The sequence below is a fragment of the Delphinapterus leucas genome, chromosome 1, assembly GCF_059928025.1.
Source record: "Delphinapterus leucas isolate spDelLeu-1000000601 "Yukka" chromosome 1, BTC_Dleu_Yukka2, whole genome shotgun sequence".
Classification (NCBI taxonomy): domain Eukaryota; kingdom Metazoa; phylum Chordata; class Mammalia; order Artiodactyla; family Monodontidae; genus Delphinapterus; species Delphinapterus leucas.
Genome location: NC_143129.1, coordinates 166962943 through 167034620, shown reverse-complemented (window position 1 = coordinate 167034620; position 71678 = coordinate 166962943). Strand labels below are relative to the sequence as shown.

The 71678-nt window shown below is 49.9% G+C and overlaps 1 pseudogene; it reads left to right on the top strand.

Annotated features, from left to right (window-relative positions):
- Window positions 1-14942: 14942 nt before the first annotated feature.
- Window positions 14943-67633, top strand: LOC111163242 (eukaryotic translation initiation factor 4E transporter pseudogene; annotated as a pseudogene).
- Window positions 67634-71678: the final 4045 nt, after the last annotated feature.

Below are 71678 nucleotides of genomic sequence, written 5' to 3'. Positions count from 1 at the left end.
GTTATCGTGTGCTTGGCCCCGCGCTGGTGCTGGGATACAGAGGCAACTGAGCCAGGGCCTTGTCCCAGCTGAGCCCAGAGTGGCTGGGCAGGGGGAGAAGGGTCAGGGCAGAAACAGGCTTTTACAGCGCCATGTGATCAACACCCTCCATTCACCCATTTTTTATTCCCCAAATATATCAGTCTCTGTGTGCAGGCACTGTTCTAGCCACTGGAGATACAGCTGTGAACATCACAGACAAAATAAATTACCGCCACACTGGAGCCACAGTCCGTTGGGGAGACAGATGATAAACCATCGAGAGAGTCTGTCACCTCTGCCAGGCTGTGGTATATGCTATGAAGGAAAAGAGAGCAACAGAAGGGACGGAGGGCCTGGGGAACCTCTGAGGAGGTGACATCTGAGTAAGGACCTGAAGGAAGTGAGGACATGAGTCATGAAAATGTCTGAGGCTTCTGGGAGAGTATACAGCACATGCAAAGGCCCTGTGGTGAGACTGTGCCTGGCACACTTGAGGAACGGCAATGACTGGGAGATTCCAAGGCCTGCCTGATAGAGGGAAATTTGAAAACATAGGGAAAGGTGTGGCCCTGTGTGGGTGAGGGTGGAGGAGTTTCAGGGAGCGCTTGTAGAATGTGGAGTGTGAGGGAGTGTATGGAAAAACATCTCTGAAGAAGGAACAGCACAAGTCACAGAGGAGTGAGAGAGTAGCACATTTTGGTGGTGGTGGGAGGTGGCTATAGGGTGAGGATGGTGGTGGGAGGGGAGCCAGAACAAAGGGGTTGCATTAGTCAGGGTTCTCCAGAGAAACAGAACCAATAGGATATAGAGAGAGATAGAGAGAGATTTATTATGAGGAATTGCCTCATGCGATTATGGAAGCTAAGTCCCAAGATCCGCCATCTGCAAGCTGGAGGCCCAGGAAAGCTGGTGGTATAGTTCCAGTCCAAACCCAAGGGCCTGAGAACCAGGGGCTGATGGTGTCCCAGTCTGTGTCTGAAGGTCCAAGAACCAGCAGCATTGATGGATGTCCCAGCTCTAGCAGGGACAGAATTTTCCCTTCCTCTGCCTTGCTATTCTATTTGAGCCCTCAATGGATTATTAGATGATGCCCATCCACATTGCTGAGGGCTCTTTACTCAGTCTGCTCATTCAAATGCTAATCTCCTCCAGAGACACCCTCACAGACACCTGGAAATAATATTTTACCTGCTATCTGGGCATCCCTTAGCCCAGACAAGTTGACATACAAAGTTAACCATCACAGAGGCCCCGCCAGGCTGGTCCTCAAACACACCAGGTTTGTACTTACCCCAGGGCCTTTGCACTTGTTGTTCCTGAATGCTCATCCCCAGATCTCCACAAGGCTCATTCCTTCATATCCTTTTCGGCTGCTATTCAAACGTACCTTCTCACTGAGGCCTCCCTGCCCAGCTCTGCCTCTCTGAGCCCTTCCCCATAACTTCTCCCTCCACCCACTTTATTGTTCTCCTTAGCTCCTACCCATCCCTGTGTTACATACTGTGCACATCCCAACCGTTTCTTGTCTGTCTCTGTCTACTAGAAATGTGAGCACCGTGAGGGCAGCAACCTGTGACTATTTTATCATTGCTGCATCCCCAGAGGTATGCAGCCCATAATAGTGATTCAATAGGTATCTGTTAAATGATTGACTGAATGGGCTTAGAAGTCGTACCAAGGAGCATTGGTATTATCGGTGTAATATTGGTATGGTCCTCAGAGCAGAGAGGAATCACCCAAGGCATTGAAGGAGGGAAGTGATGAGGTCTGATTTAGGATAATCTGTACACATTGAAGGAAACTAGAGGCTAGAAGGAGAGAGGAGGCTATTCCACCCCTGGAGCGTGAGTTGACAGGTCTGGACCAGGGCAGCAGCAGTGGAGGGGGCAGAGGGGCTGGAACATGGAGACCCCAGGGGGTCTTGGTGCCTGCTTAGCTGTGGGGAGCACGGAGCTGGGCGCCGCCAAGGGCAAATGCCCAGTTGCTGATGTTGGGGGCTGATTGAGAAAACAGAGTGGGCTGGAGGGGTCAGAGGGGTTTAGAGACGGACTGTGCTGGCGGGTGGGTGGGCCTCTGGGCATCCAGGCTCACGCAGCAGGTCCTAGTGATAGAGCAGGACATTGACCGAATGATGGCAAGTGGAGGCAGGGGAGGAGGGCACGATGAAGGGCAGAGCTGTGGACATCTCTGCAGAGGCATAGTGACATTAGAAGTGTCCCTGGGTGTGGGTAAAAGGTGGGAACAGGAGAGGCCTGCTTCTCCGAGAGTATGAATCCCACAGCCCGCTGGTGGCCCTGCCCGATCACTGCCACCTTTGAGGCATTTGGGGCCAGGAAGGACCTCCCAGGCAGCTCCCAAATCCCACCTGCCTGGAGAGCCCCTCCCTGTCTATGGAAGGCTGGCCCTGCTCCCTCCCCCCACCGTGCCCCATCTTTCTGCCAAGTGCAAGGCCCAACTGTCCTTGCCATGGACTTTTCAGGTCCCAAAGCTGCAGTCTCTTTTATTTTCCATCAAGTGTTTCCTCAGCTTTCAGAGCAGCTCTTCTCTGAGGCTAAAAGGTGTCTGTGTCAACAGCCCTTAATATAGATGTCCTGCCATCATTCGTCTGACAGCTGGCCTGGGAATCAACCCACGGGGAGATGAGTAGTCCAGAGGAGGGGCCACATCCTGAACCCAAGCCAACATCGGCAAGTGTAGGGGGCATGGGGTAGGATGGGGCTGAGCCCAGGACGGTGATGGGAGCAGCACACACAGGCTCTTCCTCAAGGGCTGAGCTTTGGGGTAGACGTGACGTGGTTCCTGCCTCTGTCCTTCCTATGCATCTTGGAGAGAAGCGCTGGCCCTCTCTGAGCCCTGGCTCCTCACATGCACACAGGGATGCTGACAGTGCCAAGGGTGATGCTGGCAGCTCTTGGCACGGGCCCCAGGGCATTGCGGGAGCCCCATCAGTGGCAGCTGTTCCTGAGATGCACTGACTCTCCTCCTTAGTCACTGCAGGCACCGTGCCTCCCAGGTTTGGTGCCCAAGGGCGGAGTGTCTTTCTGAAAAAGAACTGAGAGCAGGTCAGGACCCCTAGCTCAGGCCCAGGACAGGAGCCTTGTGTCTGTCTGGCTCTCAGACTGGGGGTGGGGTGCGCAGTAGGGAGGCTGCACCCCCTGGGGTATTTTCTGACACCTCCATAATGTGTATTTAACCCTGCGACCTCCCTAAACCACACCCTCCTGTTCCATCACTGTCACATCAGTGCCCAGCACTCGACCTGCCTGTTGTCTTCAAGCTCCCAGGACATGGGTGAGGCCACTGATCCTGTTCACAGATAAGGGAACAGAGAGGGAGAGTGACCTGCTCAAGGTCACACAGCAGGCAGTAACAGCACCAGGTGGCAGAGGTCCCTCAGCTACTTAGAGGTAGAGATAGGGTGGGACCCAGGGTCTGGCCTCAGATCCTGTGCCTTGACTGTGCCTGTCCTGTCCCTCATGATGCTGTCCTTGTGTCCTGCATTATCCTGTACCCACCGAGGCCTAATGACCACCCTGCTAAGTTGGCCTCATCATCCACACTCTACAGATGAGAAAACTGAGGCTGGAAAGAAGGGAAGAGGCGTGTGCAAGGGCTGGGGCTGGAACCTGGATGTCTGCTGCCTCCAAAGCCTGAGCTGCACCTGGGACCCTGTCAGGGACCCACTGCCCCCTTGGAGAGATCAGTAGGAACCAGTGGGCAGCAACCAGGGCAGGGTCAGCTCAGAATGGAAGCGGGCTGAGCCCAGGGAGGACCAGGCCTCTGCCAGCTGCCACCCCAGGTGCCAGGACTCCCACCGGGAGTTTCCCTTCTAGGCCCCATCGACCTCACCAGCTTCCGGGTCCCCAGTGCACAGACTTAAACCTGGGTCCTGCCCGGGACCCCTGCTCTGACATCTCTGAAGAAGACAGTGCATTCAGCTTCACAGGCTGAGAAGAAGCAGAAGCATCAGATTTCCTGTCCTAAAGCCTCCCTGATTTGTATCAAAAACAAGTGGGGGGGCTTCCCTGGTGGCACAGTGGTTGGGAGTCTGCCTGCCGATGCAGGGGACGTGGGTTCGTGCCCCGGTCCGGGAGGATCCCGCGTGCTGCGGAGCGGCTGGGCCCGTGGGCCGTGGCCGCTGAGCCTGCGCGTCCGGGAGGCTGCGGCAGTGAGAGGCCCGCACACCGCAAATAAACAAAACAAAACAAACAAAAAAAACCCAAATGGGGGTGGAGGATGCCTGGATTCTGGTCACCTCATCACCTGGTCATGGATGTCACAGACTGTGGCACCCACGCAGGCCCAGCTGTGATGTCCTCCCACCTGCTCACCTAGGATAAAGGCACATTCCCTCCCTAGGGGCAGGGGTGGCGTGGGCTGGGGAGGGATGGGGGTGGGGCCCAGGTCCAGCCAAAGGGCTCTGGTCACCATGGAAACAGGTAGCTGGGGAAGGCAGGCCCTGAGGCAGAGGCTCTCAGCCAGGCTCCAGCCTCCAAAGCTGGGTCCACTGAGCCCAGGCTGGGTCTCAATCCTCGGTTCCATCACCATTCTCACTGTGCAGGTAGAAGGGATCCCTCCCCACCTCAGAACCCCGGGGCAAGTAACCCAGGCTCCTGGAACAGCTTCATCTGCCTCCAGATCCTGCCAGCAGAGGTGAGAACAGCAAAGGGTGAGCCTGAGCCTTTGGGGTCAGAGACCGCAGCTGCTGAGGCTGTAAACTGAGGCTGCTGGTGGGGGAGGCGGGGGGCGGACACCCAGACTTTGGGCTTGTAAAGGTCGCCGGAGGCCTTGGGCTCAACCTGCTCCTTTTCTGGACAGGAGAGCTGAGGCCCTGAGGGTGCAGAGGGCTCACAGTCCCCCGGCATCAGCACTGACCTCCTGAGGATGCTTCTTCCCAACGGGCAGAGTCCCTGAGCCTAGCCAAGCCTCTAGCACCTCGGCCATACCCTGCCTCCCCCCAGCAGGCAGGCTCCGGGCTGGACATGTCCCTGTAGACACTGAGCACCTGCCCTGTTTGTCTTCATGGCACAACAAGGCTCAGTCCCAGTTCACGGAACCTCTTCACGCGTGGCTGGGCCTGCCATTGGAGGAAGATGCCGTCTCTCGGCCTGCGGGGGCTAAAAGAGCACTGGGCAGGGATCAATGTGACTGTCCTGGGTTTGGGATGATCACTGTCTGGTGGCCGGGGTGTGGGTGCAGGTCGCCCCCAACATGTGCAGCCCAGGGCACAAGAACCAGTGAGGCCCCCAGACCAGTGGGCTAAATATCTAAAAGTTATAAAGCAACTAACGAACTGTCAAATCAAATAAGTTTTTCCTCCTACCTCCTCAAATTCCTGAGCCCAGGAATGTAGGGAGCAGAGACAGCTGGCCCCTGACCCCTGACCCCTGACCCGGCCTGGACCAGCGCCTTCCCTTCCCTCCCTCAGCTCGGCCACTCCACGGTCTCACGCACAGTGTGTGACACCCCAGCCCGCAGGCTCTGTCCGCACCTCCCCACCCACAGCTGCACTTCGGGGTTTAGGGGGCGCGTGCTGGCTCTGCGGGCCACCCTCGCGGGGGCAGACCCCAGAGGAGGCCACACGAGCCCTGGAAGCAGGTTCGGGTCAATCAGGAAGGGAGTTCTGGGGTTGGGGGACCGGAGCTTGTCCCTTGTCCCCCTAGTCCCTGAGGGGAGAGGCACAGCTGGAGAGGCGGGAACAGGACCCCTAAAGCATGGGGCCCCAGGCAGGACGCCCCTGCTCACATCTCAGGGTCACAGGATGGAATGCAGGTGCCGTGGTGGGGCTGAGGGACCAGGCGGGGCTGGTGGGGAGTGATGTCTGGCCGGATGGAGATGCTCAGGGCCTGAGATGGGGCAGGGATGGTGGATGTGGGGAGGGGACTCCAGAAGTTAAAGGAGTTCAACTTGGCAGGACCTGATGGTCCCTGAGGTGTCAGGAGAGTCAGGGATGCCCCTTTGTTTCTGATTTGGGTGAGTGGGAGCTGCGGGGGCAACACCAAGATGGGAACCGTGGGGAGGACCAGGTTTGAGGGGAAGGGGAAGGATGAGACTTTGAACATGTCAAGGGGCAGGAGGCTGTGGGCCATGCAGGGGGCAGAGGCCACAGGAGACCCCATACAGGAAGGTCCTGGAGGTGGGACAGCCTGTCCAGCTCAACACCGTGTGTCCAGCACAAGGCCATGTGGTACATCAGAGACTCTCAATACGAATTATTGTTGCGGGGGTGGTGGCAGCAGATAGAGATCAGGGGCTGTTAGTCCATACACAGCCGTGGCTGAGCTCACTCAGGGAGCGGGAGAAGAGAGGAGGGCCATGAGGGGAGCCAGGCACTGTCTTAGCTCAGGCTGCCACAGCAAAATGCCACCAGCTGGGGGATGTTAAACAGCAGTAATCAATTTGCTCTCAGTTCTGGAGGCTGGGAAGTCTGAGATTGGGATGCCAGCATGGTGGGGTTCTGTTGAGAGCTCTCTTCCTGGCTTGCAGATCTCTGCCTACTTGCTGTGTCATAATGCAGAGAGAGAGAGAGAGAGAGAGAGAGCTCTGGTGTACCTTAAAAGGGCACTGATCCCATCGTAAAGGCCCCACACTCATGATCTCATCTAACCCTAATTACCTCCCAAAGGCCCCATCTCCAAATACCATCACATTGGAGGTTAGGGATTCAGCATATAAATTGGAGGTGCGGCACAATTCAGTCCAAAACGTTCCACCGCTGGCCCCCAAATTCATGTCCTTCTTGAATGTAAACTACATTCATTCCATCCCAACAGCCTCCAAACTCTTAACTCCTTCCAGCATCAATTCTAAAGTCTGAAGTCCAAAGTCTTCTCTAAATATCACCTAAATCACATATGGATGAGACTCGAGGTATGATTCATCTTGAGGCAACATTCCTCTCCAGCTGTGAACCTGTGAGAAGAGATAAGTGCATCTGAAATACAGTGATGAGACAGGCACAGGCTAGACATTCCCATTCCACTGGGCAGAAATAGGAAAGAAGGAAAGGGAGGCAGGTCCCAAGGAGTCCAAAACCTAGCAAGGCAGATTTCATGAGCTCTTAAGGCTCTAGAAGAATCCTCTCTGGTTCAGTGCTCTGCCCTCCAGATCCATTGGGGTGGCAGCATCACCCCCACGGCTCAGCAGGGCAGCCCGATCCCTTTGTTGGACAGGGCACCAGGCAGTAAGCTCTCTGTGAGGGCCCCATCCCACCCTTTCAAGCCCAGGTGGAAGCAACCTTGCCTCCTGAGCCTGTGCACTCTGGCTGTACTAGGAGTGGCAACCCTGATGATCCCTGAACTGCCTTTGGGGTCCTTGAAAGATAGTGCATGTTCACAGCTGCACTATCTATGGCCAGTCCCATAGAACTGAAGAGATCTGACGGCCTTCCTTCATCTCTTCTCACCTTCTCTGTCCCCTTTATTGCAGCTGGCAGTGTCTCCACTAGTGCGGTCCCATCCCATGCCAGGCTTCTGCAGAGAAGGCTGATCAAGTCCATGAGTTCTCTGCAGAATAAGTTTCTCTCTCTCTCTCTCTCTCTTTTTTTTTGCAATATGAAAAGGCTGAGAATTCTCCAAATCTTCAAGTTCTGGCTCCTTTTGGCTGAACAATTCCCTCTTCAATTCATCTCTTTCCTTTCTCATTTCACTCGAAGCAATCAGGAGAAACCAAGCTGCTCCTTCAACACTTTGCTTAGAAATCTCCTCAGCTGAATGCATGATTTCATCACTTGCAACTTCTGTCTTCCACAAAACACCAGAACAACAGTTCAGCCAAGTTCTTTGCCATTTTGCCTTCGCTCCAGTTTCCAATAACATGTTCCTCTTTCCTCCTGAGACCTCACCAGAATCTCCCTTAACATCCATATTTCTAGCGCACACCTCAACCCTCTTCTAACCTCTCCCCACTACCCGGTTCCAAAGCTGCTGCCACAATTTTAGGTATCTGTTACAGCAGTACCTCTTCTCAGTACTAAAACCTGTCTTCCTCAGCTCAGGCTGCCAGAACAAAATGCCACAGACTGCGGACGGGCTTAAACAACAGAAGTGAATTTCCTCACAGTTCTGGAGGCTGGAAGCCTGAGATCTGGGTGCCAGCATGGCAGGGTTCTGGTGAGAGCCCTCTTCTGGGCTGCAGACTTCTCACTGTGTCCTCACTTGGAGGACAGAAAGCAAGCTAGCTCTCTGGTGTCTTCTTATAAAGACATCAATCCCATCATGGGGCCTCCACCTCATGACCTCATCAAAACCTAATCACTTTCCAAAGGGCACAACTCCTAATACCATCCCATTGGGGTGAGGGCTTCGACATATGAATTGGGTGGAGGGCACAATTCATTCCAGAGCAGGTACCAGTGTGTAAGAACGAGGAGAGACAGAGGAAGGTCAGAGAGGTAAAAGGAGCTCTGGGAGATTGTGGAGAACTCTCGGAGGGGCCTCAGAGGTGAGTCTAGCATAGAGTGAGGAAAGAAGTCTCCTCCACACGGTAGTAAGAGGTCAGACAGATAACTGTGGTGATCGTGGTTTAGACCAACTGTTCTGGAAACACTGAGAAGTAGAACATTGATTTCCACTGGGAGTTGAGGGAGCCTCACCAAGTTCAACTTTCAAACTTGGCCTGGAAGGTAGGGTGGGGATGGGGAGATGGGGCGGTGAGGGGGGAACAGGTGTGGAGGTGGGAAACGCAGGACATGGGACTGGAGCAGAGGGACCTGGTGAATTTGGGGTAAAGGTGCTGGATTTGGGCAAAGGGGACGGAAGAGAAGTAGTAGGGCTGGCGGGAATCAAGATGCAAGATTGGAAGAGGGAAGAGGGAGGGAGGGAAGAGGGCCAAGGAGATGTCTCAGACCTCAGACCACCTGCAGGGGCTGAGACAGGCTCCAGTGATGGGGAATGGAGAGTGAATCTGGAATCACAAAGCCTCAGGTTCCTACGAGCATTAGATGGGAAGAATAACACCACCACACTGTCTTGAAGCCTTAGGATCTTATGAAGTCTTATCATCTTAGGGCAGATGAATTACAGAATCTCAGAGATTTAGGTTTTTTGAATCACAGAAATTTTGAATCATAAGTTGCTTGAGTGTCAAAATCCTGGCCAGTTCCCCCTCCTGGTAATGATAATCCGCACTCCGTGTTCAGTGCTTTGCACACATTATGTACTTTTGTCTCCATAACAACCCTGGGAAGTGGAAACTTGTTTTGCCTGATTTTCCAGATGAAGAAACCCAGGCTTGGTGAGTATAAGTCATTGCTGAAGGTCAGACACCTTGCAATCAACGTGACCAGGACTCAGTCCAGATCTCTTGACTTCTAAAGCCCATGCCCCAGCCTCTATGTTAGTTTGCCTCCTGTGAGGCTTTTCTGCTGAGTGCTCACCCATCCTCTGTGTACACCTCCAGTGACAGGGAGCTCATTACCCCTCCCCAGATCCACCCATCATTCCCAACTGTGGACACGTCTCTCCTTCACAGGGCACACACTGTTTGGTCTTAAATCTGTACTGGGAGACGCCACAGAAGAAGACAACCTTCATCTGGGACTCTTGTAGGGAGAGAGAGCAGCTACCCGAGGTGGGTCAGTGCTCATACAGGAGCGGGGAGTCTTGGGTTAGGGAAGCCCCAGCTGCAGCCCCTCCCCCACCTCAATGAAAGAGAAGGGAATTTTTCCTGAGGGAGGGAATCAGTAGGAGACATTGGGAACAGGACCTCTCAAAGACAAATGAAGATGGAGCCCAGAATGTTGGGAAGGCCATGTGGTTGCAGGGGTGGAGGGGATGCAGAGCAGGGGGTGCACAACACAGAAATTCAATTTTACTCCAGAGGTCAGAGCATGGGGCCCAATAAGATTGGAAACGTGCGCTGTGCCTTTATTTTCTCAGCTCTTCTCTCTAAAAACTTATTCTGCAAAATGTGCCTTGTGTCATCCATACTCCCAGATGGCTTTCTAAGTGAAGCTGTTTGTTAAGTGGGAGAAGAAAAAGGGGAGATTGATCAAGAGGGAAGAACAGGCAGAGCCACTGCAGGCCCCAGGGCAGGAGACATTGCAGGAAGAGCGAGTGGGAGGGATGGGCAGGGAGACAGGACTTGAGGCTCAGCTGAGTCACATGACCAGAGATCCACTGTATGCCCAGCTCTGGGTGAGCATTTTGGACTCACTGTCCCAGTACCTCCTCACACAACCTGTGTACCAGGTCCCATGACTCTCTTAGTCCGTTCAGGCTGCTATAACAAAGTACGATAGACTGGGTGGCTTACAAACAACAGACATCTATTTCTCACAGTTCCGGAGGCTGCAAGTCCAAGATCAGAGTGCCATCATGGTCATGTTCTGGTGAGAACCCTCTTCTGGGTTACAGACAGCCTCCTTATTGTATTCTCACATGGAGAAGAGAAAGTGAGCTAGCTCTCTGGTCTTCTTATGAGGGCACTAATCCCATTCATGAGGGCTCCACCCTCATGACCTAATTAGTTCCCAATGGCCCCACCTCCAAATATCATCACATTGGAGATTAGATTTCAACATATAAATTTTGGAAATACACAATCATTCAGTCCATAATGATGACCATCCTCATTGTACAGATGAGAAGCTCAGAGAGGTGCAGATACTTGCCCACAGTCACACAGCAAGTGAGAGGCAGACTTAAGATTCAAGTCCAGTACTGTCTGACTCCATAGTCTTGGCTTATAGCCAGGCTATCACATAGCCTCAGGCTGACAGAGTCTGAGTCTCTGGGCAAGAGGTCCAGGTATCTGTATTTTTTAAAGCTCCATACCACCCCGGGACATTCTAATGCACAACCAAGGTTAGGAACCCCTGAGCTGCCCCAACTTCCTCACTGTCAAGATGGAGAAATCAAGATGCCCCCGCAAGGGGCAGCACTTGCATAGGGTCACACTGCAGGTCAGAGGGTCTAGAACCCACACCCACTCTCCAGTGAATGTTCGAGGTAAGTATTACGGAGCTGATCACTGGAGATGGATGAGGAGATAAGCTTGGCTGTGATCCCACATCACAGGCAGCCCAGTGGGAGTGTCTGTGATGGATTCTGTTTCCACCTCCACTTTTGGAGGCCTCTTTTGTCCCCTCCTCCTTCTTCACTGCAGCCCACTCCCTCTAAGCCAGGCCTTGAGGAGCCATGATGGATCACCGCTGTCCCTAGCCACAGATGGCTCCTCCACTGCCTGACACCAGCTGCCCCAGCCCAGTGTCTACAGCAGGGGCTCAGTGAATGATTATGGATGAGAAGAAGAAGGGAGTGTCTGGGGGTTCTGAGATAGGGATGTCACAAGAGAAAGCAGAGCAGCTTCCTCTCAAGGCAGCCCAACTCCAGGCCCTGCATGGTGTCCTTCCAAGCTTCAAATCAAATATGTTACACCAAATAAGGGGGCTCAAGAACATCTCAACCAATAAATAATGCTAGGAAATGGCAGGCATCTCATACTCGCAAACAGGAGCTTTGTCTCTCCAGAGACAGAGGGCAAGTACCTGCACCTCTCTGAGCTTCTCATCTGTGCAATGAAGATGGTCATTGCTATGGACTGAATGTTTGTATCCTCCCAAAATTTATATGTTGAAATCTAATCCCCAATGTGATGATATTTAGAGATGAGGCTGTTGGGAGGTAATTAAGTCATGAGGGTGGAGCCCTCTAGAATGGGATTAGTGCCCTCATAAGAAGATCTGCCCCATTCCCCAGAGGGGCAGAGCAAGACAAGGTGTGAGGCCACAGCCAGAGGCCATCAAGGTGGAGGGAGAAGAGGAGAATGCAGCAGCCTTGTTGCTGCTGACCAGGCCAGGAGCCTCAGAGCTCTCACGGTCTGAGCCACAGAACCCCCTCCTCCCTGGGGTTTCCTAACCCAGAAAAGCCCTCGGAAACCCTGAGAGACCCCATCTCCTTCATCACTCTCCCAAAATTGAATTAAGTCACTCCTGTCCCCATTCATTCACCACACATACCAAGGTCCACTGTGTGCCCGCCCTGCAGCTGGGACACATCTGTGACCGAGGCAGCCCCGTCCCTGTCTTGTCACCTGGGGGTCACGATCGAACAGGGGAGATGGAAGCAGGTAAGTGCACAGGTGAGGAAGCACAGCTGTGCTGAGGGCTGTGCTTGGTGCTCACAGCTGCAGAGCAGGAAGTGGAGGGGAGACCCTGGGCAGAGGGGACAAGGGTGCAGAGGTCCCTGAGCGGGGGAGAGCTGGGGGTGCTTCTCTGCAGAGGGAGGTCCTGGGTTCCCAGCTCAGAGAAGCCCCACCAGTGAGCCTGAAAGGATGCTCTGATCCCATTTCCTGTTTCTAAAACAGTTAGTTCTCTGCCCCAGGCTGCCCCTCACCCACACAAGTGGTACTGGCCCCTCCCAAGAGCCAGTCTGGCCCCGCCCACAAGCCGGCTGTGCCCTTCAGGCCCCTGTGCTTCCTCCCGCTGACCACCGCCCACTGACCTTCTCCTTTTCCCCTTTCCCAGCCTCCTCTGCAGCCTGAGGTCCCCCACAAGGCCCCCCACTCCTTTGGATGTTGAGGGTCCCCTGGGGGTCCGTGGGGACTGCATTGTATTTGACACCATGTCAAAAGGCTGCTGACATCTCCCAGGCCCCTTTGGGGACAGTGTCCTGGTCTGTAACTGGGCATCATCATCACCCCTCACAGGGCGGCCAGAGCTGGGGAAGGCGTGTGAACCCTGACACTGTGCTCTGCTAGGGAGGCCCAGGGAGCGGAAGGAATGTCACCTCGTGAACCCACAAGGACTTTGATGGGGACCCTGAGGGGAAGACATCCTGTCCCATGAAGTCCTTCCTCAGGCAGATAGGCCTCTACTCACCCGTCCTCTGGTCCCAGACACCAAGCCTCCCTGGACCGGGACTATGTAACTGGACTGTGGTCAGAGCCCAGGAGCATGTTCTGGAAGCCCTGGTAGCGGCAAGTTGAGTGGGGGCAGGGTAGACACAGCAGAGGGGGCGTGTGCTCCAGTCAAATCCATTTTCTCTCTAATGCTGGTCCTGATGCTGCCTCTGGTCCTGGGTGTGGACAGGCCATAACTGTGTGAAAACTCCAGAGAACAGTGGTCGGCCAGGAATCCAACAGCCCTGGGGGCATCTGATCATGCTGCTAAGAACCATAACCAACCACTGCATGTTGGATCCTGGGCCAGGCTCACGTTGGGCATCGTCTCTAGAATCCTCCAAAGCCTCTGGAGGAACACACTGTTATTGATCCCATTTTCGAGATGAGGAGGCTGAGGCTCTGAGAGCTGCCATTACCTGCTTTCCCCTCACCTCTGAGTGTACCCGCCAGCCACCAGATTTGCTGACCAGTACTGCCTCACTCAGGCTGCAGCCCCTCTGCTCATGTTCAAGGATGACCTGTCCCATTTACAGAGTAGTTGCAGAGGTGAGTGTCAGCAGTGAAGGGGCACTGGGTCCTCCTGGACCAGCCTTGCTGAAGGCTCACATCAGCTCAGGGATGCATGGAGGAAATTGCTCCAAGGACAGCGAAGTGAAGGGAGGACCCATGAGCCTGGAGCAGGGTGACACTGCCCATGACCTACAATCAGGTGGAGGCTAGCCCTGCTGGGGTTGGGGGCTTGGGGACAGAAGGCTTTCAGCATGAACTCCGAGGACATCAACTACTGGGTTTGGAATGGATTCGAACTAGTCCGATATTTAGAATTGTGAGGTCAGTCCGGAGGAGCGGGATGCCTGCGAGGGAAGCCAGCCAGAGGGAAGCTGAGCCTAGGAATGGAGACTCAGGGACGGGTCGGGACACAGGGGCTTCAGCACCTGGGTCAGCCACATCTCACCCAAAGTGAGACTCTCCCTTAGACTGTGTATTAATAATAATAACCAAAACAAACACTTCTGCAGCATTTACATGTGCTCAGTGCTATTCTAAGCACTTTATACACATGAATGTGTTAAATTCTCACAACTTTATGAACCAAGAAGCATCATTATTCCAATGTTACAGAGGGGGAGACTGAGACACAGAGAGGTTGAGTCACTTGCTTGGGGTCACACAGCTTCTGAGTGGCACAGCCAAGATTTAAATTCCAGGTTTACTGACTCCTCTACTGCACTGCAGTGAAATGCAGCAAGAAGCAAATAACTACATTGAAGCGAATGCTGGCAAAGGCTGGGATTGGGAGTATGACATGTTCAAATTGTCCCTTATAAAGTGCACTTTGGTAGTTCAGGCTTCAACAGATAGTCACTGGACACCTACTGGGTATCAGGCCCTGTTCTGGGCACCAGAAGGGCTAGAGGGAGGGAGAACAGCTGGGGAGCTATTGCAACAGGTGCATAAGCGGAAACCCAGAGGAGGAGAGGGGCCAGGACATGCACCCAACAGGTGAGAGCAGGTGGGGCAGAACCAGCTCCTCTGACTCCCTGCCCGAGCTGCCCTCCCCAGGCTACCTCTGTCCTTGTTGTCAGGCTTCCAGACACCCGGGAATGTGATATGATGATTGTGTAGCTGGGAAGAAGGCCAGGGCTGTGAGTGGTGCAGTGGGCACCCTTGTGGGCTGCTGGGGGGCATCCATCGGGACAACTTTCAGGAAGATGGTTGGATGACCAAGACCCCGAGTCTGAGAAACACGGCTGCTCTGGATGCCATGATTCTGCAGCAAGAACCTGTCCTGAGGATGCGGTCATGGACTCAGCACATGGGTCTCTGAATGTTCATCAAAGCCTGATGTGCATAAGAGAAAAGCCTGAAATCCTCCAAGTGTCTGGCAGGCGAGGATGGTGAGGTAAATTATGGTGCATCTAAATGAGGTAAATTGCGAAGCTATTAACATCATGCTTTTGAGGAATTTTCAGTGATGTGGGAAAATGCTGATGATAGAATGGTAAGAAAGAGAATTGACTACGGAGCATGTCCCAATTGCATAATATTTCAGGGTGTGCAGAGAGAAGGCAATGACGATGATGATGATGAAGAAGAAGACAGTGTTGACAGTGATGATCATGATGCTGATGGTGGTGGTGACGATGCTGATTGTGATGGTGGTGGTGGTGGTGATGGTGAGGAAGAAGGCTGCTATTTACTGAGCACTGGCTATGTCCCTGGCTTTCCTTCCATTAGCTTGTAACCACCCTGTGTGGTGAGAACCCTTATAGTCCTCATTTTACAGATGAGGAAAATGAGGCACAGAGAGATTAAGTAACTTGCCAAAGGTCACACAGCTCACCAGGGCTTAAGCCCAGGTTTGGCAGCCTCCTAAACTCCCCTCTATACCCTCTACTACTGGCTGTATCTGCCAGGCTGGAAGCAGGGTGTGAGGAGGCCATGAAAGGAGTCCCAGGAGCTTTATGGAGGGAGGCTAGGGTAGTTACAGATCACTCCTCCTTTCAGAAGTTGGTGTCATTTTCTACCCCATTTACACAGTGACTCAGGACCTGCTCAAGAGAAGTGGTGATGGGACTTGGACCAGGTCCACAGATTTTACCTCCCAAGCTCCTCCCTCTATTGTGAGTGGCTGGATGTGTCTGGGGGGGTCAGGCTCAGGCTTGGAGCAGCATGGTCAGAGGCTTCAGTGCTTCTGGGATGCTCTGGGGCTGTGTGGATGATGTACAGAGCTCCCCTGTGATCTCATCTGCCCAGGCTCTCCAGTGGGCAGACCCAGTGACCCCACTCGGCTGAGTGTGTCCCTGCAGAGTCCTTGAGTTTATCCAGGTGTCTCCCCTACAGGCCATAGCAGTTGGAGCCAGGTAGGGACAGATGTTGGTGGTTGCCTGGTAACCCGCACTTTCACATCCACCACCTTCAGAGAAAGACAAACACCAGAGCAGCAGTATCCGGGATCCTGCTCAAGAGCTCCTGGGATGCAGAAGCTGCAATTCCTTCCCTGATTCATGATGATTTATTGAATTATTTCCCTGAGCACTAATTTCTGCTAGACACTCCCACCCTCACCACATCACCTCAATACTCCCTGCATCTCCTGTGCCAAACCCAGGCCTCGCGGGAACTCAGCAGCAGGCAGGCGGGTGGGCTCTCCACCCAGGACACGTGCACATTCACACACCAGAAGAGGAATTGCACGAGGCCACCTGGATTATCCTTCCCCCACTGAATATGCAAATACCTCGTCGGCTGCTTGTGTTGATGGATCAAGATGTTCTCCCAAATGTGATGCAGCGGCCGAGCAGAGCAGGGAAGTGAGGCTGCCCAGAAGGAGGAAGAAGGAATCAGGCATTCCTCCCTCTACCCCCACCCCTCACTGCCACCCCTCTGTGGTCCACACCTCCCTCCTGGGGGTGCTCAGACCTGGAAGCTTTAATTCAGGCTGTGCTGATGTTTCGCCAGCGAGAGACTAGATGTCCAGGCTTCTTTCCCAACAGGATCTGGTGTGGCCAAACCCCCATCTTGTGGCTGTCAGCCCGGACCACGTGGGTTCACCGACTCTGAAAACAGGGGGAATATCCATTGACTCTGTGTGTGCATTTTCCTTTACAGAATATATTTCCTTCCCATTCTCCACAGCCCCTTGTGCCTCAGGAATTAGTCAACCGTCCATATCCGCAGGTTCCACATCCATGGATTCAACCAACCGTGCACTGGTCAAAAATATTTTTTTAAAAATTCTGGAAAGTTACAAAAAGCAAAACTTGAATTTGCTGTGCACCAACAGCTATGTACATAGGATTTACATTGTGTTTATAATGATTTACATAGCATTTACATTGTATTAGGTATTAGACGTAACCTAGAGATGACTTAAAGTGTATGGGAGGATGTGCATAAGTCATATGCAAATAATACGTCATTTTATATAAGGACTTGAGCATTCTTGGATTTTGGTGTCTGCTAGGGCTGAGGGGGTCCTGGAGCTGATCCCCCTTGGATACTGGAGGGCAACTGTATTAGTTCCACTTACAAATGAGAAAACTGAGTCACAAAGAAGTAAGCTGTTCCTGAATTAGTTAAGAAAACAGAGCTGAGCTCATGTTTGACGGACCCCAAATCATTGCCTCGACCTGAGAGAGGAATCCAAACTCTCTGGGAAGAGCAGACAGGAGGGGTGTACATGCGGGGCCAAGCAAAGGTTTTCCAAGCAAATCTACATCCCAGCCAACACCTGCATCTCCTCCCTCTAAGAACCCTGAGATACCCTCCCTCCTGAAGCTGCCCATCCCACCGGTGACAACTCTGATGCTGTGAAAAACCCCTCCTTTCACTGTGTTGAAATTCATTCATTCATTCACTCATTCATGTTGAGCACCTCCTGTGTGCCAGACACACTTCTCAGCCCCAAACACACAGCAGTGAACGTGGTAGACATGCCATGAAGGAGAAGAAAAACAGCCAGTGAAAGGTGCTGGGGTGGAGTATTCATGCTGGGCCACTCTGGCCACCACCATGGACCATCCACGCCTTTGTCTAAGCCCTGCTGCTCGGCTCACAAGCTAGGAGGCCACCACCCTCCGACTCCATAAGCTCGTCTGCTCCGAGAGTCTCAGCCACCTCCCAGGCTCCTCCAGCATCCCATGGGGTCTTGGCCAGCAGGTGGGCACTACGGGGACTTCCGTTGGGCCACCGTGGCCACCACAGAGGGCAGCGTCTCTGTGGCTTCCTGCCAACTTGGGTTCTGCCTTCCCTTCCCGGGGCCACAAGCTGAGCATTTGAAACTTAATTCATTTTGCGATTAAAAGGTGCTGAGGACAGGTGATCCAATTAATTTACATAAACATGTTCAGGAATAAGGTGTTCCAGCCTTCAGTGCATCCTTAAAGGGTTTCTGCTATTTCTCCACATGTCGATCTGGCTGCTCACACAGCTTGACAGAGAATTCTTCATTCCGCCTTCCTTTCTGGGGTCTCTCGTGTGGTTCACTGGGTCCTGCCGATGGTTCTAGTTTAGGAGTAACGTAATTTTCTCTGTTTTATTGACAAAGAGACAGAGGGTCAGGGAGGTGCAGTGACCCACCCAAGGTGCACAGCGAGGCTGGGGCAGAGGAGGGACTCCAATCTCCGGCTCCTCCAGTTCTGACCTCACTGCTCTTCCTGTCCCACTGTGCATTTAGAAGCCAGAAAAGTCTGAGCTCAAAGACAGCATAAGTCCTTTCGCCAAACAAAGCAGCCTGGTGTATCTAGCTCCCATTCTATGCCAGTTCCACACCAGGCCCTCAACTTGTATCACCACATCCAACCTTCATAACAGCCTTCCCAGGGGGCGTCATGTTCCAGTTTTACGGATGAGGAAACTGAGGGTCAGAGAAGCTCAGCAACCTGGCTGAGCCTGCACAGCAGAGGGTTGGAGCCTTGGCCTCCTCTGGCTTCTGGGCAATGTGTTCTTCCCAGCACCTGCAGGTGCGGGTTAAGAAAAAGCCTTCTGAAATCACTGAGAGAGGGAAAATATGCCTTTATCCAAATAAGTGGAACGAACTTTGAACACAATGTGCCTGGAAACATTTTAACACTGTGTCTACAGGTCTATGCTGGGTACTTTGTCTTTTTTTTTCATTTGATCCTCACAACAGCCATTTAAGATACATGTTATCATTCCCATTTTACAGAGGAGAAAACTGAGATGCAGGGAAATCAATGAACACACTCAGAATCAGAGAGCAAGCAAGTGAAGGAAGCAGAATTGGGACCCAGGTCTTCCCGATCCAACAGCTCCTTCAGCCCAGGGAAGTACTTGTTCTGTGGTTCCTGTGGTGACAGTGCACCCCCTCACTCACTGAGACCCCCTCGTCCAGGGACAGGGGGAGGCGGGGAAGACAAGCCACAGCTTGTTGTGTATTCTTGATGCAGGCTTGGATCCTAGCACTGCTGCTTCCCAGGCATGTTGCCCATGCAAGTTACCCACCTCTCTGGGTCTCTCAGCCAGTTTTCCTGGCTGTAAAATGGGTTCAGGAGAGGATCTTCTTGTAAATACAGGATGCTTTGTTAGAATGAGTGAGGAGGCAAAGTTCCGTCTCGGCCCTTGTTGGTTTTCTACATGGCACGTACCTCACTGCTTCACTCTTTCACTTAATTGTTTATTTGAGGGGTTTTTACCCCATCTTCTTCACCTAGACATGAGCCCCATGAAGGTAGGACCACATCTGTTGATTCACTTGTCTTCCCAGGTCTCAGCCTGGGGCCAGGCCCATAGTAGGTGCTCAATGAAATATTGTGAATGAATGGGTGGATGTGTAAACTCCCTGGCACACAGTAGGTGCTCAGCCAGCAGTGGACATTTGTCTGTATTCTCTGAATCCCTCAGAAACCTGCACACACCCCAGGTGACCTTCCACTTGACTCTCCTGGCCTCTCTCCCAACCCTGTTTCCCCCTCACCCTCAGCAAGCCTCCTGTCCCACCCAGGGGAGCATTTAAAATCAGCCACAGGACACTGGCCAGTGTCCTCGAGTTTGTTTACAAGTTGCTGAAGTGAGTCCTGAGCACTGCAGAGGCCCCATTATCAGGCCATTCTTTACTCTTCTGGTGACCCCGCGGCCCAAGCTTACACAGGGGTCCTGGATAGAGCCTGGACTCGAGTTCTGGCCTAACATACTCCCATCTACCTGGACACAGCCACCTCCTTGTGGTCTGAGGCCACACCTGGGGGCCTCCACTGCAGCCCACCCTTTTCCCCTGACAGTCCCTTCTCTTCTCCAAGAAGAACACCCAGGACCTTTACTTGGCACCCCATGCCCCCCCCATCCCAACCTGGCTTCTCATCAATCCCCTTACACCCCATCCCTCTCTCCTATGCGCCCAATGTCTGGCTCCCTCTGGCTGTGTGGGGTCCTGAACTGAACACGTTCAGACTTTTATTAAGCATCCACTGTGTGGTCAGCACCTACCCTTGAGTTGCCTACCCCTGAGGGAGCATTCTCCCCCTTATCCCTGAGGTGCCCAAAGTCTCAGAGTCTTGCAAGGTCTTCCCATTCCTCAAACACACCAAGCACATTTCTGCCTCAGGACTTTTGCACTTCCTGCTCCCTCCGTCTGGAAGTCTTTTCTCTCACACGTATGAATGATTTGTATGTTGACTGGGTATCTGGGCAAGATGATAACTTAGGTCCCTAAAATCCTATGATTCTGACATCTGACATTAGGTTTTATAGTTTAGGATTCTATAAAAGAGTCTAAAACTCAGTAACATAAGATTCTAACTTTTGATAATTTCCAGGTTCTAAGATGCTGAGATTCTCATGAATGACTCTGCCACTGGAGAAAAACCCATCAGAATCTCCCATCAGCTAGGAGTGGGTTTTCCTTCTTCCTGGGTTCCCCACTCAGCCCTGTAAGGCACCACGGGAATGTAGTTTTTGTGGCTTAGACACAGTAAATCTATTCTGCATTTTTAGCACCATATGCTCACCTTGTCTCATAGTTTGGTCTTCTGCATAAATATTAGAAGATGATGAATCTTTGCAGATTTTCTGCGTGTAGAGGACCTACGTCTTCCGGGAAAGGATTTTGATGCCAGGAACTGTTCTTGCACTCACTGCAAGGTAGACTGGTGCTGGGCCACAACGAGCCCAGAAGAGGGACAAGCGTTCCTGTTTTTGCAGAAGGGACTAAGCAGGGCCCTTTGTCTGCAGAGGCTACAGGCTGTGGTGGGGAGACGCCAGCAGGGCACTTCCCTTCAGGTTGGGGCCGTACATTTTGAAAGCAAAGAAGTAGCTTGCGTTGGAGATATTACTTCCCCATTTTAAAGAAGAGAAAACCGTAACCCAGACAGCTTTTGCAAGTTGCCCGGAGCTGCAGACATAGCTAGAAGATAGCAGTTAGGTAAATTTTAACCCCTCTCCAGGCTGTAAATCTCATCTAGAGGGAGTTCAGGAGAAGCCATTCAGAAGCTGAAGCTGTAAATGTGCCCACTCCCCTCATCAATGCCAATTACACCTTCCTACAAACACTCTTCTTTATGTCACATAAGCACATCATTCCCATTTAATCAATCCGTAATGTTAATTAAACGTGGGTTGATTATCAAGGGATGCATTTAGGCACCATGTAATTAACTCACAATAACACAGGAGGCAAACATGGGATCTCATGAATACAGTAACCTTGCAAGCATCATGTGAAGCTCTTCTTTGCAGCCCTTGCACTTTGAGCCTTAAACACTATTGCCCAGTTCTTATCTATCAGCAAACCATACAAAATTGATGGAAAATTTAACTTAATTGCCCACAGTGAGAGGTGAGTTTGACTCAGGCCAAGGGTTCTGTGGTGCGGCTTAGGTGAGTCCGGAATGAGGAAAAACTCTGTAAAGGAAGCACCAGCCACACAGAACCCTCTGGGGTCATTGTACCACAAATGGCGCTCATGGGATCTCCATCCCAGCCAGAGTTCAGTCCATCCTTGCTCACCTGCTCATCTGCACTGTGGCCCCAGCTTGCCATCTTGCTGGCTCCAATCTGCCCTCTGCCCTAGCCACGTGATTGTTATAAAATCATAACCTCCTGAAGACCTGCTATGGCTCTCTATTTCCTAAAAATGCCTTTGCCTGGCATGCAAGCCCTTCACGATGAGGACTCACCCCTCTCTCCATCCCTTCTCCCTTCTCGTACCACACTTGGCTCTGGCCACGCTGAGTTATTGTCCCAATTTCCTGCACTGAGGTCTGCCAGGCCTACAGGCTTTTGCTCGTCTCTGCTCTTTTGCCCTCCCCTTGTCATTCCCCTGGCCAGTTCATGTTCACCATTAAACCCAACTTGCTTTACCTCCTCCAGGAAGCCTTCCCAGATAACCCCAAACTGTTCCTTCTTTTAGGACTTGAATCAGTTATCTATTACCACGGTTAGATTGCCTAACACAAATCATAGAACCTCATTGACTAACGTCAAACACATTTTTGCTCACTTCTTTGGGATCAGCTGTGGGTTGGCTAGGTAGCCCTGATGATCTTGGCTGACTCACAAAAAAGCCTAGGGGAGAGGTGTTCATGTTTGTTGGCTGATCAATGTAGACTGACCTTGACTGGGGTGACCAGAGCAACCTGGCTCTGCTCCACATGTCTCTCATCCTCTAGAAGGTCAGTCCAGGCATGCTCTCATAATAATGGTAGAGATGCAAGAGGCAGCCTCAGCACACAGCCTGAATCTGTATCACAGTAGCTTTCACATCTGCTGACATCCCCCTGCCAAAAGCAAGCCATATGGGGGAACCATATGCTTTCTGTCAAGGGATGGGACAGGCGCCCATCCACAGTGGAAGGGCGCTACAAAGTTACATGGCAAAGTGTGCTGAGGCAGAGAAGGAATGAGGAACTGGGGCCAGCAACACACTCTACCACGGAGCATTGTGCATGCATCTTTCAGAGCTCTCAAGACACTGCAAAGTAGCGACATCTTAAATTTTTTTAAACAGCTTCACCACAGTACGGTTGACATACAACAAACTGTGCATATTTCATGCATCAATTTTGATGAATTTGACATATGTATATACCCATGAAATCACCACCATAATCAAGATAATAAACATGCCTGTCTTAATCCTTTTGCACTGCTATAACAAAAATACCACAGACAGGTGGTTTTAACAACAAACATTTATTTCTCACCTTCTGGAGACTGGACAGTCCAAGATGAAGGTGCTGTGGGATTGGTGTCTTGTGAGGCCCCACTTCCTGGTTCATAGACACCGTCTATGTGTCCTCATGTGGCAGAAGGGAGAAGGAGCTCCCTGGGGCCTCTTTTTTTCCTTCCAGTTTTATCAAGATATAATTGACTTACAGCACTGTATAAGTTTAAGATGTACAGCATAATGATTTGATTTACGTACATCGTGATGTGATTATCACAATAAGTTTAATGAACATCCATCATCTCGTATAGATACATTAAAGAAATAGAAAAAATTTTCCTTGTGATGAGAACTCTTGGGTTTTACTCTCTTTACAACTTTCATATATAACATACAGCAGTCTTAATTATATTTATTATGTTGTACATTACCTCTCCAGTATTTATTTATCTTATAACTGGAAGTTTGTGCCTTTTGTCTGCCATCTTCCAATTCTCACCCTCCGCCTCTGGTAACCATAAATCTGGTCTCTTTTTCTATGAGTTTGTTTCTTTTTGAAGTATAATTGACCTACAATAATATGTTTGTTCCTGTTACACAACATAGTGACTTGTATTTCTATACATTTCAAACTGATCACCATGATAAGTCTAGTTACATGTTACCACACAAAGATATTACATAATTATTAAATATATTCCCTACACTGTATATTTCATACCTATAACATTTATTTTGCAACTGGGAGTTTGTACCTCTTAATTTCCCTCCCCCATTTATTTCCTCCCCCCACCTTCTTCTCCTCTGGCAATCACCTGTTTGTTCTCTGTATCTATAAGAGTTTTTGTTGTTATATTTGTTCATTTGGTTTGTATTTTAGATTTCACATATAAGTGAAATCGTACAGTATTTATCTTTCTCAGTCTGACTTATTTGACTTAGCATAATACCCTCTAGGTCCATCTGTATTGTCGCAAATGGCAAGATTTCATTCTTTTTTATGGCTGAGTGATATTCCACTGTCTATATATATGTCACATCTTCTTTATCAACTCATTGGCTAATGGGCACTTGGGTAGCTTCCATATCCTGGCTACTGCAATTAATGTTGCAATGAGCATAGTGGTGTATATATCTTTTCAAATTAGTGTTTTTATTTTCTTCAGATAAATACCCAGGAGTGGGATTGCTGGACCATATGGTAGCTCCATTTTTAATTTTTTAAGGAAACTCCAAACCGTTTTCCATAGTGGCTGCATCAATTTACATTCCCATCAATGGTGCATGAGGGTTCCCTTTTTTCCACATCCTTGCCAACACTTTTTATCTGTTGTCTTTTTGATAACAGACATTCTAACAGGTGTGAAGTGATACTTCATTTCATTGTGGTTTTGATTTACCTCAAAAGTCATGAATAATAATGATTAGTGATGTGGAGCATATTTTCATGTGCCTGTTGAATACCTGTATGTCTTCTTTGGAAAAAAATATCTATTTCTCTGCCCATTTTTTAATTGGGTTGTTCCTTTTTTGATGTTGAGTTGTGTGAGTTCTTTGAATATTTTGGACATTAACCCCTTGTTGGATACATTGTTTGCAAATTCTTTTCTCATTCAGTAAGTGGACTTTTCATTTTGCTGATAGTTTTCTTCCCTGTGTGGAAGCTTTTTAGTTTGATGTAGTCCCATTTGATTATCTTTGCTTTTGTTTCCCTTGACCAAGAAGAAATTTGCAAAAACATATTACTAAGACCAATGTCAAAGAGCTCACTGCCTAAGTTTTCTTCTAGAAGATTTATGGCTTTAGGTCTTACATTTAGGCCTTTAATCCATTTTTTAAAATTTATTTTTGTACATGGTGTGAGAGAATAGTCCAGTTTGATTCATTTTCATGTAGCTGTCCAGTTTTCCCAACACAATTTATTGAAGAGGCTGTCTTTTCCCCATTGTATATTCTTTTTTTTTTTTTTTTTTGTGGTACACGGGCCTCTCACTGTTATGGCTTCTCCCGTTGCGGAGCACAGGCTCCGGACACACAGGCCCAGCAGCCATGGCTCACGTGCTCAGCTGCTCCACAGCATATGGGATCCTCCCAGACCGGGGCACGAACCCGTGTCCCCTGCATCGGCAGGCGGACTCCAAACCACTGCACCACCAGGGATGCCCCTCCCCATTGTATATTCTTGTCAAAAAATTAATCAACCACGTAAGTGTGTGTTCTTTTCTAGGCTTTTTATTCTGTTCCATTGATCTATGTGTCTGTTTTGGGGCCAGTACCATGCTGTCTTAGTGACTGTAGCTTTGTAGTATAGTTCGATATCAGGGTGTGTGACACTTCCAGCTTTGTTCTTCTTTCTTAAGATTGTTTTGGCTATTCAGGATATTTTGTGTTTCCATACACATTTAGAATTATTTGTTGATTTGAATTTTTAGTCCATTTACATTTAAATTAATTATTGATAGGTATGTACTTATTGCCATTTTGTTAATTGTTTTGGGTTGTTTTTTTTAAACATCTTCATTGGACTATAATTGCTTTACAATGGCATGTTAATTTCTGCTTTATAACAAATTGAATCAGCTATACATATACATATATCCCCATATCTCCTTCCTCTTTTTTTCCCTTCTTCTTTTGTTCTCTTCCCTTGTGATTTAGTGACTGTCTTTAGTGTTATGTTTGGATTCCTTTTTTTTTTTTCTTTCTTTTGGCTGTGCCCTGTGCAGGGATCTTAATTCCCTGAACAGGGATTGAACCCAGGCCCTCAACAATGAAAGTGCAGAGTCCTAAGCACTGGACCGCCAGGGAATTCCTGATCCATTCTCTCTTATTGTGTGTGTATCTATTACAGATTTTTGTTTGCCAAATGCATTTTAACAACTTAATTTTATTCACCACCCCGACATGTTTACTGTTTTTGACATTATATTTTACATCTCTTTGTTTTGTGTATCCCTTAACTACTTATTTTGGATATAGATGATTTTACTACTTTTGTCTTTTAACCTTCCTACTAGATATGTATGTAGATGATTTACTCCCTTTACTGCATATTTGCCTTTACCAAGGACATTTTTCCTTTTGCAATTTTCGTGTTTCTTTTTGTGGTCTTTTCTTTTTCACTTAGAGAAGTTCCTTTAACATTTCTTGTAAAGTTGGTTTGGTGGTGTTGAACTCTTTTAGCTTTTGCTTATCTGTAAAACTTTTGATTTCTCCATCAAATCTCAGTGAAAGCCTTACTGGGTAGAGTATTCTTGGTTGTAGGTGTTTTTCCTTTCATTACTTTAAATATATCATGCCACTCCTTTCTGGCCTGCAGAATTTCCACTGAAAAATCAGCTGGTAGCCTATGGGAGTTATTTTGTATGTAACCTGTTGTTTTCCCCCTTTTGCTTTTAATGTTCTCTTTTTAGCTTTAATTTTTGCCATTTTAATTACAATGTGTCTTGGTATGGTCCTTTTTGGGTTGATCCTGTTTGGGACTCTCTGTGCTTCCTAGGCCTGGATGTCTTTTTCCTTTCTCAGGTTAGGCAAATTATTAGCTATTATATTTTCAAATATGTTCTTGGCCCCTTTCTTTCACTCTTCTCCTTCTGGGACCCTTATAATGTAAATGTTAATATGTTTGATGTTGTCCCAGAAGTCTCTTATACTGTCCTCATTTCCTTCCCCCCCCCTTTTTTTTTCTGTTCTGCTTCAGTGATTTCCACTACGCTGTCTTCCAGTTCACTGATTTATCCCACTGTATCATCTAACCTACTGTTAAATCCTTTTAAGGTATTATTCATTTCAGTTATTGTACTCTTCATCTTTATTTGGTTCTTCTTTGTATTTCCTAATTTTTTGTTAATAACTTCTAACTTCTCACTCTGTTCATTCAATCTCTCCTGAGTTCTCTGAACATCTTTACAATCACTACCTTGAACTTTTCTTTGGGTTTCCTATCTCCACTTCCCTTAGTTCTTCTTCTGGGGTTTTATCTTGTTCCTTCATTTAGAATATATTTCTGTGTTGTCTCATTTTGCCTAATTTGCTGTTTTTATTTCTATGTATTCAGTATGTTGGTTATGTTTCCTAACCTTGGAGAAGTAGCCTTTTGTAGGCGATGTCCTATGCATCCCAACAGTGCACTCCCCTTTGGTCACCAGAGCTATATGTTCCAGGTGTGCCTCTATATGGACTGTTTGGGTTCTTTTGTTGTGGAAGGCTGACTACTATGGGTGGTATGGTAGATGTGGCTGGCTCCTGGTCTAGTTGGTTGCCAGGCTCTGACTTGTGTGGAGGCTGCCACCTGCTGGTTGGTTGGTCTAAGTCACCAGGTGGCTGGCTGTGGAGCCACAGCAGGCCCTGGGGCTAGTGCTGGCTCACTGGTGGGCAGAACCAGGTTCTTGAGTGGGTAGTTGGACCAGGGTTCCCATATCTGGAGTCAGTCTGCTGGCAATCAGGGCCAGTTCCTGACGTGGCTGGCTGTGGGATCTGGGGTGTCCCAAATCTGGTGTTGGCCTTCTAGTGAAAGGGGCTGGATCCTGGTGTGTCTGGCTGAGGGGTCAAAGGTATCACAGAGCTGGTGTTGGCCTGTTGCTGAGTGAGGCTGGGGCCCAGAGGGCCCAGGGCTAATTTCAGCCTGTTCGTGAGTGGGGCCTGGGTCCAGGGGATTCCCAGGACTAGTGCTGGCTCACTGATCGGTGGAAGCAGGTCCCAGGGTTTCTGGCTACAGGCTTCCCAGTGGTCCTGGAGCTATTATTGGCCAACTGGTTGGCTGGGCCATTTTCTGACCTGGCTGGCTGGGGAAGTAGGGGGTCCAGGGGGTCCCTAAGGTGGTATTAGCCCCCTAGTGTGTGGGGCTGCATCCTGGGGCTTCTGGCTGAGGAGCTCAGGTGGTCCTGGAGCTGGAGCCAGGCTGCTGGTGTGTAGACTGGTTCTTGACATGGTAGGCTATGGAGCTGTGGTGGTCCTGGGGCTGTTGGCCACCTGCTGGTGGGGGTGGCTGGTGCTCAGGTGTATCCCGGGGCTGGTGTCTATTCTCTGGTGGATGAAGCTGAGTTCTGGAGCTAGTGCCGGCTCACTGGTGGGTGGATCCAGGTCCTAGGGTCTCTGGCTGCAGGACCCTGGTTGTCCTGGAGTTGGTATGTTGGCCCACTGGTGGGCAGGGCTGGGTCCCAGGGTGTCCTTGGGCTGGTGCCTACACACTGGTGAGTGAAGCTAGTCCCACAGCTAGTGCAGGTCAACTGGTGGGTGGAGCTGAGTCCCAGGGTGTCTGGCTGCAGGGCCCTGGGGGTTCTGGGGTTAATGCCTGTGCACTGATGTATAGGGCTGGGTTCTGGACCCTCTCTTGGACAGGGCAAGGTCCCACAGTGGCTCTGGGCTCAGGGGGTCTTAAGTCATCAAGCCTGCTGGAGAATGGGGCTATGTCTCCATCCAGCTACTTGCTTGACCTGAGGCATTCCAGTACTGGTGCCAACAGGCTGGTAGGCAGGACCAGGTCTCAGCATTAATAAGCTAGATGGAAGATTCCAAAACAGCACTTGACAGCACCAGTGTGGTAAGAATGAGCTCCCCAAAATAGCTGCCATCAGCGTCTGTATCCCCAGGGTGAGCTCCAATTGTCTCCTGCCTCTCTGGGAGACTCTCCAAGATTAGCAGGTAAGTCTGACCCTGGCTCCTTTAAAATTACTCTTCTACCCTGTGTTCTGGAGTGTGTGAGATTTTGTGTGGAGTCTCTGTTTACCACAGCCCTCTGACTCTCCATAAAGACTTGCTGGCCCCAAAGCCAAATGTTCTAGGGGCTCTTCTGCCCAGTGCAGGACCCCCAGGCAAGGGAGTCCAATGTGGGACTTGGACCACTTGCTCCTTGGGGAGAACCTCTGCAATTGTACTTATCCCCCCACTTGTGAGTCTTGATATGAATCTTGATTACGTTGTCTCTGCCCCTCCTACCTATCTCATTGTGGTTCCTTCTTTTTTTTTTTTTTTTTTTTTTTGTGGTACGCAGGCCTCTCACTGTTGAGGCCTCTCCCATTGTGGAGCACAGACTCTGGACGCACAGTCTCAGCAGCCATAGCTCACAGGCCCAGCCGCTCCACGGCATGTGGGATCTTCCCGGACCGGGGCACGAACCCGCGTCCCCTGCATCGGCAGGCAGACTCTCAACCACTGCGCCACCAGGGAAGCCTGTGTTTCCTTCTTTATATCTTTAGTTGTAGAAGGTCTTTTCTGCTAGTCTTATGGTCTTTTTCACTGGTGGTTTCTCTGTAAATAGTTATAATTTCGGTGTGCCTATGGGAGGAGGTGAGCTCAGAGTCTTCCTACTTCATCATCTTGGCTACCTGGGACTTCTTTTATAAAGGCACTAACCCCATTCATGAGGGCTCCACCCTTATGACCTAATCAAGCAAAGACCCCCACCTCCTAATACCATTACATTGGTTACAACATAGGAATTTGTGGGGGAACACAGACTTCAGTCTATAGCAATACCCATCACCCTCACATGACTCTGATCTTTTGTAATCTCTCCCTCCCATTTGTCATCCCCACACCCAGTCTCCTGCCCTAGGCAACAATCAAACTGCTTTCTGTTACTATTGATTAGTTTTCCTTTTCTACAATTTTATCTAGTGTAATCATACAGGATGTGCTCTCACTTGTCTGGCTTCTTTTAGTCAGTATAGTTATATTGAGATTCATCAATATTGTATATATTAATATTTAATTCCTTTTTATTGCTGAAGAGTATCTCATTGTATGGATAGACCACAATTTGTTTACCTATTCACCTACTGATGAACATTATTTTTTTCCTTCTAGTTCATGGCTATTACAAATAAAGCTTCTATGAATGTCTGTGCCTAAGCATTTGTACAGATGAATGCTTTCTTCTCCCTTGGGTAAATACTTTGGAGTGAAATGATCAAATCATATGGTGGTATATGTTCAACTTTTTAAGAAACTGTCATACTGTTTTCCAAAGTGTCTATACTCTTCGGCATCCCTGACAGCAGAGCGGGCAAGTTCCAGTTGCTCCTCATCCTCTCCAGCACTTGATATTATCAGTTATTTTTCCATCCTAGTGGGGGTGAACTTGTCTCTCACTGTGGTTTCATATTGCATTTCTCTAATAACTAGCAATGCCAAGCATCTTTTCATGTGCTCATCAGCTATCCCTACCTCTTCTTCTTGCTGTAGCGTCTGCTCAAAGACGATCTTTTTTTTTAAATTAATTAATTAATTAATTTTTATTTTTGGCTGTGTTGGGTCTTCGTTTCTGTGCGAGGGCTTTCTCTAGTTGCGGCGAGCGGGGGCCACTCTTCATCGCGGTGCGCGGGCCTCTCACTATCGCGGCCTCTCATTGCGGAGCACAGGCTCCGTACGCGCAGGCTCAGCGGCCATGGCTCACGGGCCTAGTTGCTCCGCGGCATGTGGGATCTTCCCAGACAAGGGCTCGAACCCATGTCTCCTGCATTAGCAGGCAGATTCTCAACCACTGCGCCACCAGGGAAGCCCAAAGAAGATCTTTTTTAATTGGGTACTTTGTTTTGTTAGTACTGACTTTTGGGAGTTCTTCATATGTTCTGGATACAGACCTTTATCAGATATGTATTTGGCAAATATTTTCTCATGATCTGTGGCTTGTCATGGGTGACACTCTTAAACACATTGATCCCCTTTTGCCCCAACAATCATGACTAAGAGCTTGACCAAGGAAACCAGTGCTGATAGAACATATCAGCATCTGATTCATCCCCTTCATAGAAATAAAGTGATTGCCAAAAATTAACATGGAAAGCCTCATCAAATCCATCTTCCTGCCCCAGATTACCCTGACTCTGGGAATGTCATCCTACAAATCATGGTCACAACTGGAGGCAGGTGTGGCAGGTGTGAGGGAGATTAGATCCTTTGCCCAGCATCATTTTCCTGATCCAAGATCGCCCCCTAATGGGCCAGGCTCATCCCGCTGCTAAGTTCAGCCCCCTTGGAGCTCTGGGAGGCACTAGAAGAGAGATAAATGGAAGCATCACCTTCAGCTCCCAAGTTTCTGATGAAAACAAGTGTTTTCATTCACTGGGCAAATATCTCAGTGGAGGTGGGTGGAAAGAGAGCCACGACTGAGGAGAATCAATTTCTTCTCCTCCAGACGAGACTGCTGAGGGAGGGATGATGGGGTGAGGGTAGGGATGAAGGAAAAGGCTGTGCATACACAGGGCATAACTCTCATGACCCATGTCCCATCCCAGGCCTGCATTTCCTGAGGGCACCCTTTCCTTGAATATGCTAATAACTCACCCCCAGCCAGAACCCCTGAGTGCGGGATGTCCAGCCCTGTCCTCAGGGCCACAAGGATTCCTGGTGTTGGAAAGTGACCCCTTGGCACCCCTTGTTCTGAGGTCCAGATCTAGTCCTTGGCCCTCCACACCCTCTTCTGCCTCCCTGGTCTCCTGCAGCCACCACCTTTTCTCTGCCACACGTCATCCAAGCCTGGGAAATCTTCCGGCCTCCTCCATTCCCCACAGGACCACTAAAAGGAGGCTCTTACCCGTGCAGACACTGCAGAAGGTTAGGACACAGTGCAGGAAATCACAGCACGGGAAGGAGACAAACGCCCCTTCCCCCAGGTTCTGGAAATCTCCCTGGCCGGCTGCTCCCTTCTTTGGCCCCCAGCCTGTTGCTCTGGTGCTAAGCCCCGAACTCTTTAGGATCCCTCTCTACACCCCAAATGCCATATTCTCCAGACCCTTCCCTCTCAGGCTGTTAGGGTCTCACGCCAATTTCACGGTGTTTCTAAGAACTGTGTTAAGTTCTGGGTACCGAGTCCTGCCTCTGCACATTCCTAAAGGCCCAGAAGCAGCTTTCTTTTCCCCAAGAGAAGAATCATCTGCCCCAGACACTGGAGACTCCATTCCAAGCAGCGTAAAGAAGCCCTGAAGTCCAGCTCCAAATCCCGACCGAACCAACTACTACCTGGGGGCCTTGGAAAAGCTCCTTAACCAGCTGTGCCTCAGTTTTCCCACTTATAAAGGGAGGAAATCGTAGTTTATAGGCCATAGAGTTTTTGAGAGGATTAAGTGATTTAAAACCTTTAATGGGTTTAGAATAGTGCCTGACACACACTAAATGCTCAATTAATGTGAGCTACCTCACACATGCTACCTCCTACCTGTCCCCACAAATGACCTGCTCTAAGTGCATCCAGGGATGGACCCCTTTCTCTGTCGATGGGCCCTGGGAGGAGGGAGAGAAGCAAAAGATGAACGTCTGTGCCCCAGCCAAGGAAGCCTCAGAAGTGCAAGGAGGAGGGAGCTGTGCTTCTGCACGCACAAGGGAACTTGTAAAGCACCTTCTGAGGCTGTGATTGCTGAGGCAAGGCCAGGTTGGGCTGAAATGTCGTCCATGGAGGCATGAGGGGCAGAGGGGACACAGGAAGGCAGGCAGAGGGTCCCATGGCTGGGGACACATCCTTTGGAGGTTGAATCTATACAAGAGTGTACACTTCTGGAAATTAATCACAGAGTGGATAAAGGTAACTCATACACTCACCTGTTCTGTTCTTTGTTTTTTCAACATATATTTCATTGAACATCTCTACATGTGCCAGGATCTGGGTTCACACAGGGGATACATTGTTGAACAAGCCAGAAACAATTTCTGTCTTCAGGAAACTTATAGTCTAGGATCTAAGAAGACAGACATCAAACAAGTACAGATTTGATTATTTAATGGAAGGATTCATGTCCCATATGGGGGCAGGAGACAAAGGCAGAAGAGGCTTCTCAGTGGAGATACAAAGATAAGAGTTAGCTGGATAAATTGTGAAGAGAGAGAGAGAAAAAAAATGAGGCAGAAGAACCAGTATGTGCAGAGGCCTGGAGAGGAGACAGGGCCTGGCCCGTATGAGAAACTGTGTGGAGACCTGGGTGGCTGGAGGGTGGTGACCAAGAGGGATGAGGCCCAGGATGTAGTCAAAAAGGGGCCACTGCCACACAGGGCCACTGCCACACAGGCCACTGCCACACAGGGCCACTGCCACACAGGCCACTGCCCAGTCAGGCCCAACATCTCTGGCAATGACATAATCAGTAAACCTGCCACAAAACCCAGACCTCAGAGGCCCCTCACTGTCTCCACGCAGACGGGGACTCCAGACACACCAATGAGAGTCACATTTTTCAAAAATCCCAGCAACTAGATCCTGTTCCTGTGACCTGCCATGTAGTAACACACAAGAAACATTCTTAAGAGACTGATAACATCTAAATTATAAAGGGCAAAGTCACAAGCCCAAGGCCTTCTTAGGACATTATTTTCCCTGCTGGTGTTGGAATATCCCTCTGAGATTTCAATGTCATAGCTGGATCAGGGGGGCGGGGCTCCATCTCTCTGTGCCTCTCACTGGATGATTTATGACCCCACAGGGTAGCAGGATAGAGCAGACACCTGTTCACATCTCCCAACACTGAGCACAGACTTCCAGGAAAGCCCAGCCAGTTCTGGGAGAGTTCATTGACAATTCACGCTGATTTTGAAATGTCAGCTTTCCCAAATTGGGTTCAGGGGAACGCAAGTTCTGGGTGGTAGTAACTGATTTCAAGAATGAAGACTTATCATTAGTCTGAGGAATGTTATACACAAAGCACATTAGTGCACAAAATGCTAGGAGAGTCCTACAGTGATGGAAAATCCCACAGTTGCAAAGAAAGTTTCAAAGCAGCAGCTAAGATCTACTCTCACAGTCCTTTCATAAAAGAAAGAAAAGTTCAACCGAAAGAATGGCAGTATTTCATCATAAAAAACAGGCCTTTCCAAAAAGAATAAATGGCAACAACCTTATACTGACAGACTACCTTGACCTGATTTTTCTCATTTCTCTAAGAGCCTGTGACAATTTCATCCCAGGCTGCCCTGCCATCAGGTTCAGGTTTGTGCACTGGCTCAGTCAGGACTGCAGGGACCCTCAGCCACTGTTCCCTCCAGAACCCAAGTGGCCAGCGTGAGGCTTTTACTCCATGGGCTTAATATCACCCCCTCCACACAGGTCCTGCCCATACCTGCCCCTCCCTCATCTGTGCCGGGCTTGGGATTCTGGCCCTTCCAGCCCCAGGCCTAGGATCCATGTGGCAAAGGCAGAGCTGAAAGAGCATCAACCACGGGTCAGGAGGGCGGGTCCTGGTCCCTGTTCTATCAGTGACCCTGGGCAGGTCACATCACCACTCAGCCTCAGTTTCCCCAACTGTACCTGGAAGGGTTGGACTGAATCATCTCCTAGCTCCTCCCTACTTTGCTGGCCCAGCAATCGATGACTCTGTGCAGGGAGACCTTGCTCAGATCTTCGTGGGAAAATGGCACACGTTCTGGCAAGGCAGTCTCTCCGCAGGAGGTGAGAAAGAAGAGACGTTGGCCTGCTTATGAACTGTGAACACCAGGATCAGAATGAGAAACACACAGCCTCGTACTGGTCAGTGCTGGCCTGGCTGCGGGGGGCACTGGTTCCCAGTGTGAGCAGAGCAGGATGAAGCCTGGAGCCAAACACAGGTGCCCTCCTTGGAGATGCGGGTTTTAGGATTAACTAAGCCAGCGAGAAGGAGAGAAGCCCCTCCTGCATGACAGAGCCTTGGGCGAGATGGGCCAGCCAGGAGGGGGCTGACCCCTAATGACAGGAGAGAGGACGTGGGAATAGGGAGCAGGGAAGGGGGACTGTCACCACCACCACCACCACCATCATCATAATCATCATCAGAATAACAGCTAAGAATTATCGTGAGCCTACTATGTGCCCGCCTGCTTCTCCAGGCTCTGTAAGCAGCAAGCCCAGGGCCCAGCACACAGTGGGTGCCCATGAGGCTGGGTGGATTAATCCATGATTGCCAGTGATGTCTATTTTTGCTCTTGCTGAAACAGCATCTCCTCACATTTCTGCAGTTCACAGCCCAGCTCTTGGCAAACTTCTAAGATGAGATTAAAAGAAAAAGTGGACAGGGCGCCCACATTCCCCAAGGAGGAAGTATCATTCAGCAAGGCCCCCACTGCTGTGAGCGCAAGGCCCTCCCTTCAGGCCACTGGGGCCAGTTGGCATCTTTATGCCCTGAACACAGCTATAAGGCAGGAGTCTCTGAAAGGTCTAGAATTAACCCTGCCTGTGCGTCCCTGCCGTTCTCAGGCACTTCTCAGGCCCCAACAGTGACAACAGCTCTGTTTCCATCAAGCTCCAGCTGTTTTAATGGAGACTTTAAATACCCCTCTGCTGCTAAGAAATTTATGTCCTGCAGAGACGTGTGTGGCTGGAAACAGACATTTTAGAGACGTTCAAGGCCCGGCGGCTTTTGGACAATGAGCACAAAATGCCCTCCCTTCCCTCCATCCTTTGAGACATCAGTTTCCAATGACTCAGCAGATGTCACCACAGAGCACCGGGCTGTGTGCAGGGCTCTGGGCAGAGAGAGAAAGCTTGGTCAGGTTCTGTGCCTGAGGAGGTCATGGTCAGATGGGAGAGGCTGACCGCCAGCAATACACACTGTCCCGCCTACGAAGTGCCAGACTAGAGGGCATAGCAATGTCTGTGATTCCACGAGCACCTCCTGTCTCCACTTCTTCACGTTAATGCCTAGTATGTGCTGGAGACCAGGTGATTCATAGGTATTGTCGCCAACCCTCACAAAAACCCTCCCCTGCTACAAGTTTGGTTAAGCATTCCCTTTTTAGAGATGAGGACACAGGCTCAGAGAGGTTGAGGAACTCACTCAGAGTCACACAGCCAGGGAGGCAGTTTGAGTCAGCGTGAGCTCTGTGGAGAGCCAGCATCACTGCAGCTCTGCTCACCCAATGCCCTCTCAGAAGAAGGCCAGGTCTGCTGGGGTGGAGCAAAGGCAGGTGAGGTCACCTGACCCAGAGGGTCAGGATCTGGAGGGGTGCTAGATTGCAGGTGCACTGTCTCCTGATTGTGGAGGTCGCCAAGGTGACCCACATTAGCCCAGGTGAGTTTGCCTTCCTAGCCCAGCAGCCAAGCAAGATGCAGGATTTAGTTTCATCCTGTAAGTTGAGATTGTTTGCACCTGCTGAGAACCCACTTCCCACTTCCCCTAACCCCCCACCAATGTTCTTCTCATTTTCCTTTGGAAATTATGCTCCTCACCCACCATCCACACGGTCTAGGTGCTTTGGCCAGCACCGAGCCCACCATGGCTCTAAGGGTGAATGCGTGACTCAACACTGGCCAATCCGTGCCTTCGATTCCCCTGGACTTAGTGATTGGCTCAGAGATGGGCACATGACCCAGGTTAATCCAATCAGAGTTTGCCCTTGGACTTTGACTGAAACTAGCATAAATAAGGTTTTCCTTTCCTTTGAGTTTTCTGAGCTTATCAGATGTAGGGCCAAAGTTGCTGTTGGCTGTCATAAGAGAAGCCTGTCTAAAAATGAACAAATGAACAAAAATGAACACAGTTGAACAAATCTCTGAAAGATGGAGTGAAAGAGGGATGGTCAAGGCAGAGAGAACATGAGCCCCCCTGTTTGTCTCCCCGCTGTACACCCAGTGCCAGAACACTGCCTGCACAGACTGGGTGTGACAGCTGGAGTCCCAGGATCAAGGCAAATCTGAAGCCAGCAGCCCCCCAGATGTTCTAGCTTCAGGAGCCAATGCATTTCTTTTTCTGTCTCAACCAGTTTGTGATATATTTTTATCACCCACAACCCAATGAGACTTAATCCTCTTCTGTAGTCACCACTAGGAAACACAGTGCCTGGTGCATAATAGATGCTAAGTAAATATTTGTAAATGAAAGAAAAAATGAATAAACCTGGCCATCTCTCCTTCTCTGCTTCCCTCAGCCTCACCCCGCTCTCCCCACCCCCAGCTGTAGATTGCCTAACTGGGACCATCCCTCCAAGGACTGCAAAGGAGTTTTGATGAACAGTCAGCTGCTTTCCACACTGCAGCAGTGTCTGCGCATTGGGCCCTTACGGAGGTGATGTGAGGTAATGTGACCTGCCCGGGGAGTCACAGAAAGTTAGGAAGAGTGAGGTCTGGAGCCAGGGCTTTCTGCCTCCCAGGCTAGTTCTCCAGACACTGCATCCTGGGGTCTCAGGAGGAGGGCGACAAGGTACTATCTGGCATCTCCCAGAGGATCAGGGACATAGGGACCCTTCGTTCCTTCATGGCTGCCTAACCATGTGTCACCCCAGGATGCCCAGAAGCTTGGCACCCTGCAGAGAACACCAAGGGCAGGTCAGGGAAGGGAGCTGAGTGCCAGAATGTCAGCCCTCACATTCCCACTAGACGCTGAGCTTTAACAGAAACTATACCTTAATTTCCATCACCATAGAATGCATGTGTGCCAGACACATGAATGAATGAATGAAAAATACATCATTTCACATAAAGGAGATGGAGTCCCAGAGAAGTCAAGTAATTTGTCCAAGGTCACAGAGCTTGAATGGCAGAGCATGTCCAAACCCCAGCCTTCTGCCACTGAGGCCCATGCATGTCCTTCCTCCACCCCACCCTGCCCTGAAGAGCATGGGAGAAGGGTTAAGAAAGGAAGAGGCCAGCATAGGCTAGAGGTATCCAGGAGGGCTTCCTGGAGGAGGGGTATCCCTAGCTGGGCCCTGAAGGATAAACTGGAGAACATTCAGGGAGGGAAGAGCACCCCGTAGTTTGCTGCTTCTAGATCTCTAGGCCTCTGGGTCTGCAATTCTCCATGAGAAGGTTCAAGGTCTTCCCTGAGAAGGTACCTGAAAACCTCTCCCCAGAGCAGGTGGAGCTGCATCCCAGGCAACTTCTGGGAGGTGGCCCCCAGGTAGGGAGTTGTGGGCAGGGCAGAGTAGGAGCTCCCAGGAACACTGTGTTCACTCGGTTTCTGTCCCAGGTTCTCCTGAATGGGAGCGAGGATGGCAGTGTCCTTGTCTGTCTACTCTGAGAGGACAATGGCCTCACAAGCACTCTGATGACGTTATATGCCATCAGCCAAGCAGCTCCACCAGACACAATCCCTGCAAAAATGTCTCATCAGTCCAAGAGCTGCACTGCCTGCAGGCTTTATGATTTCCCTTGCAAATTCCTCATTGAGCACATCCTGCAAAGGTAAGAATCCCTCCCATTTTGTCCACAATTGGGAAAATTAGTCCATTCCCCTCCCCGTTCTGCCTCTGAAGCCCATTTCCCTATAATGAGCCTGCAGAAGTAAAACAACATTACACAGGCATAAAAACATACAACAGTTCAGCTGCCACAGGGTATTCTTGGGACTATTTTGGGAGCCAGATGCCTGTGTTGGTGGGAGATTCATCCATTCTCTGCACAGGTGAACTTTCCAGACATAGGCCCGGGAGCTGAGTCAATGATTCTTTTAAATCTCAAATCCATTTTTTCCTCTTGTCTACACTCTCTGGTTGGCATGAGGCATTTGAGGATAACAGAACACCTCCTTAAATATATAAATACCCGAGGGACTTCCTTGGTGGTGCAGTGGTTAAGAGTCCGCCTGCCAATGCAGGGGACATGGGTTTGAGCCCTGGTCCGGGAAGATCCCACGTGCTGCGGAGCAACTAAGCCCATGCACCACAACTACTGAGCCTGTGCTCTAGAGCCTGCGAGCCACAACTACTGAAGCCCACACGCCTAGAGCCCATGCTCCACAACAAGAGAAGCCACCGCAATGAGAAGCCTGCACACCACAACAAAGAGTAGCCCCCGCTCGCCGCAACTAGAGAAAGCCCACATGCAGCAACGAAGACCCAAGGCAGCCAAAACTAAATAAGTAAATAAATTTATATATATATTTAAAAAGCTCCTCTTATTATATATAAGGTATATATATATACCCTAGACACCTCTCCTGCCTGACCCTCGTACCAGCCCAGTGATTGAGACATATTCCCCACCCATGGAGGTCTCTGAGACCTGCAGTGAGAATATTCATTTATTTATTTAACACACTTGTTGAGTACCTACTGTGTGACAGCCACTGTGTTAGGAGAATCAAAGCTAAGAAAAAGCATCAGGGACCCTGTCCCTCAGAGCTCACAATCTAGAAAGGGAGACAAAGACTAATCTAGAATTGCACAAAAAATGTGTAAAATTACAGGTGCTCTAAAGGAGAGGCTCACAGTGCTATGAATAGAGAAGTTCAAGATTTTCCCAGAGTAGATGAGCTTCCATCTGTGATCTGAAGAATAAACCAATTATCAGGTGAGCTTGGGGCTGAGAAAGAGTGTTCAGACCAGGCAACAGCATGTGCAAAGGCCCAGTAGCTGGAGGGCTCTTGGCAACCAGGAAGAACTCCAAGACCTGTGTGATTGGAGGGCAGGAAGTGGGTGGGATCCTGGAGAGGGGACAGGAGCAAGATTGTGGAGGGCCTCAAACGCCACTCTCAGGATTTGGGTCTTCATCCCACCAGCAGGGGACCAGTGGAGGGTTGTAAGTATAGGGCAAAGGGCAGGAAGCAGGCTTGATGTGATTAGATCTGTTTCCAAATTAGTCCTCAGGCCACAGGAAGGTGAGTGAGGAGGGAGGGAGGCATCAGGACAGTATGACTTGAAGGTGGAGTACTCAGCTAGCTGGCAGGGAGGAGGATAGCCTCCAGAGGAGGAGGAGATGGGAAACACTAGCAGCCACATCTGCAGGATGTTCCCTCAGTCATTTGACACACATTTATTGAGCACCTACTACATGCCTGGTCCTGAGGTTGGAGAGGGGTACCAGGAAGAATAAGAACAACTAAGTCACTGTCCTCAAGCATCTTACCAGGAAGAGGCAGATGTGTCTCTAAGATTTCAGAGAAGGCCAGCTTCTGTCAGAAATGCATGGGAAGTTGTGAAAATCCACTGAATCTCTTATCAGAAGAGAAAGAAAAGACCTGCCAGGGCCATTTGGATAAAAACAAGAGAAACACAATCACTCCAAGTCAATTAAAGGGGTTTGGTGAAAGGACAGAGGGTGCAGCCAGGCCTTTACAGGACTGACAGTCACCAAGCCCATGTCCCTCTCCTTCCTGTGCAGCTGTCAGAGCTCACCCAGCTCTGACAGGGCCTGTAGATACCGCACCCAACACTACTGCCAGAAGGAGGGTCTTGATCACATTCATTCATTCATTCATTCATTCATTAATAACCACAACCTTGGAAAAAGGTCCTCATGCCATGCTCTGCCTTGGCACTGCCTTCTCTTAGTCACACGCATTTATCCTAACACTCAAGTGTTAGGAGCTCAAGTGTCTCCTCCTCCAGGAAGCCCTCCCTGATACCCAGGGTTAGTCAGCCCCTCCCACTTTGTGCTTTTGCTGCACCCTGGGAGTGTCTCCCGATTGCCATTTCTGACATATGTGCCAGTCTCCAGCCCCAGGGTCCTGTGAATGGGCAAGTTTCCAGAGGGTAGACAGGGATCCCCTTAATGATTTCCTCTGTTGTCTCCTCTGACCTGCTGGAGGCTCCAAGGTGAGGCAGGGTTGTGTCCCTCTCACCTCCTTTTGTTTCCTTGGAACTTAGAACGCTGCGGGGCACAGAGCATGGTCAGAATGACTGTGTGGAAGAAAGAAGGGAAGGAGGAGAAGAAAAGTAAAGAAGGGCGAGAGGGAGGGAGAGAAGTGCAAAGGTACAGGTGAGGACAGGAGGCAGAGGAGAAACTTGGAAACTCATAGGCTGTGAGAGGGCAGGGAGGCAGAGAGCCTCGAACGTTAAAAATGGTCCCTCTCTGACCTATGACATTTCACTTAATCAGGAACAAATTACTCTGCACCTGGTAGATCTGAGAGCTCTTCAGACTTTGCCCTCAGAAGAGCTTTCTGGAGTAAAACCTTTCTCCAGAGACTTGTTTCATGCTGAGCCACATATACCCAGATTCCATGGGTCAGAGAGAATCTCATCCCCTTGGCCTCTTGGAAGAGAGCAGAGGACCTGACCCAAGGCTGGTTTGGGTATCTGGTCTACCCAGCTGTGTGACCTCAGACAGGTCACTCCAAACTTCAGCCTGCCACCCTGAAAGGGCATGGATGACCAGAGTCTCACCCTCCCTTTTTTGCTGCTTCTCCAGCACCCTCCCTGACCTTGGCCTCAGCTCTGAGATCAGACCCCACCTCTTCCAGGAAGTCCTCTCTAGACCTGAGTAGCTCAAGTGCTTGGTCTGGGAGTTGAGTGCCGGCTGTGGGTCAGACCAGCGGGGTCCAAATCCAGGCTGCTCCCTGTTCTAGATTCTTACTGTTCACAGTGTTCACCAGCAGTGGTGGCATCAGTGGGGAGTTGGTGAAACTTTGGGCCCCATCCCAGACCTGTAATGAGCCTGACTCTGCACTTGAACAAGCGCCCAAGGTGGTGTGTGGGCACATGTAGGTGTGAGATGACCTGGCCCTGTGCAGGGGGAGAGACAGGTGTCAGAGCCCGGCAGGAGGTCTGCCTTTCCCCAGGTGCCTATGACTCTCACAGACACATCTCCTCGTAAGGAAGAACAAAAATCAAAAAAGACATGTGTCCTGGCTATGTGACTTAGCTCCTTCAATCCACCTCTGGGACCATAGTCTCTCCCCTGTACAATGGGCAAATAGAAATTCCCAGCCCCCTGAAGTTGTTGTGAGGATGGAGTGAAGTAATTTGCATAAAGCTGGTGTTACATGGCCAGCAACCTGTTCTCTGCAAGAAGCTCTTCCAACCCAACCTCTCTGTTCTCCCTCAGGTACTATCCAACAACCCTGTTAAGGTCACCCCATCCCCACCACCTCCTCAAATCTGTTATTTGATGTCTTATCACCCAATCTGTTGTTGTTGTTATCATTTACTCCTTTTGTTTGGCTATTTCCCAAACTACATTTGAGTTCCCTGAGGGAAGGGGCCTATGGGTCTTGTTCATGGCTGTGTCTGGTGCTCAGCACAGAGCCTGGTACCCAGAGGAGGCTCATAAGTATCTGCTGGATGAAGGGTTGGATGAGGTATAGGACTGGGTTGTATCAGTCAGTACAGGTGAGGTGCTGTAACAAATAGCCCTCAGATCCCAGTGGCTTCACCCAGGAAGAACTGATTTCTCTCCCACATGAAGTCCACATGAATGTTGCTGGTCTGAGGATCTCCTCCAGGGAGGCACCTCCTCTGAGCAGTGATGCAGAGATCCAGGCTTCTTCCATCTGTGATGATGTCATCTCTACACGTGGCCTCTGGGATCACCAGGGAAGGGGAATGTGTGAGGCTAAGTTCACCAGGTAATTAACCAGCTCAGCACAGAGGGGTTCACATCATTTCCACCCACATATCATTGGCTAGCATGAATGTGCATCCTGCCCCACTTGGATGCATGGGGGCTGGGAAATGTCGTCTCAGGCTGGGAAGCCACTCCCAGGACCAGCCCTGCACTGTGGAAGGAGATAGTGGTCAACGGCCATCTCTGCCCCTCTGTGGTGGCAATTGGTGACTCTTGTCACTTTTATCTTCTTTCTGAGACCCCTGGGCTCCATGTCTTCTTTCTAGGCCTCTGGCTGATTCGATGCCTGGGTCAGGAGGGTACAGAAGAAGGGGCAACCACCCAGGAAAGGGCTCACAGCACCGCTCCCCACACTTGGTTGCGTGGGGAGAAGTTCTGGCTGTTTTGAGTTGATTGTGTTTGGAACGATCTGTGTCTGCTGAGCTGCTAATTCCGGTGCCATCTGCCTGTGATTCCAGCACCAAAGCCCTGGGATAAACAAGTTTTCTTCTGGAGTTCCTAAAGAAAGTTTTGGCAGGGGGTGGGGAGAGAGAGAGAAAGGAGGGAGGCCTCTGAATGTCTTGTCTCTGAAGAGGAGGTGCTGCCCAGCCGAGGGATGAGGGACATTGAAGTGACGAGGATGTCATGTACATCCTTATCCTGCTGAGGATGTTGTGTGGAGCGCACGGTGGGCAGAGAGGGCCGAGTGGCCTGGGGGATGGCGTTCCTATGAATTCCTACCTCCCTCCACCAGACTGGGAGCTCCTTGGGGCTGAGTCATCCCATTCCCAATGCCCAGCCCAGGGCCTAGCAGCGAACACCTGCTGAATGAATGATTGAGTAAATGAATGTACAGTGATGAAGGGTACGGATGGGGAGAGGTTGAATGGGATGCAATAGGAAGCCAAGTGACTGCTGTGTTATGAGCTTTAATGAGGGGCTTCCCTGGTGGCACAGTGGTTAAGAATCCACCTGCCAGTGCAGGGGACCGGGTTTTGAATCCTGGCCTGGGAAGATCCCACATTCCACAGAGCAACTAAACCCGTGTGCCACAACTACTGAGCCTGCACTTTAGAGCTCACGAGCCACAACTACTGAAGCCCGTGTGCCTAGACCCTGTGCTCCACAACAAGAGAAGTCACTGCAGTGAGAAGCCCTCGCACCACAATGAAGAGTAGCCCCTGTTCGCGGCAACTAAAGAAGGCCCGTGCACAGCAACAGAAGACCCAACGCAGCCAAAAAAATAAATAAATTAAGTAATTAATTAATTAAACCTATAAAATGAAAAAAGAGCTTTAATGAATTACCCTGCAGTGGGGACACTTCTAGGATGGCCTTATGATCCCTGCTTCCTGGGATGACAGGGTAGGCAGGACCCATGAGTCATTTCTAACAACTGAATACAGCCAAGGTGATGGGATGTTACTTCTGTGACCTAACTACAGAAGACTGTGGCTTCCTTCTTGCTAGTCAACTTTTTCTGTTGCCTTCTTGGCTTGCGTGCTTTGCTGAAGCAAGCTGGTATGGGAGATACCCTCATGGCAAGGAACTGACAGTAGCCTCCAGCCAACAGCCACCAGCAGCCTGGACCTGAGGCCCTCAGTCCATCAGCTTTCAGTGAACAGTCCTGCCAACAGACACATGAGCTTGGGAGCAGCTCCTTCCCCACTTGAGCCTTCAGATAACATCTGAGCCTCAGCCTAAAACTTGATTGCAACCTTGGGTGAGCTGCTGAAGCAGAGGATCTAGCTAAGACATAAACTTCATCTAAAAACCCACAAGGAACAGGAAAATCTAAAACTTGAAAGATTTACTCAAATATAAATCAGACCTTTCCCTCCATTGCCTACAATTCACTCTAAGTCCCACCGGCTCACAATGGGGAGGAGACATGCAGATAATCTAAAAGCAAATCACCTCTGACAGTGACAGTCCTGTCATTTACATGCGGGTTGTCTCGGGCAAGTGCAGTTAAATATACTGTGACTATGTCAGGTGGGAGTAGCCTAGGAAGCAGATGCTGGTAGGTTTTTCCTTTCTCCACTCCCATTTTTAAAGTGAAAGAGACATCAGAATGCCTACAAAGCTATCTCCAAAGAAGGACTTTGCACAGGTAGGCCCTGGGGTGGGTCGAAGGGGAGGTATTTGGTAGAAGGGGCTGGAAGGCCAGGAAAACAACGAAGCTTCAAGGGTGCAGTCACAAGGGTCCCCTGGGAGATCCCTTTCCCGGGTGGGCCCTGGAGGGAAGGCAGCTTTGGGTCACTCCCTGAAGAGGGAGGGTAATGCAGGAGGCTTGGCCTGGGAGTTGGGACCCACAGTACTGTGGCTGGCTCACTCTGATCCGGGAGTCACCCTGACTCCTCTGACTCCCAATGTCCCCACCTGCGAATTGCAGGGTAAGCTTTGAGGATTTGTCACTCATGGAATCCAAGCCCGTAAGAACAGACACCCAGTTCCATCCCATTCCCATCTCTCCCTCTAAGCACCATGGAGAATGAGAGACCATCAGAAATCACCCCAGGCCGCCCTGGCAGGAGACATGTCCCCACCTCACACCCTGCTTAGCTCGTGCTGACTCTGCAGCAACAATTGCACAGGCTGTCACTGAAATGCACCCAGTCAGCATGGCCTCCTGTGAGCTGGGCCCCGGCTCACCTGCATTCATCCTGCACACTCCCTCTGCCTGCAAGAGCTGCCTAGCGAGGTGCCCGGCCCTGAGCCTGCCACTGTGGCTGTCCTGACAATGAGTTGTAGAGCATGGAGTTAGGGGTGGGTGATCCACGCTCCATGGAATCTCATAATCAAGACCTGGAGAGCCCTTTGTGTCTCCCAGCTGGATCGGTACTCTTACAAATCCTAATAGATGGGGGCTGACCCATGTCAAGCGCCTGTTACACCTCAGGGACCATGTTATACATTTTCTAGGCACTGCCTCATCTCATCTTCACATTGTTATCTTTGTCTGTGACAAGGAAACTGGGGCCCAGGGGTGGGAAGTGCCTTGCCCAGGACGTGGTTGAACCAGAACTTGAACAAAGAGCCTGTCCCTTAAGCACCCCTGTCACATCCCTTCCATGAGGACCCGCAGGATGGACCCAAGCTCTGCTCCTGTGTATTTCAGGGCAGGAGGCATGCCACCCAGATCATGCAGTGGGGGATCAGGATTAGGTCAAGCACCCCAGATCCCAGGACCTCCCACCACCTTGGGCCCCCTGGGCTCACAGAAGCCCTTTGCCTGGTGAGCTGGAGTGAGCCGGTTGACCATGCCCTGTGATGTTAGAAAGATGCTCAAGGCGAGGAAGATGTGTCTCCAAGAAGCCTGGCCAGGTGGTGGCCAAGGGGCTGCCTCAGGGTGCTTCTGGCCTGGAGAGATTGTCCCTTATTTACTGTTGTTTCAGCTGCCCTCCCCACCCTTTCCACAACCAGAAAGAACAGCTTTGAAAAATTAGTCAACGCTGGATGAAGGAGAACCTAGAAGGTGTTACAGGATTGATCTGGGTGGAGTCCCTGCATCCTGGGGGTAGAAAGATTGGCCTTATCCTGCAGCCTGTATACCAGGAGGGAGAGCAGGTGGGGAATGGAGCCCCCTCTCTGCACTTCACAGAAGATGAGGGAAGCCTGACCCATCAGGCAGCTTCGTGCTGTAGATAGCAGACAAAGAAGTGCTTTTAACACATCAGCCTCTCAGACACTCACTATTTATCTCAGGAAACCTAAGTGTTTTTCTTTCTGTCTTTTTTTTTATTATTATTCTTTTCTCTGCTATAAAATGCTCAGGGAGTAGCACAGAGAGAGATGAAGGGCTGATACACTGGGAAAACTCATTTTTAGAGGATTCGATTGATTTCTATCAGCTGTGCTCTGGCTGAGCCGAGCATAGTGGGCGTTGGGTTGGGACGGGCAGGTCCAGGCTAGGCGGTGGAGGTGGACACACTCGTGGGTGCTGAGGATGGAGGCTGGGCAGCTCTGGCAAGGGGGAACCCACCGGGATGAGCTTCTTTAGGGCAGGGATTGGGAAAGTGGGTGACAAACATTTCAGGCAGGACTGCCCTTAAACTAGGTCAGGAGAGGTCCCTGTGCTTTAGAGGATCCCCCCCTTCCTTTACCAAGCTCCATCCACAGGGTGAGGACTCTGCAGGGCCCAGGGAAGGGGGACTGTGCGCCCCTTTCACCTCACTCTGGGACCCTAGAACCCTCTGTCTAAATGACCCTGAGCCCATCTCTAGGAGCCTGCCTGCCCCTCTTGCCCAGGTCTGGGCTGCTGAGGTGACCGGCAGGGTGAGCGCCACCCCCAGGGCATAAAGACACTCAGGCCAGAGGGCAGCTGAGTTGTGAGGGATGCTGGGCTATGAGGGCAGCTTTTGCAGTGGAGGGAGTCACTAAGTCTAGAGTCAAATTAAACTCCCACCCCCAGCAGTGTCATGACATCTCTGCTCAGTCCCCCCAGGCGGGGACCATGCTGCTTGCTTCTCTCTCTTCCCGTGAGCCTAACATGGGCCTGGCTCCAAGTGGGGACCTGGTGAGGGCTTCTCAGGGCTCATCAAGGAGGAGCAATGGCTCCTCAAGTGCACCCAGCGGTGGGATGGACAGAAACCCCTGTGTCCAGGCCTTGGTCAGCTCAGAGCTCTCCAGCCTCAGCTCCGTCCCCCATCAGAGAACCTCCAGGGACCCTCAGGGAGACCCATGGATAATAACTAGTGTGCAATTGTCTCAAATAACATTAGCATTAAGCAGGGCCCCTTCGTCTCCATGGGACACGGGGGAAGCTGCAGAAGAAACTTTCCAAGAAGGGCGGGGGGCATTGGGCAGCTCCCTGGAATGAGGGGCGGAGCATCCAGCACCATGGGTTCTGCGAGGTGGGCCCGCCACTGCGTTTCTCAGAAGCCCTGTCTCTCCTGGGAGTTGTAGTGGCCGCCATCTGCCTACCAGACCTGAGGAACCTGGGGTCTGTCCTCCTGGTGCGCTCCCTGCATCCAGCCGCCAGGGAAGCAGAAAGAGGTTCGGCTTCCAGGTCAGGCCCTGGCTCATCCATGCACTCAGAACCTCCAGCTCTTGCAAGTTCTTTTTCAATTGAAAATACGGAAGCAGCTGTTCACACCATTATGGGCGGCGGTGGTGTCTTAATCAGTGATGTTATTGGACCACTCACCATTGCCGGTAGTCAGAAACATCAGTGGTTCTGCTGGAAGGACTCGGTGGAATGAAGAAGCACAAAGGCTCTGCAGCAGACCAGGCCGGCTCAGCCCTACTGCACCACAGAGAACCCTAGTTTCCCAGAGTCACACTCTCCTCAACTGTAAAATGGAGCTAAGTGTCCCTGTCCACAGGATGAGGGGAGGATTAAATGTGCTGCTGTCCTCCGTGTGCCCCTAGACCCACCCTCACCCACCTCCTCTGCTCTGTGCCCGGGAGACTGACCTGCAGGGGCAGCACCGACAGGGCCCTGCTCCCTCCTGGGGACCCGTTTTCTGTTGGGTCCTGGAGGCCAGGGGCAGGAGGAGAGAGGTCAGGTGTTGGTTCCCCAGGTACTCCCGCTGACCACGCTTGGCAGTGGCTGCATCTCTCTCCTGTGACCCCAGCTCCATCAGACGGCCCCTCTCCTGTGGCTGCAGCTGTCTCTGGGGTCTGGTAAGTGCCCCCTCCTTTGGTCCCTTCTGGACTGGGATGGACACAGCTCCCCACTGTCGCTCACCCCAAGTGCATCAACATCCCCTGTTGGTTTCCTGTAACCCGCCCACACCTTGATACTTGTCCCTCCATTAAACATTTCAATTACCCCCTCTTGTGTCTGTTCCCCACTGAGAAACTGACCAATAGAGTTTGGGTTTTTCTTGAATTCCAATGGGAAGAGTGGGCTGGGGGCAAGAATGGGAGCCAGGAGCTGCTCTGAGTCTTGGGCAAGAGCTGCCTTGAGCAGGAATATCAAGAAACCGAGAAATTCCTGCAATTCTCATTATCCTGCATCTCTACAAGGCACCAAATTAAGGTACTAAACCAGCAGCCATAATCCTCATCTTTTCTCTTCATCTAATTGTTTCAGCACCCATACACCCCAATAGGGGAAGGTCCTGAGGCAGTGCAGTGATGCATACTTCCTCATGAGTAGATCCAGCTGAGGGCCATGGTCATGACCTGTGTGTGTCCCTCCCTCTAGCCCTGGGGTCAAGAGGTGGGTGGAGTTGGGAAGCACATCCTGGTGTGAAAGCCAGGAAGTTCAGGGGTCTTTTCCCAATTGGCCAGTTTTGCATTTAGGAGGGTTCAGCTGTGGGGCGCTGGGCAAGTTGCTTAACCTCCGTGAACCTTACTCTCTTCATCTGGGAAATGGGTTAAGACCAGCATCACAGGGCTGATGTGAGCCCTGAGTGAGGTAACCCAGGTGATGTGCCTGGCCCTCAGCAGGGGTTCCACATGGGTGAGCCCCGTCCCACTGTGTAGAGTACTAAGGATGCTCCTAGAATGCAGCCCCTGCCCCATTCTCCCTTTGACATCCCCATGTCTGCCTTCGTCCCCCATCTGGACAGTCAAGGCATTGGGTGGATGGTCACCAAAGCCCTTTTCAGCTTGGACAGTATGGGGCCCTTTATTTCCTTACTGAGCAAGAGCCTCGCAGCCCGAGCCCTAAACCGCTGCACCCCCAGCCTCAGGAGCCTGTCGGGGGCATTCAGGAGACCCTGAAACCTCCCCTGCTGGGCCCCTACAGCTGCAGGCAGGAGAAGAGAAGCCCGCTGAGTAAGGACCCGCTGTGTCCAGGTCCTGGGCTCACAGGGAGGCCCTCTTCCCGCTGAGGTCATGTGCCTGTCAGCAGGAGGGAGCAGAAACCACAGGGACGGGCCCTGGGCCCCCACGCACCCCTGGGAGCAGGGCGCTCACTTGGAGACCCGGGAATAGGCACGCTGGGTGCCTGTGTGAGTGCTGGGCAGTGGCGGCAGCTCTGGCCCTGCAGCCTGTCAGCACCGGGAACAATTAGAATCTTGAAAAAGCCCTCATTATTTCTCCCAGGGCCAAGGCACCCTTTGGAAAAAGGAATGTTTCCTGCCAGATCGTCCCCTGAAAGTGCGTTTGTCACAGGCTATTGTGTAAATCCGTGTTTGCCCCATTTGAAAAGATGTGATTTATCCACTTGACTGGCCTTAACGCTCCCTCTCCAACCTCAAAGTGTGGCCGTTATTAGGAGCCCAGAGAGGAGCCATGAAGCATGACAGGGGGAGGCTGGTAAAGTCACCCCCGGGCTCTGAGCCCCTCTTCCTCGTGCTGCACAGGAGAACCGGAGGGAAGGGGACGGGATCGCGCTGCTCAGGACCTGGGACACTTCAGGACGTGGGTCGGTCCTCAAGGAGACAACCTGGGATGATGCATAAAGGCCCAGCATCAGGTCTGCTCGTGCCAACTGGCTTGTTGAGGTCCTACTATGTGCCGGCCCAGATGGGAGTGAGGGTGCAGCAGCGAACAGACAAGGTCCCTGCCCCCAGGATCTGACGTCTGGAGTGGGGAGGCAGGAAGGTACAGGTAAACCATCACCCACGTGTATCCCAGGTGGGAAGAGGCGCTGGAAGAAGATAAACAGGGTGATGTTATAGCATCTGGCTCTGGGGCTGGGGATGGACAGTGACAACCTTGGACTGTGGGGACAAGGAAAGCCTCTCTGAGAAGGGGACCTTTAAGCGGAGACCTGAGGGATGAAGAGGAACGGCCTCTGATGCACATTTCAGAGCAGATGACCCACCAGGTGGGGGCATCCTGGGCCAAGGCTCTGGGGTGTGACAGCCTCTATGGAAGCTCTGGTGACGAAGTAGGTAGCTCCACCTGGTAGGACCAGAGGACACTTCAGCCAGGTGACAGCAAGCTATTCGCTGGTCCATACCGAGCATTTCACCAGGTGGGGAGAGTGAGGGATTTCCAAATGAAAGACAGAGACAGAAAGACCCGGACCCGGGCAGGCACACATTAGAACAACCAGCCTCCAGCGTAATGGTGGAGGGTTTCCTTGGGAGGCGTCGGTCTCGAGCAGAGCTATGAGGATTGGACTCTCTCTGAAGGCAAGGAAACCCATTGTTTAAGCAGAAATCAAGTCAGCGTCTTCAAAAGTGTTAGGTCCTGCGACTTCTCAGGCCTCTTCCAGCTCTAAACCGCTACAAGCAACAAGACTAGCTTGAGCTGTATTTGAATGAAAGTTCAGACTTGCTGCACTTGGCTGCATTTGGTTTGGGTTTCCCATCCTCACCCCAACCATCCAGAGGCAGGAGGTGTTCGTACCCTGAATTCTCTGCACAAGTGCAGAGCTGTGTGCTTACTGGGCCCCCGAGTACTGGGTCCTGGAGGGGGGGTTTTGGGGGAAAGTCGCAGAGACCAGGGCTGGTGGGGGAGACCCGAGCCTCAGTAACCAAGGCTCTCTTGCATGGGGACCTCACACAGATGGACACAGTGGAGGACAGGGACTCCCACCCTCCTCCAAACAGCCTCTCCACTCAGCTCTACAGCCCAGAAGTGCCAGCAGCACCTGGACCGCCCACTGCCCCTCACCCAGCACCCTCGGGAGCAGCCCGCAAGGCCAGCCCCCAATAACTGGCCCCGAACCAGGTCAACCTCCCTCCCCTTCTATTTTATTTTATTTTATTCCCCCTTCTATTTTAGATCAACCCAGTCAGGCTCCCCTTGGGGAGCAGCAGACTCTCATTTCTCTCCCGGGTTTGCTAAATTGGTAAGATCCTGTGACTGGCCCAGCAGGCAACAGAGGGAAAAGTTTCCCAGAATTTCAGGCCCTTTGATGGAGAAAGTCTGCCTAATAAATAATTGAGAGGTACCTCGGCTTCCCGAGAACTATCCCGAGCGGTAAAGGCGCCTGTTCCAGTTCCTTCAGCAAAGCAGAACTTCTGAGCACTCCAGCAGAGGTGAGGAAAAGTCCTTACTTACAGATGAGTCAGGAAAGGCAAGAGGGCTGTGGTGGAGAGAGGCTGGAGGCACCAGGAGAGGTAGGCGCAGGGAGGGGCTGCTTCAGGGAAGGATGCAATTGTGCCCCATCCTGAGGGCCCTACTCAGTGCCAAGTGCCTAGTCAGGATCCCATCTCACCCCCAAATGACCCCATGTGGTGAATCCTCTCCCTGCAGACCCATTGGACAGATGAGGAAACTGAGATGCAGGTAAGCCGAGCCCTTACCTGACGCCTCCACTGGGGAGGCCTGGACCCTGGCCTGTCAGACTCCAGCCCGCACGCTCTTCACGTCTCTGCTCACCTGGAGGCATTCAGAGACCCATAGGATCCTGGAGTCTTTGGTCCTCTGGACCCTTAAGCTGTGCATTGAGAGATGAGTGTCCAGAAGAGCTGAGTTCAATTCCCAGCTTATTCACTGCTCTGGAAAAAATGGAGATAATAATCCCAAGGTCATGGTCCTATTGAAAGGGCAGATGTGTGACATGTGGAACACAGGGTCCTGCACAAAATAGATGCTCAGTGAATTCTGAGCATCACCCACAATAACACACGTTGCTCTAAGAAACCAACCCCAGAATGTATAATGGCTCCAATGCAACAGAAGTTTTATGTAAACCCCAAACAGTATCCTTGAAGGGTGGGTGCCACAAGATGGCAGGAGACTGGGTCTGGGATACCTTCTTGGTGGAGGCTGTCTTGCCAGCCTGTGCCCTCTATTGCCTTCTTGGTTTGCACACTTTGATGAAGCAAGCTGCTGTGTTGGAGAGAACCCTATGGGCAGAAACAGGGGGCAGTTGGTCCTCTGCCTGTATCAGACTGGCAAAAGAAGCTAGGGAGTTCATGGGATGATCTCAAAGGCCTGGAGTGGAAGTCACATATGTCACTGCTGCTCATATTCTATCGTCTGGAAGGCAGTCACGTGGTCCCACTTACCTGCAGAGGAGGCTGGGCGATGTAGCCTTGCCTTGTGCCCAGGAAGAAGAAGAAACATATTTGTGGAACAGCTAGACACTCTCTACCACACCTGGCAAGGTGAAACCATGACCCAGGAGACCCGGCAGGTCAACAGTGGAGCCCTCCTTAAAGCCCAGGCTCTTCCCTCTACACGTCACATGGAGTGTGGTAGAGTCACAGGACTGGCCACGGGGACCTGAGACAAGGTCCACCTGAGTAGGGAAGGGAGGCTACAGGTGGTCAACATGTTGCCTTTGCTGCCTGCAGGAATTACGGGTTGGGGGCAGAGAGCCACAGCTCCAGGGTTCTTGGCTGTGAACTTGGTCCAGATGCAGAGTTGGCCTCAGGGCCCCCTTGAGATCAGTTTCCTTATCTGTCAATAAGTCTGCAGTGAGAAGACTGGTCACATGCGGTCATCTGAGTGAGATCGTTGATGCACTCATACTTGTTTATCCCTTTACTCTCTGGGTCTTGCTTCTCTGCTGGGAAGATCTGATATAGTCAAGCTACAATACTTTGGATAATGCTGGTTCAAAGGATGCCTCCTTCCTAGGGGTGTTCAGGTACAACAGGAAGCCTGGGAGAGGGAAGACGATCATGCAGGTCATCTCAGCAACAATTCCATAATTCAAAACAATTGTGCAGAAGACATAAAATGGCATAGGAAGAATTTTATGACATAGTAAACATAAACAGAAGATTACAAAACAGAATGCACAGCATACTCTCCTTTTTTATTTTTATTTATTTATTTTTTTGCGGTATGCGGGCCTCTCACTTTTGTGGCCTCTCCCATTGCGGAGCACAGGCTCCGGACACGCAGGCTCAGCGGCCATGGTTCACGGGCTCAGCCGCTCTGCGGCATGTGGGATCTTCCTGGACTGGGGCACGAACCCCTATCCCCTGCATCGGCAGGCGGATTCTCAACCACTGCACCACCAGGGAAGCCCTCTCCTTTTTAAATTTTTAAATAGATCTTTATTGGCATATAATTGCTTCACAATACTGTGTTAGTTTCTGTTGTACAACAAAGTGAATCAGCCATATGCATACATATATCCCCATATCCCCTCCCTCTTGATCATCCCTCCCATCCTCCCTGTCCCACCCCTCTAGGTCATCACAAAGCACCGAGCTGATCTCCCTGTGCTATGCTCCCACTAGCTAACTATTTTACATTTGGTAGTGTATATATGTCGATGCTACTCTCACTTTGCCCCAGCTTCCCCCTCTCTCCTTTATTTATGAGAAAAATATAAACATATATAAACACATGTGTTTATATAACCAATATTTGACAGAGTGTTTTTTTGGTGGTGGTTATTATGGGTGGTTTTTCTCTTCTACTTTCTGCCTGTCTGCATTACCTGTAATGAACATGTATAATATTTACATGAGGAAGAAAATACTCTTAAAATAAAGGTTGACATATTGTTGTCCCTAAGACTGGATGATGTCTCAAGACAAAGAGATTCTGACCTTTTGTGACTCTAAATCTTAGACACTGATGGGTCTGAAAATGAGCTGAGATCACTGGATCACTGGATCCAGATCACTGGAAGGTCAGGACTTCTTTTGCCTTTGAGATCCTTAAGAGTCGGTGGTCAATTTGAAAATGTTTTAGATTTCAGCTTTCTTAGGTTTGTGATCCAGTTATGCCTTCCTAAATAACAAAGACATCCTCTTGATTGATCGGAGTACATGTGAAACATTTCAATCACACTGCATCAGTCTGCTATTGCTGTGTAACAAACAACCACAAAGATCTGAGTGAAATACAATAATAAGCATGTATTCCTCACACAATTGCAAATTGCTTGGCAGTTCAAAGCTGCAGATTTTGAATGCAGGTCTGCTCCATTCTCAAGTCTGTAGGGTGGTGAGTGTGGGGGAAAGGGATGCAAGGGTCAGAGTGGGCAGGGTAGAGAGGGGAGGTCTTGCAGACCATACAGCAGAGGAGGTTAAGTTTTATTCCAAGTGCAATAGGAAGGCCTTGAAGGTAGTAGATGTAGGTGCCATGGGTCTGAAAATTTTACCATTTTGAGAATTCTCTTTAAGAAAAAGACATAGAATTTGGAATCAAAATTAGCTAAATAACTAGTTAATAGTTATTTAGAATGAGCAAAGAAATTATAATAAATTGTAGGTATCAAAAAGCAAGCAATTACCAGAAAACATAACAGAATTGAGGAAAATCTCATTCTATTTATTACTTAGCATCTTGACACTCCTTCCCAGCTTTCATTCTCCCCTGAATTGTTTGGGCTGCATTCTCTATATTCACATGTTCTTAAGACAATGATTTTGTAACATCATCTTCCGTGGAGAGAATAGAAAGTTTAATCAGACTTTCCTCCCGCAGAGCCTGATTTTCACGGTTTTCTACATGGGTAGGGTTGAATTTTTTTCACCTTCACAGTTCATTACAGATCATGCCATGTAAATGTTCAGGACTGTTGTCAAATTTGGGAAGCCTCCTGTCAATTCCTCTTATATCTGAGCAGTAAGATTTCAGGGCATAGCAAGTTTTCCTTGCAGTTTCTAATCCTAATTAATCTTGGAATTGACAATGTTCATTAATCACATTACATGGGGCCCAACTGGGGCCTTAAGAGGGGCCTGGAGAGTCAGGGTCCCTGAAGCTTAAGCTTCTCTAGCCTCTGGTAAATTTGCCTTTGTCTGGAGGCTCTTATGGGAGAGGGAGATTATCTAAGCAGAGGGGCTGCTGGGCAGAGGACAGCAGACTCTGGAGGCTGTGGGGTGGATGCAGGGAGCAGGGAGTCAGTTAGGGGGCTTAGTTCAGGCTCCAGGCAAACAGTGGTGGGGCAGAAGATTCTGGGATTTTCTGGGATGTGCTAACCTGGAGAAGGAGAAGGGAGGCCTCAGAGTGGTCCAGATCAGATCTGTTACCTGATTTCTCTCTTTCGTCCATGTTCTCTGGGGGCTGAGCCTAAGCAGATGTCCTCACTCAAGACTACCACCCCTCATGGAGATCTGGAGCCTCAGCCCCTACCAAAGTGACTACAGATGGAGAAGCCAACAGGGACATCATTCTGACTTGTGACGTGATGAGGTGCTGAGCAGATGAGTGCAGTTTGGTCTCCTAATGAGCTCACTGGGGACTTGTGGAGGGGTGGGGAGGAGCCAGGCCACAGAGGAGGTGGGAGGAGAGACCACACTCTGTCTGCGAGGGAGGGAAGAGGCTGCTGGGGCACAGGAAACAAGGCTATCGATGGTAATACCTAGCAGGCCATCACTGCCCTGCCAGCTGCAGACTGATAGAGGCCAGAGGATTTGGAAATGGATTTGTTGACAGTGGAGAAACTCCACCTCTCACACCTGAGCCAGGAAATAAAGGCATTAGGCCAATCTGTTACGTTAAGGAAGAGAAAGAGCTCAATAAGTTGCCTGAGTGGAGGGCAGGTGTCACTGCATTGAGGCTGAAGTTAGGGTACATCATTGGCCATGGGTGGCCTCTGATAGCTTTGAAGCCACTGTTATTCCCCACTTGGGTCCCTCAACCAGAGTCACCTGGTACCTAAAGCCCACCCACCTGCAAAGACCATGCAGGTTGGACCGGGCATGAGGATGAAGCCAATGCAGGACCAGAGGTGGGAGGGGATTTCAGTGGGGGAGATGGCCCTGAGCGATATGATTAATGTTTGTTTTAGTCTCAATTAGGGTGGAAACTCACTGAAAACAGTAACAAAAAGGAATGAAATATTGGAGGGAAAAACTCCATCTTCCACAATACGAGTAGAGCCAAGGGCTGGGTGGTTGAGGATGTAGGGGGTGGTGCAATTCTACAGTTTTAAACTGTGAGGAAAGACTATGCCTCATTGAGAAGGTGACTCTTATAAGTTAAATTGTGTCCCCTCCCAAATTCATATTCATGTTGAAGTCCCAATCCTCAGTACCTCAGAATGTGGCCTTTTTAAAAGATATGGTCCTTACAGAGGTAATTAAGTTAAAATAAGGTCATTAGAATGGGCCTTAATCCAGTATGACTGGTGTCCTTCTACAAAGGGAAAATTGTGAGATAGACACACACAGGGAGAATGACACATGAAAATGAAGGCAGAGATGGGGGTGATGCATCTATAAGCCAAAGAACAACAAATATTGCCAGAAAACCACCAGAAGAGAATGGCATGGAACAGATCCTCCCTCACAGCCCTCAGAAGGAACCAACCCTGCCAACACTTTGATCTAGGACTAATCACCTCCAGAAGTGTGAGACAGCAAAGTTCTGTTGTTTACATCACTCAGTTTGTGGTACTATTATACAGCCCTAGCAAATTGATACAGTGACGTTGGATGAAATACTTATAAGAGATGAGGATGTTGGCTAGGCAGATTCTAGAGAAGATGTTCCAGGCAAAAGGAACAACTAAGGCAATGGCAGAAAGAACAGGTGGACAGCAAGGGAGGATGACTTCAGGGGCAAGTGGGGGGTGCAGGGCAGGAAGATCTCACAGTCCACTGGACACCTTTGGATTTCACGTTGAGTGAAATGGGGAGACACAGCAGGGTCCGGACCTAACAGTTTCACAGGTCCACTCTGCCCACTGGGTAGAGAAGAGCACAGGAGGGAGGGGGAAGCAAGGGGACCAGGTGGGAAGCTACTGCAATGATGCAGGTGAGAAATGATGGTGGTGCAGGGCAGGTGGTGATGGGGATCAGACTCTGGACCCATTGTTGATGGGAAAGGAGATAACAGGGTTTGCTGGTGAGCTGGGTGTGAGATATGAGGAGACGGAGGACTGCGAGGCTTCGGGTCCAATCAACTTCAGGATGGAGTTGTTCACTGGGCAAGAAAGATGAAATCTAAGGTGTGCAGTCCTTGAAAGGCAGTGACCTGGTGATTGGAGAGAGGACAGGTGAGTTGAGGGACAGGCCACAAGGGACTGAGTTCTCTAACTCAGCATTGCAGGGGTGATGATCTGAGAAGACAGCAAGCTGGCAAGCCATTGACATTCTCCACCCTTGGCCCCCTTAGCTCTGACAGCCCAAGGGAAAGAGGCGTGAAGGAGGGTGTGGGAGGGACATCTGGGCCACAGCTCACAGAGACTTAATGAGATTTGCCAAGAACACGCCCACCTGCTGACCCTGAAAACTGAGGAAGATCCCTCCCCCAGGGCAAAGGAAATGATGAATTTGCTCTGAAGGTGTTTGAGATGGTGAACCCAAACAGAATGTAAGGACTACCCAGCTCACTGCCCCACCCAGCCCCACACCAAATGGCCACGCCACTGAGATGAGGCATGACCAGCAAGGAGAAACACAAGACCCACACACAGGAAGTGCCTCCTGCTAACAAAAGGAAATGCACACTTGAGCAAAAGATGGAAGAACTTGCCTCCTAAGAGGAATTACCCAAGATCCAGGATCAGGATGACTCAGTACAAAACAAAACAAAAACTCAAAGAAGAGAGTGAGATTCAAAGAAGAATTATCCGTGGAAGTTATAAAATGAGAGAAGAAAAATGAGCTGGTCTACCTCTTAGGAGAGAAATGAAAACATTGCAGAGATGAATGTCGCATAAAAACCAACCACAAAGACGATATATCATAACTGGAGATTCTATCAGGGAAATAGAAATCGGCTTCAGGAAATCACTCAAGTCAAAGTGGAAGAAAACAAAGTTGTAATAACGAATGCAATGAGGACAAAGGACATGAGAGACAGAACAAGGAGATCTGGTATATTCATAATGTTGCTGAAGAATAGAATACACACACACGCACACATAGTTTCCAAAGAACCCCGATATGTTATACAACATCAGGCTACATTTCCAGGGCACTTGCTTTGTGGCAGGACCTGGGCTAGGAGTTCAGAATACCAGTTGCCTTTGTGCCAGCTACAGGTAAAGAAAGCAGATGATTTGATGAAAATAAGAGAAACAGGATAAATGCTAAAAAAAAAAAAAAAGTTCCTCTGGAGTGTGGGCTATGATTTATTGAGTCACATGTCAGACACTGTGCATTATTGTATGTGTATGTGTGTATCATCAACAGGTTGGGAATGAGTTGTGTATGAGCAGCATATGATGGAACCATAATTCAAGAGCCAGGTGTGTCTGCTTCCCAGTTCATCCTCCTTCTCCTTGAGTGTGCTGCCTCCAGTCTCACATCAGCTGGAAGTCATCCATCACGTCTGCAAGGAAAGCACCAGCGATGATAAATCCTGGGTGTCTTGTTATTAGGGCTTATTACAAGGGGTCTTGTCCTCCTGGGGCTGGGGAGGAGGACATGACTGATACCCGTGTGAATAGCACAGGTGTGTAAATAATTTCCATACCCAGGCAGGTGGGGCTTGGAAGAACAGTAAGCAAACTCATCAAGCAAAATTACAATCCAGGGTCAACTCTCTTTTCAAGATAAACAGTGGAGTATCCATCAAAACACAGCTGGGGCCCAGGATGAGCTAAGAATTCAGGATCACAGGATAGTGGGAGAGACCAGCCATTAGAGGGGACACGTGCCAGAGGAAACAGGGGAACAGGTCTACTGAAGAAAGAACATTTGAAGACCATTCTGTGCTGAGCAGAGGAGAAATGCAGGCTGCCTGCCTCTGCTTTTAAGATGGCCTGATGGGGTTCGCTACCCTGCTTGTTTAGCCACAAGCACAGAATATACGATGTAGGAATGATTGCGCTGGAGCTGTGAGTGGACGTGGAACTGTAGCACATAATAGTTCTTTGAGTCCAGGGCTCGGTCCCTTAGTGTTCAGCCCAAACTCTCACTTGCTTTTTGGCAGTATTAAGATGCTTCTGATTCCTTATGCCTCCTTTGCCTGGTTACCCAGGTTCCTCACTTGGGATCAGTATCCCAGAATTCCACTCATGAAAAGAGGGAGCTGAGGAAAAAACCTCGAGGATCGCCTTCAAAGTAGACTCAGGGAAAGAGACAGATACCGAGTGGACAGATGGAGAGGTGTGGGCTAGATGAGTCGGGGGCACAGAAGCTAGAGAAGAGGGTTGGAAGGAGGCATCAAGTTCTAGGAGGCTAAGGTCCAAAGTGAGGGTTTGGTGGTGAGAATTGGAAATGAGAAGGCAGTTTTGACAGCATGGTGGGCTAAGAAGCCAATTTGCAAGAGCTTCAGAAGCAGTGGAGGAGGAATAAGAACAGCTTTCTGGGCAGCCCAAGCCCCAGCATTCATTCCTGCATCAACCCTACACCACCAACCCACCCCCACCTGTGTGTCTCAGACCACCTGCTCCAGCGGGATAAACCCTTCCCATTGCCTTACTTGCATAACCTTCTTTGCACCTGTGTGTTGACCTTTCATTCTGGAACACCTTCCTCCCCTCTCACCACAAAACCCTGTTTTGGAATCCAGATTCTTAGTATTGGAAGAGACCTTAGAAATCACTCAGTGGTCAACTCTTTCATGCAAAATTTAAAGAAACTGAGACCAAGAGAAGAACATGACATGTAGAAGGTCACACAGCAAGAGAATGGCAGGGTATGTCAGTCATCTATCCCATAATACTGCTGCATGATAAACCAACCCAAACTTGGTGGCTTCAAACAAAAACCATTTTCACTCATGTCTGTGGCTTGGCAGCTATGGCTCTGCCGACCTTGGTTGGGCTGGGCTAGGCTTGGCTCCAGACCATGGGTTTGGCTCAAGTTCACTCCATGAGTCTCTCATTCCTCTGCTACCAGCAGGCCAGACAGGGCATCCTCTTTTCATGAGGTCAGAAGAAGCACAGAGGGCAAGCTCAGCCACACACATTGAAAACCTTTGCCTGCATCACATCTGCTAACATCCCACTGACCAAAGCAAGGCACACGGCCAAGCCCAAAGCCAAGTGGCTGTTCCCCAATGTTATACACAATGTTAAGACACAAAGAACTTATAAGCAACCATATGAACGTGTTCACTACCCAGAGAGGCAATACACAAAAGAAGATTGAAATGGCCGATAAACAGAGGAAAAGATGTTTAATTTTTCAACTGATCAAAGAAATGCATGTGCAAAGAGAGGTTTGTTTTCCATTCACCAGATAGGTAAAGATTAAGAAAATTGACAAACCCACATAGCTCATTGGAAAATGGACACTCTCATGCCCCAATGAAGGCAGTGCTAATTGATTTAACCGTTTTGGAAAGGCAGTTTGGCAATATGAGTCAAAATGTAAAATGAGCGAGTCTTTTTTCCTGATAATCTCACTTCCAAGGAGTCTATTGATGGAAGCAATCATGTAAACTGACAAAAAAGAGGTGTGCTGCAGTGGTTCATCAGGGCGTGGTTTATTTCATAAGATCAAATAGCCATAAGGAAGGAATTGATTTGTTAAATTAGTGCAAATCTATAAAATGGAATATAATGCAATGATATAAAATGATGTAATTCTGCAACTATTAAAGTGGAAAGACATTCACAATACCTTGTAGAGGAAAAACAAAAAGTGGGCACAGACCCAGAAGCCCATTTATTGGTATCAAGAAATATAAACAGGATAGTGACCAAAATGTTAGCAATGGTTCTACTTCAGTAGTACAGTTTTGGGAAATGTCTACTTCTTTGTATTTTTCCCTAATATTTGAAATGTTTATGATGACACACACCGTTTTATAAAACACAAAACTTTAAAAAAAATGAATTCAGTTTATGCATTTTTGCTCTGAAAAAGACATGAAGAAGAGTTATGGTAATAAATCACACTAAATTTTGAACAGAAAAAAAATCTTTATAATAATTTTCTTTTTTAGTTGGTTTTCTGGTAAGATAACTAGAAAAAATTTTAAATGTAACTTAATTAGCCCCGCTTTGGGATTCAATAGAAGTATTAATTTTACCATGTGCTTTGAAAATGCTTTCTTTAGTGCTCTTTACTTTGGAGGGAGGAAGGTGCTGTCTACCAATTACTTATAGGTCAGAAGCTGTCACATGACAGCTGTTTCTGACTGTTTCTGCCTGGGGACCATATTCTAAGCACAGTCACGGAAATGCAAGAACACATATTCAGAAACACAACTCCAAATGTATGCTGACTCCAGGATGAGCTAACATTTAACAGATATTTACGATGTTCTAAGGACGTGACATCCTTGGTTTCATTCACTTTTCATGCCTACTCTTTGATGGAGGTATATTGATTTATGAGGAAACTGAGAATTGCACCATTTAAGGGACTTAACTAGGATCCTGAGGTTCGTAAGTGACTAAGTTCCAGCAGGAGTCACACCTCACCCCAAAATTCCAGTAAACGATGGAAGGTACCAAGAAATAAATCTAGGAAACTATGTGCAAGACCTTTAAGGAGAAAATTATGGAACTTTATTGAAGGACATAAAGGAAAAGCTGAATAAAGGGAGAGATATAACATGCTTATAGATGGGAGGACCAATAGTCTAAAGATGTCAATTACCCTCCAAGCAAATCTATGAATGCAGTGTAATTACAATTATTAAAATTCCAAAAGAGCTTCAGGTAAAACTGAGTGGCTGATTCAAAATCTCATGTGGAAAATAATTTTGAATAACAAGGACAACTCACCCTCCCCAACACCAAGGTTTATGATAAATCTCTCGTGTTTCAGACAGTGTGGTGTTGGTTTAGTTCAAGGCAAAGAGGCCAGTGGAGGGACGAGAAACAGATGGGATGTGTGCAGGGACTCCACATACAATAGAGAGAGCATTGCAAATAAGAGAGGAAAGATAGATGGCACAATAAGTCATGCTAGGAAAGTGACTATATGTAGGGGGAACTCCTTATGTCTTATAGGAAAGGTAACTGTACAAAGTAAAACTTTACTATGAGAACCATGAAAAATAAAACTTAAACAATAAGAAAAAATAATTCTCTTTAATGACCTTAAAAGGGAAAGAATTTCTTAAACAAAACATGCAAACATCCAAACTGTAATGGAAGAGATTGATAGAATTGAATACAATAAACAATAAAATTAAAAACTTGTCTATGATAGAAGAATTAGTCAAAGTTGAAAAAGAAAAAACAAATCACAGCCTGGAAGAAGACATTTGCCATGCATATCACCAATTAAGAATTATCATCCAGAATACACAAAAATTTCTTACAAATAATAAGAACATGACAAACTACCCAGTAGAAAAATGTATACAGAGAAAATAGAAATGCATGACCGATAATCAAAAGATATTGATTATCTAGTGACTTCTAGTGACTTCCTCACTAGAAGTCAGAGCAATGCAAATTAAAATAATAGGGATATGTCACCTCACACTCTCATGCATGGCAGGTGAAAGTGTAAATTGTTGCATACACTGAGACTTGGCAATGTCCTCCAAAGTCAAAGACATTCTTACTCTAAGACTCAGCAATTCCACATCTACGAATAAACCACAGAGAAACTCAGGCACATGTGCACAAGGAGACAGGCAAGGGGGTTCCTGCACCATTGCGTGCAGTAGAGACAACATAACATTCTAAATATCTATAACTAGGAATATGGCTATATAAATTGTAGTGTAATCACAAAAGGGAATACTACAGAGCAGTTAACATTAATGAGTTCTGTCTCTAGATATCAACCTGAGTGAATCTCCTAGACATCTTGGTGAGTAGAAGATGTCTGTGGCAAGAAGACATGTGTGTGTCACTATAGAATAGTGGCTGTGGAGGCTGGTTCAGCCCCAGCATCAACACTTCCAGCTGTGGGTCCTTGTGTAAGTTCTCTTAACCTCTTTGTTCCTTGGCATCCTTGTTTGGGGTAACAGTGCCAGGGTTGTGGTGAGTAGGGAACGTATTACTGCATGGAAACAACTTAGAATGGAGCTTGGTGCACAGTAAGCACTTGCCAAATATTAGCTATTTTGGGGATATACATATATGATACCTTAAAAATTGTGGTCCCCTCTGTGGATGGAGAGTAGGGAATAGGATTGCGTTCAGAGTTCAACTGCACTTGAAATATTTTATTTCTTTAAAAAATAAGGATAGGGGCTTCCGTGGTGGTGCAGTGGTTGAGAGTCCACCTGCCGATGCAGGGGACACGGGTTCGTGCCCCGGTCCGGGAAGATCCCACATGCCATGGAGTGGCTGGGCCTGTGAACCATGGCCACTGAGCCTGCGCGTCCGAAGCCTGTGCTCCGCAATGGGAGAGGCCACAACAGTGAGAGACCCGCGTAAAAAAATTTTTTTAAATAAAAAGTAAGGATAAACAGATAGCATGAGAAATTTCCTTTATTATGACGTAAGAGTTCGGTAATGGCCACATCGGCAATGTATGGATCTGTACTTCCCATAAAACGGCAGAGAACTTCACAAACAACACACGTACACACAAATGAATACATATAAAAACTGGTGAAATCAGAATAAGGTCTGTATCTAGTTAATAGAATCATGCCAATGTTTTTTGGTTTTGTTTTCATTTTTTGGTTTTGATGTTATACTATAGCGAAATAAGCTGTTACAGTCAAGGGAAGCTAGGTAGAGGGTACCCAGGAAGTTCAGTGTGAAGAGTGCCTATTAGGAAGCACCCCGAGATCCACAACTGTGGGAGGGAGGGAAGGAAGCAGGGCTGGTGGAGGAGTTGGGGTCTGATGCAGTCTGGAGGGTGGACTCAGCTGACCACAGGGAGCACGAGAATGAAATGGCCCAGGGGAGTGGTCAGCCTGGGGCCTGAGTGTTGGCCCTCTGTCCCACCCCCTCTAGTCCTGGGTGTGTATCTGGGAAGAGTGGGATTGCAGCGCTTCTCCAAGAGAGGGAGGTCCTGGAGGGCAGGCGTAGGGGATGAGGGGACACTGCCATGCACCACCCAGACACCCCCATCCCTGAAAGAACTTGCCATCCCACTTCCTAATACAGGCCCTTCATGCTGAACTTCCTCCAAGATCATTCCCAAGGCACCTGCCAGAGGAGGGACAACAGGGTGGAGGCCCAAGGGGTTCCTGGGGGTACGTGAGGAGGCCAGAGGAGGCCAAAGCGCCCTCCAGGCAGGATCAGAGTCCTGTGGCCTTGCAGAGCCTGTGGTGAGAAACTCAGACGCTGCCCCATGAGGGCTGCCCAGGGCCCAGCAGCAGCCAGGGAGAGAGCAGGCGGGGTGGCCATTGGGCCAAGGCCACGGCAGCACTTCCCGTGGCTCATCTCTTACTTTTAGCCCAGGTGCCTCTGTGACAAAATCAAGTAACTGAAGCATTTTCACTGCCAACCCCCTGGTTCTGCACTGTAGAATTTTGTCAACAGGGTTGAATCTGGTTTTCTCCCTTCCTATATCCCTAACTTCTTTCTCAGAAAGTGAGAAACCTGGTGCTCATTAACCCCCCATTTGAAATCAATCTTCCAATGTAGCCTTAGCTGCCCGACTTCACACTCCCCCCTGGTGTGAGCCCCCCCCCCACCCCACTGCTTCCCAGTGTGGACACTGCCTATGTGCTGGGGTAATTTATTCCATGCCTGTGGTAAGCACTTAATAATTGTTCATTCGGTGAATGAATGAATGAACGAATGAATGAATGTTAGTTATCTCCAACCCCTAGCATAGTGCCCATGGCAGTTTATAATACTTATATTATTAATAAATGAACAAATAGATATGAGAAGAACAGTAGAACCCAGGAACTCATAATTTAGCACAAATCAGGCATGAAGTTTATCCTTCATGCATCTGCAAACAATGTTCTGCTGAACCATTTGAAAGTGTCGGCAAGATTAGGAATGGCATGTCTGTCCTATTAATATTCATAAATTCATTGCCCAGAATTGACTTCAGTGATGATATAAGACCAGGAGGCAAAGACTGGTGTGGGGTCCTAGCATTATGAGAGGAAGGTCAAGGTCAGAAGTGGGCCTCTTGGCTCTGCCGCTCAGGAGGTGCTCTCACACTACAGGTGGACATAGTAATAACAATAAGATGGTAATGACAAATGACAGAGATTTGTGTGTGTGCGTGGACACTGCCACCCTAGGAGTTGAGTGCTATAGTCATCCCTATTTCTCAGAGGAGAAAACTGGGTTTGGGGGATCTGGGGGACGAGAGTGAAGGCCACGCAGAGCAGCCCTCAGACCGGCACGAGGGGCAGAGAGGAACAGCGGCCGAGACACTGAAACTGTAGACCAAGGAGCCACGGACAGAAGTGTGGGTGAAACAGAAAATGGAGATACTTTCCTTGAGCTGAAGAAGCAACTGGCCTCCAAATCCCCCCATCACTATACAAAATATAAGGATTTCAGCTCTGGGATGCCTCACAGAAATCATTGTCCTCTGTATTGATGTTTCCTTGAGAGGTGAACTCCCCACAGGAATGCTCTTCAGCGTGCTTGCCTAGGGAGGAGCTCTTGGATATTTAAGAACTCCCTCATTCCAAACAGAAGCCTCCGTGCCTCTCTGAGAAATACGACAGTGATGGTGTCTAGGACCCTGAGAAGTGGCATGCCTCCCTCTACCCAGCTTCAGGGCGGAGCTCACCAGTGGAAAGTCTGAAGAAAGAGTTGGATACAGATCGGCCTTCCCTGGTGTGCAAGACTGTAGATCCTCGAGAGCATGTGAAAGAAAATGACTTAGGTGTTGTTCTCAGCCCACAGAGACGAAGCTTTAGAGGGCGCTGCCACGTGACTGCTGCTGTTAGCTCCCGGCACTCAGGAAGCCCATTGGATAAAGACAGTGATGTGCTCCATTTGCTTGGCGGATGAAGGATTGGCAGGGGGAAGATAATCTCCCCTCGGACCTTTGAGAAGGATTGCTGTCTTAGCCATAAAGACCTGCAAGACTTGAGAGACAGAGACTGAGAGAGGGACTACAAAGACAAGCGTTTCAGGAGGGAGTTGGTGGATAGTAAGCGTGTCTTTGAGCGTAGAAGAGATGATTCCTACACAGAAGAAGAACCAGAATGGTTCTCAGCTGGACCCACAAGTCAGTCTGGAACCACTGAGCTGACTGGCTTTGATGATAAGATATTGGAAGAAGTTCATAAGGGGAGAAAAAGAACAAGGCAATGGACAGCCTCTGTGAAGGAAGGCGTAGTCAAGGGCAATGGAGGAGTGGCCAAAGAGGATGAGGTGGAAGTCATCCTCTAACAGGAGCCCGCTGCTGATCAGGAAGTGCCAAGGGATGTCATCTTGCCCAAGCAGTCCCCAGGAGAATTTGACTTTAATGAGTCCTTCTTTAACCTTGATAAGGTGCCATGCTTGGCTTCGATGATAAAAGATGTTTTGGGAGAAGAGTCAGTCTCTGCCAGCTGGTTCCCTAACCTGAGCCGATCAGGAAGCCAATCCAGCAGTCTTGGGTCAACAATGCATGAAGAGCTGGAGAGATGTGCAGGTCTGGAAAAGGCCATCCTCTCTCCCAGACAGAACATGGGAAATTATTTTGCTCCTATACCATTAGAAGACCATGCTGAAATTAAAGTGGATATTCTAGAAATGCTACAGAAAACCAAAGTGGATTTAAAACCCCTCCTTTCCAGCCTTTCTGCAAATAAAGAAAAGTTTATAGAGAGTTCACATTCAGGGGTTGTGCTTTCAGTGGAAGAGGTAGAAGCAGGGCTCAAGGGCTTGGAAGTGGACCAGCAGGTGAAGAATTCAATTCCCTTTATGGCAGAGCATTTAGAGGAGACCCTGAGTATTGTGAGCAGCAATTCACAGATCAGAAAAGATGGAGATATGACTGCGTTCAACATGCTAGTGAGCACCATGAAGGCAAGTGGGACTGCCTTCTCAGCCCAAAGTCAGCCGAACCCTTGAAAGCCCCTGCTGAGATTCCAGGCCAACCTGTCCCTAAGAACATCTTGCAGGAACTTCTGGGTCCACCTGTTCAGAGACCTGCTTCTTCCAATCTTCTGAGTGGCCTTATGGGGAGCTTGGAGCCTAAGACATCTTTACTGGGCCAAAGAGTACCCTCTCCTCCCTTGTCACAGGTGTTTCAGTCAAGAGCAGGCTCAGCAGACTACCTTGGTCCCAGAATACCATCACCAATTTGTTTCACACCAGGACCACAGCAGCTTCTCGGAGATCCATTCCAAGGCATGCGCAAGCCCATGAGCCCTGTCACAACCCAGATGAGCCAGCTAGAATTGCAACATGCAGCTTTGGAGGGGCTGGCCTGCCACATGACCTTGCAGTGCAGGCAACAAACTTCTACCAGCCTGGTTTTGGTAAACCGCAGGTGGACAGAACCAGAGATGGATTCAGAAGCAGGCAACCATGAGTGACCAAGTCGCCAGCACCTGTGCACCCAGGGAATTCCTCTTGCCCTGCCCCAGCCACCTCCATCACAAGCATGCTTTCTCCTTCCTTCACTCCTACCTCAGTGATTCATAAGATGTATGAGAGCAAAGAGAAAAGCAAGGAGGAGCCAGCATCCAGAAATCAGCTCTTGGTGACAGTAAAAAGGACACTCAGAAGCCCAGTGAAGAGAACCTCCTGTCATCCAGGTCTGTGCCCACCACTGATTGAGACTCTTCTCCCACTATAAATCCCAAACTGTCAGCCCTACAGTGGTTTTCATCTTCCACCCTGCTATCCCAGACCAAACGTTACACCAAAGAACAAAATTATCGACCTAAAGCAACTGGGAGAAAAACACCCACCTTGGCGTCCCCAGTTCCAGGAACACCTTTTCTCCACCCTGACCACCAAGTCCCCCTTGTACCCCATGTCCCCATTGTTCAACCTGCTCTCCAGCTTCACCCAGGATTGGTCCAAATGATGCTGGCCCAGGGAGTACATCCACAGCATTTTCCAAGTTTTCTCCAACCTGGTGTGCGTTCTCCTGGTGTGGGCCTGAATCATTTACAGGGAATATCTGGCCCAATCTTGGGTCAACCTTTTTACCCTTTACCTGCCACTAGTCACCCTCTCCTAAACCCTCATTCTGGGACACCTCTGCATCTGGCATTGATGCAACAGCAGCGACAGCACTCAGTTCTTCATCCTCCAGGCTCTGGTTCCCAGGCAGCTGCTGTCAGCATTCAGACGACTCCTCAGAATGTGCCCAGATGGTTAGGCGTGCCCCATGTGCACTCCCAGCTAGAACACTGCCCCATCCATAGGAGCAGCTCCCCCCATGGGCCTTGCCAAATTGTGTGGCTCAGATGTGCGAGAGCAGCCCCTGCCCTCCATGCCCGCCAAAGTCGTCAATGTAGATGAATTGGAGTACCGACAGTGAACAGGGCAGCAGGCTTGCCTAAGCAGCTTCTCATGGCACCCTGGTTAGGACTCTGTTTCCTCATCTCATGTTGGTTTACGGGCTTTTACTTTGTAGCACTCTGTGCGAAGCTGTTTAATGGCACCCAGGCACCAGGTGTGGTCTACATTATGATGGAAGGAACTTAACCAATCCAGTGGAGCCTACATGGTCTGAATACAGGATGCAGTGTTGTCAGTCCTGGAAACAGTCTTTTTTTCCTGTAAGATATGTGAATGAAGTGTTGATGTCTTCACCAAGAGGTGGCACCTTAAGAGCTCTGAGGAAATAAATGTATAGACCCTTATGTACAGACCTGTGTATAAACAACTTTTGTACACACATATAGGATAGCTTTTTTGAACTTATACAGCTGTATGTAAAAGTAGCTGATATTAGTTAAGCCTATGTCAACAGTTTGGATTTTTTTTTGCCCTTGTACATCTGGAACTTTTTCTTTTGGTTGATTAAAGTTGCATATGCTAAGTGTGAAAAAAAAAGAAAACTTGGTTTTGTAAACAGGGCGGATTCTAGATTACCCCTTCTTCATGTTGGTCAATCTTTTCTCAAATGTTGAAACTCTGGCTCCCATTATGCTTGGTATTTATTCCTATGATCAGAGAGATGGAATCTTTGGTCTACGGTCACTCAGATTCATGGTGAACAGTACGGCATGTGCATCTAGAATGTTGGTTTCATAAGTTCACTTTCAGGAAATGCTCCTGCAGGAATGATCATGGGCCTCAGGATACCATGTGTTTAAACTGAATGGAGGGGCTTCCCTGGTGGCACAGTGGTTAGGAATCTGCCTGTCAATGCAGGGGACATGGGTTTGAGCACTAGTCTGGGAGGATGCTGCAGAGCAACTAAGCCCATGCACTGAAACTGTTGAGCCTGTGCTCTGGAGCCCACAAGCCACAACTACTGAGCCTGCATGCCACAACTGCTGAAGTCCACATGCCTGGTGCCCATGCTCTGCAACAGGAGGGCCCGCTGCAGTGAGAAGCTCATGCACCGCAATGAAGAGTGCCCCCGCTCACCGCAACTAGAGGGAGCCAGCATGCAGCACGAAGACCCAATACAGCTAAAAATAAAATAAATTTAAAAATATAAAAACAATTAAAAATAAAGTGAATGGCATGTATCCTGAGGACAGTCCTCATACATGACAATGAGATCATAGGCACAGCTTGCTGAATCAGAGGGCTCAAGGCCCCCGTCTTTCCCCCACTCTCTGGGTAGGGATGAAGACACTGCTCCAGGACCCCAGTCACAAGATCCATAGCTCTGTGCCTCGGGGTGATGGGGACACCGCATCAGACAGGAAGCTGATCAGGAGCCTCAGCCCTGCTCTGGCTGAGCAGCCCATGGCAGGTACCAAGCACCTTGCTCAGCTCCTGCAGCCATGGCTCAGCATCATGGCCTGTAACTGCCTCTTCCTGCTTATTGAAGATTGAGACCCCACAGGCAGTACACGGGAAGGAGAATAGTGCATTATTTAGGCTTAAGGTAGCTGTTTTGCAGGCAGGCCTAGGATGACATGGTAACCAGAAGGCAGGAAAGGCTGAAAAGGCAGTCAAGGCTGCCTCGTAAGGTGAGATGAGATGAAGTGAATTGAGGTGAGGTAAGGATAAGTGATGTGAGTGTGGGAGGTGAGGTGAGGAGGTGAGATGAGATGAGGTGAGGGAGGTGAGGTGAGGGAGGTGAGGGAGGGAGCGAGGTGAGGTGAGGGACGTGAGGGAGGGAGGTGAGGTGAGGGAGGTGAGGGAGGGAAGGAGAGAGGTGAGGTAAGGGAGGGAGGTGATGTGAGAGAGGGAGGGAGGTGAGGTGAGGGAGGGACGGGGTGAGGTGAGGGAAGTGAGGGAGGTGAGGAGAGGGAGGTGAGAGAGGTGAGGGAGGTGAGGTGAGGGAGGTGAGGGAGGGAGGGAGGTGAGGTGAGGGAGGTGAGGGAGGGAGGGAGGTGAGGTAAGGGAGGGAGGTGACGTGAGAGAGGGAAGGAGGTGAGGGAGGGAGGGAGGTGAAGTGAGGGAGGTGAGGGAAGTGAGGTAGGGAGGTTAGGTGAGGGCAGTGGGGTGAGTGAGGTGAGGAAGGTGAGGTGAAGTGAGGGAGGTGAGGGAGGTGAGGTGTGGTGAGGGAGATGAGGTGAGACAGGTGATGGAGGTGAGGTGAGGGAGGGGAGGGGAGGTGAGCAAGGTGAGGTGAGCTGAGGGAGATGAGGTGAGGGAGGTGTGGTGAGGGAGGCAAGGCGAGGGAGGTGAGGGAGGTGAGATGAGGGAGGTGAGGTGAGGGAGGTGAGATGAGGGAGGGGAGGGAGGTGAGGAGAGGTGAGTAAGGTGAGGAGAGGGAGGTGTGGGAGGTGAGATGATGAAGGTGAGGGAGGTGAGGTGAGTGAGGTGAGCTGAGCTGACCGAAGTGAGGGAGGTGTGAAAAGTGTGGTGAGGGAGGTGAAGGAAGTAAACTGAGGGAGATGAGGTGAGGTGAGGAAGATAAGGTGAGGTGAAGGAGGTGAGGGAGGTGAGGTGAGGGGGGTGAGGTGAGGGAGGTGAGGTGAGGAAGGTGTGGTGAGGGAGGTGAGTGAGGAGATCTGAGGGAGGTAAGGGTGGTGAGGTGAGGGAGGTGAGGGAGGAAGGGATGTGAGGTGCGGGAGGTGAGGGAGGTGAGGAGAGGGAAGTGAGTGTGGGAGGAGAGGTTAGGTGAGGGAGGTTAGGTGAGGTGAGAGAGTTGAGGTGTTGGAGGTGAGGGAAAGTGACGTGAAGGAGGTGAGCTCAGGTATGGGATGTGGTGTGTGGGAGGTGAGGGAAGTGAGGTGATGGAGGTGAGGTGAGGGAGGTGAGGTGAGATGAGGGAGGTGAGGTTAGGCAAGTGAGGAATGTGAGGGATGTGAGGTGAGGGAGGTGAGGTGTGGGAGGTGAGGGAGATGAGGTGAGATGGTCAGGTGAGGGAGGTGAGGGAGGTGAGTCAAGGGAGGTGAGAGAGGTGAGGTGAGGGAGTTGAGGTGTTGGAGGTGAGATGAGGTGAAGGAGGTGAGGTGAGGGAGATGAGATGAAGGAGGTGGGGTGAGGGACAGGAGGGATGTGAGGTGAGAGAGGTGAAGGGAAGTGAGGTAGGTGAGGTCAGGGAGGTGTGGTGAGGGATGTGAGGTAAGGGAGGTGAGGGAGGGGAGGTGAGGGAGGTGAGTGAGTTGAGGTGAGGAAGGTGTGAGGAGGGTGGTGACGGAGGTGAGGTGAGGGAAGTGAGGGAGGTAAGGTGAGGGAGGGAGGTGAGGTGAGGAATGTGATGTGTGGGAGGTGAGAGAGGTGAGGCGAGGGAGTTGAGGTGAGGCGAGGGGGTGAGGGAAATTGAGCTGAGGGAGGTGAGGCAGGTGAGGTAAGGCAGGTGAGGTGATGGAGCTGAGGGGGATGTGGTGATGAATGTGAGGGAGGTGAGGAAGTTGAGGGAGGGAGGGAGGTGAGGTGACAGAGGTGATGAGAGTGAGGTGAAGTGAGGTGAGGGAACTGAGGTGACAGAGGTTAGGGAGGTGAGGTGAAGGAAGTGGGGGTGGTAGGTGAGGGAGGTGAGGTGAGGAAGGTGAGGTGAGGTGAGGGAGGTGAGGTGAGGGAAATGAGGGAGGTGAGGTGAAGGAGGTGATATGATGGAGGTGAGGTGAGGTGATTGAGGTGAGATGAGGAAGGTGAGGGGTGGGAGGTGAGGGAGGTGAGGTGCTGTGTAGGAGGTGAGGGAGGTGAGGTCAGGGAGGTGACGGAGGTGAGGAGAGTGAGATGAGAGAGGTGAGGTGAGGGAGGTGAAGTGAGGTGAGCGAGGTGAGGGAGGTGTGGTGAGGGAGGTGCCATAGGTGAGGTGAGGGATGTGAGGGAGGTGAGGTGAGGGAGGTGAGGGGGTTGAGGTGAGGTGAGGAAGGTGACGGAAAGTGAGGTAAAGGAGTTGAGGTGAGGGAGGCGAGATGAGGGAAGTGAGGGGAAGGACATGAGGAATGGGAGGTAAGAGAGGTGAGGGGAAGTGAGGTAGGTGAAGTCAGGGAGGTGTGGTG